The sequence below is a fragment of the Staurois parvus genome, unplaced genomic scaffold (assembly GCF_062004578.1).
Source record: "Staurois parvus isolate SC_StPar_1 unplaced genomic scaffold, SC_StPar_1.0 ptg000131l, whole genome shotgun sequence".
Classification (NCBI taxonomy): Eukaryota; Metazoa; Chordata; class Amphibia; order Anura; family Ranidae; genus Staurois; species Staurois parvus.
In genome coordinates, this window is record NW_028317927.1 from 13564612 (window position 1) to 13636700 (window position 72089).

Sequence of the window (72089 nt, forward strand, 5' to 3'; positions counted from 1 at the left end):
AGCACTGGCCTCTGGCTGCGAATAGTGCTGCCTCGACCCCTTCCTCTGCTGCCACGTCTGCTCGCTCCTAAAACATTGCCTCCTCTGCCACTCCTCTGCATGTTGTCTGACATACTCTTTAATTAAACGATTATGTGTCCCTGAGTAACAATTCTGTGTCCCTGAGTAACAATTCTGTGTCTGTGCGAGTAACAATTCTGTGGCCCTAAGTAACAGTTCTGTGGCCCTCAGTAACAATTCTGTGTCCCTGATTAACGTTTCTGTGGCCCCAAGTAACAGTTCTGTGGCCCTCAGTAACAATTCTGTGTCTGTGCGAGTAACAATTCTGTGGCCCTAAGTAAAGTTTCTGTGGCCCTAAGTAACAATTCTCTGGCACTCAGTAACAATTCTGTCTGTCCCTGAGTAACAATTCTCTGGCACTCAGTAACAATTCTGTCTGTCCCTGAGTAAAAATTCTGTGGCCCTAAGTAAAGTTTCTGGGGCCCTGAGTAACAATTATCTGGCACTCAGTAACAATTCTGTCTGTCCCTGAGTAACAATTCTCTGGCACTCAGTAACAATTCTGTCTGTCCCTGAGTAAAAATTCTCTGGCCCTAAGTAAAGTTTCTGTGGCCCTGAGTAACAATTCTCTGGCACTCCGTAACAATTCTGTCTGTCCCTGAGTAACAATTCTCTGGCACTCAGTAACAATTCTGTCTGTCCCTGAGTAAAAATTCTGTGGCCCTAATTAAAGTTTCTGTGGCCCTAAGTAACAATTCTCTGGCACTCAGTAACAATTCTGTCTGTCCCTGAGTAACAATTCTCTGGCACTCGGTAACAATTCTGTCTGTCCCTGAGTAACAATTCTCTGGCACTCAGTAACAATTCTGTCTGTCCCTGAGTAAAAATTCTGTGGCCCTAATTAAAGTTTCTGTGGCCCTAAGTAACAATTCTCTGGCACTCAGTAACAATTCTGTCTGTCCCTGAGTAACAATTCTCTGACACTCCGTAACAATTCTGTCTGTCCCTGAGTAACAATTCTCTGGCACTCAGTAACAATTCTGTCTGTCCCTGAGTAAAAATTCTGTGGCCCTAAGTAAAGTTTCTGTGGCCCTGAGTAACAATTCTCTGGCACTCCGTAACAATTCTGTCTGTCCCTGAGTATGAATTCCGTGGCCCTAACTAGCGTTTCTTTGTCCCTAAGTAAAGCTTCTGTGGCCCTCAGTAACAGTTCTGTGTCTGTGCGAGTAACAATTCTGTGTCTGTGCGAGTAACAATTCTGTGGCCCTAAGTAAAGTTTCTGTGGCCCTAAGTAACAATTCTCTGGCACTCCGTAACAATTCTGTCTGTCCCTGAGTAACAATTCTCTGGCACTCAGTAACAATTTTGTCTGTCCCTGAGTAAAAATTCTGTGGCCCTAAGTAAAGTTTCTGTGGCCCTGAGTAACAATTCTCTGGCACTCCGTAACAATTCTGTCTGTCCCTGAGTAACAATTCTCTGGCACTCAGTAACAATTCTGTCTGTCCCTGAGTAAAAATTCTGTGACCCTAAGTAAAGTTTCTGTGGCCCAGAGTAACAATTCTCTGGCACTCCGTAACAATTCTGTCTGTCCCTGAGTATGAATTCTGTGGCCCTAACTAGCGTTTCTTTGTCCCTAAGTAACAGTTCTGTGGCCCTGAGTAACAATTCTGTGTCTGTGCGAGTAACAATTCTGTGGCCCTAAGTAACAGTTCTGTGGCCCTCAGTAACAGTTCTGTGTCTGTGCGAGTAACAATTCTGTGTCTGTGCGAGTAACAATTCTGTGGCCCTAAGTAACAGTTCTGTGGCCTTCAGTAACAATTCTGTGTCTGTGCGAGTAACAATTCTGTGTCTGTGCGAGTAACAATTCTGTGGCCCTAAGTAAAGTTTCTGTGGCCCTAAGTAACAATTCTCTGGCACTCAGTAACAATTCTGTCTGTCCCTGAGTAACAATTCTCTGGCACTCAGTAACAATTCTGTCTGTCCCTGAGTAAAAATTCTGTGGCCCTAATTAAAGTTTCTGTGGCCCTAAGTAACAATTCTCTGGCACTCAGTAACAATTCTGTCTGTCCCTGAGTAACAATTCTCTGACACTCCGTAACAATTCTGTCTGTCCCTGAGTAACAATTCTCTGGCACTCAGTAACAATTCTGTCTGTCCCTGAGTAAAAATTCTGTGGCCCTAAGTAAAGTTTCTGTGGCCCTGAGTAACAATTCTCTGGCACTCCGTAACAATTCTGTCTGTCCCTGAGTATGAATTCCGTGGCCCTAACTAGCGTTTCTTTGTCCCTAAGTAAAGTTTCTGTGGCCCTCAGTAACAGTTCTGTGTCTGTGCGAGTAACAATTCTGTGTCTGTGCGAGTAACAATTCTGTGGCCCTAAGTAAAGTTTCTGTGGCCCTAAGTAACAATTCTCTGGCACTCCGTAACAATTCTGTCTGTCCCTGAGTAACAATTCTCTGGCACTCAGTAACAATTCTGTCTGTCCCTGAGTAAAAATTCTGTGGCCCTAAGTAAAGTTTCTGTGGCCCTGAGTAACAATTCTCTGGCACTCCGTAACAATTCTGTCTGTCCCTGAGTAACAATTCTCTGGCACTCAGTAACAATTCTGTCTGTCCCTGAGTAAAAATTCTGTGGCCCTAAGTAAAGTTTCTGTGGCCCAGAGTAACAATTCTCTGGCACTCCGTAACAATTCTGTCTGTCCCTGAGTATGAATTCTGTGGCCCTAACTAGCGTTTCTTTGTCCCTAAGTAACAGTTCTGTGGCCCTGAGTAACAATTCTGTGTCTGTGCGAGTAACAATTCTGTGGCCCTAAGTAACAGTTCTGTGGCCCTCAGTAACAGTTCTGTGTCTGTGCGAGTAACAATTCTGTGTCTGTGCGAGTAACAATTCTGTGGCCCTAAGTAACAGTTCTGTGGCCTTCAGTAACAATTCTGTGTCTGTGCGAGTAACAATTCTGTGTCTGTGCGAGTAACAATTCTGTGGCCCTAAGTAAAGTTTCTGTGGCCCTAAGTAACAATTCTCTGGCACTCAGTAACAATTCTGTCTGTCCCTGAGTAACAATTCTCTGGCACTCAGTAACAATTCTGTCTGTCCCTGAGTAAAAATTCTGTGGCCCTAAGTAAAGTTTCTGTGGCCCTAAGTAACAATTCTCTGGCACTCAGTAACAATTCTGTCTGTCCCTGAGTAACAATTCTCTGGCACTGAGTAACAATTCTGTCTGTCCCTGAGTAAAAATTCTGTGGCCCTAATTAAAGTTTCTGTGGCCCTAAGTAACAATTCTCTGGCACTCAGTAACAATTCTGTCTGTCCCTGAGTAACAATTCTCTGGCACTCAGTAACAATTCTGTCTGTCCCTGAGTAACAATTCTGTGGCCCTAATAACGTTTCTGTGGCCCTAAGTAACAATTCTCTGGCACTGAGTAACAATTCTGTCTGTCCCTGATTATGAATTCCGTGGCCCTAACTAGCGTTTCTTTGTCCCTAAATAACGATTCTGTGGCCCTCATTAACAAGTCTGTGTCCCTGAGTAATGGTTCTCTGTCCCTAAGTAACTTTTCTCTGTCCCCAATTATCGTTTCTGTGGCCCTAACTCTGTCCCTGTCCCTAGTACAGAGCGGTCTGCCTCTGTTCAATAACTGCAGGCAAATGAAGAATTCCAAAATGGCCGCTATTTATAGCTCGACCATTACACAGTGCTGGCTGGCTGCTGATAGGCTGATGCGATCACATGTAGTTGAGGAATGCATTATGGGTCAGCGCGCCTTGTCTGCGCGCCTTCCCAGACATCCCCGCTCCGTCGCCGCACATGTCAGCCGCCATTTTCTGAAAAATTTCGATTCGCGCGTCCGAATTAGGCTATTTTTCGGATTCGGCACGAACACTCTTTATTGGATATTTGTACCTGCTACAGAGACTTTTGTTGCTGAACTTTGCACAGAATTTATGGTATACTGTATATTGTTTACAATATGTATGCACGATATTTCACAGTGATTGTTATGCACTTTACTGATCTTAGTTGAGGACGGTACTGAGGGAGGTGCATTGTAGTACAGTTCCATGTGTATGGTGTTGCTGAAGGGAATTTATTTACAATATTGTTTAGGGGAGTTGTGTTGTAGTATTGCAAGCACCACACCATATTGTCTTTACTTTCCTTGATTGTTTCCTGTTCATAGGATATAAGCACGGTGGGGGCATTTGGACTTGGTAACAGACTCATTGCATGGAGTATTTAATTGCTTGATTATTAGGCACACCTAGGTGCCTGCACTTTAAATTTGCAGAGTCTCTGTAAGCAAGGCATTGTTCTAGCCTATACTATAACCATAATAATTTTTCCCATGTAAAGACTAACAATGAGGTGAATCCCAGAGATTTGCGAAGTTCACAATGTGCAAACTTTTGATTAAAAAAACGTTGCATGTTTTTTGCCCCCAGGAATAAGGTACAACCTATAATGTGGTGCATAGCCTTTTTCCTTGGTCTGCTGGGTCACAAAAGCCAATAATATAAATAAAATGTTAACCCAGACCCATTTCCATAAAAGGGTGGGCTCACAGCTGCCAAATTGTAAGGGTGTGTTGAAGCTGTTAGTAAGAGCTGACAATTTTTGTACGGAGAGATGTTGCTTTTATGTATTTCCCATGGAAGTGGCTTCCAATGGATTTCTTTTGACAATAGCTTGCTTATTAGCCCTACAAATGGCCAAAATTTTTATAACAAGATTTGCCACATAGACTTCACTGATGTTTGCCATGAAGTTTGCTTTAAACAAGCGACGCAAAATTGTTAACGCACCAAACCCATACAGATTTGTCTATGCCTAGAAAGAACAAAAGAAAACTATATCATATGCAAACCATGAAATATAAATATAGCTATATTACAATAATAGGCTACCTAGAGCCCCTCATGTCTAGTACACAAGCTGGTTGGTTAGCTCATTGGACATATCCTCATTTACAACCCACAGCACAATTAAATCACTTGTCCAAGCATGCGTGACAACCTGTGTCAAAAGGATTTCATGGAAAACAAATTCCACGTTTACATGGCATTTTAGTTACTGTCACTTGCCAAAAGAAGTGATCCACTAATATAGCTTTATATAAGCAATTTTTGTATAATGAGATGAAATTATACCTTACACTTTTAGACTTCAATCTAGTATGCCGTATAATCTTCAATGCACTTGCATCTCTTGAAATAGAATCAATGTTTAATATAATATCTATCAAAAGAACTACTAATAATATTTGTGCTGCACCAGTGGCTCTATCCCAGAATTAATATTCCAGCAAAAAAGATTGGTAAAAAGTTAGATTCAACAGTTTTAGCACTTTCAACAATATAGTTTCTAGTGTAGATCTACGTCTTAGTGTTTAAAAGCTCACTTCACCAGGATTTAGCAACAGTGCTCTTTAAAGATTCTATATTATAATTAAACCCAAGAACACAAATGTAATAGTTTGCAGTCCTTAGATGTGGTGGCTGCATTACTTTTCATTTTAAGTAAAGAACATTTCCAGGAACTACAGGAAATAGCTGATGATCTTGTTCATCCTTTTCACTACCTGTAAATGCAAATGCAAGCAAAAACAATGTTAACTGTTTTCTGTAAACTACTAATCTCTCCATGTAATGAAGATGGACAAAAGAGTTTGAGTGACAACCATAGTTCCTCCATAGAATAGCCTTCAATCTCCCTGCATGTCAGATCTCTTGTAATTGGTGAGTGAGTTTAAAAGGGAAAAGGGCCTATGCTGGGGAAGGGGAATCTGTACTGTGGGGTAAGCTGGGTTGGAGGGCTCTACTAAGGGGGTGGTCTGTACTGGGGGCTGTACTTAGGACTGGTCTGTGCTGGTGTCTCTAATGAGTGGGTGAACTGGTAATTTGCATCTGTACTAAGAAGGGGCTGGGGGGAACTGTACTGAGGGGATGGCATGGGAGGGATCTGTACTGAGAAGGTTGGCTTATGTATTGAGAAGATCGAAGGGGGGGGTCGGGGAAAATCTGTACTGGGTGGGAAATTGGGGCTTTTTGGGAAGATCTGTACTGTAGGGAATATGGGCTGCAGGAGAGGAGGGGGTAATTTTTGACTGTACTCTGTACAGTAGTCTGTGTGCTACATACTCCTGAGCTCCACACTTTCCGCATTACATACTCCTAGTCCCTGCACTATCTGCATCTCTCAGTTCTTACCCCTTGCACTCTGTGCATCACACACTCTTGACCCCTGCACTGTGCAATACGTACTCCTCAGCCAGCTGTCTGTACATCATGCTATCACGTACCTGGTGTTAGAGGCCAATGGAGAGAGGGCTTTCCTTGCAGCTAAGTTCCAGACTCCCCTGAGAGTGGGACAGCAGGAGTCAGGCCCAAAGTGGCACAGGTCGCCTGTAGGAGTGCTCATTGGTGGTCCACCCAGGAGCACAGCTCATGCACTGAGATGGGATCTGCAGACAGGTGGTGCCTGTGCGAAGTATGCATGCCTTCCGGGGAAACAGAGGATCACAGGATAGCCAGTTCAAAGCCGAGGTCAGGTACCAGGTGGAAATCAGACCAGATGTAGTCAGATGGGATAACCGAGGTCATACACAGAGGAGCAAGAGGGAATATCCGTTAGCCAAGCCGAGGTCAGATCAGGGTTTAAGCAGAGCAGACAGGTCCAAGAGCAAGCCGAGTCAGTATCAGCAAATCACAGATCACAATAGCACAGGAACAGGGTACTGGGAAGCCAGAGATCAACCAGCACCTGAGAGTAGTGCAGGGCTTCCTTATAAAGGCCGTTTGGAGCCAAATTTGAGCCGATGTGAACTTCTGCGGCCATGCAAGGTACTGGCAGGGGTGCCAGGTCTCCTAACACCTCTGCCGAGGACAGAGCCCTGACACATGCACTTTGGAATCTTGAACTTCCTGTTACGCACTCCTGACCCATGTAATTTGTGACCAGGGGCGTACTGGCCATTTGGAAACTCGGTCACTGCCCGAGGGCCCGGGGTCAGTAGGGGGCCCCATGAGATGCCCCTGGTACCTTTTTCATAGGAGTTTTTGAGTTTGGGCAAGGACACAGGGGCCCCATGATCCCCTATTGCCCGGGGGGCCCCATGAGTTTTCAGTCCGCCCCTGTTTGTGACCCCTGCATAAAAGTTATTGGGGTTGATTTACTAAAACTGCAGAGTGCAAAATCTTTTGCAGCTTTGCATAGTAACCAATCAGCTTCCAGGTTTTTTTGTCAAAGTTTAATTGAACAAGCTGAAGTTAGAAGCGGATTCGCTACCATGCATTGCTGCACTAGATTTTAAAATCAACCCCATTATGTTGTATATTTCATACTCCTGACCACTGCATTCTGTACACTGGGCTTTATATGGCATACTCCTGACCAGTGCACTCTAAGTACATTATATACTCCTGATGTTCTTTTTAAGGACAATTATCCTTAAATGAGTGAGCTGAGGCCTGTAGGCATCTGTTAGACTTTCACTTGTAGCACAGTTTTTAAAGCATATTTTGTGAGTAGAAGAACAGTGACATGAAGGGGCGGACTGACCACTCATGGGGCCCCTGGGCAATAGGGGATCATGGGGCCCCTGTGTCCTCACCCACACTCAAACCACACCCAAATAAGCCTATTAAAGGTACCAGGGGCATCTCATGGGGCCCCTTATTGACTCCGGGCCCTCGGGCAGTGCCCGAGTGCCCAAATGGTCAGTCCGCCCCTGGTGACATGTAGGCTGTGTATAGCATGAATAAGTTCAACAGGTGTTGCAGTGCTTAGCTGAAAGATTAGTGTCAAATTAAGTTTTATAAATATTTTATTAATAGTGTATTTGTATTTGTTTGCAGTGTGTTGTTTTCACTGTATTCTCTGAAAGAGCCTATGTGTTTACCAGTGTACTTTAAAACACACCCATGTGATCACACCCATGTTCCAATACGTTTCACTGTATTTTATCCTGTAACAATTTGTCCCTTTTCATCAAGTTCAAAAGCTGAGGGGTACACTCAGGGGCGGACTGACAACTCATGGGGCCCCCGGGCAATAGGGGATCATGGGGCCCCTGTGTCCTTGCCCAAACTCAAAAAAGTCTATGAAAAAGGTACCAGGGGCATCTCATGGGGCCCCCTATTGACCCCGGGCAATGCCCGAGTTTCCAAATGGTCAGTCCGCCCCTAGGTACACTATAATTACAGTGGAGGAGTGAATGTGGCCACCTTAGGATAGAAGGTATGTTATTCCCATGAAGAAAGTCTGAAAAAAAGGAAAATATACATACTGTATATACAATATATTACAATTTTGTGTCAGTATAGGCAACCTGGTGACATTATCCTGGGAGCATGTTTGAAAAGGTGGCATCGAGGGTGGCAAGCCAAGGAGCCACTCATACAGCAGAAGTAAGTGCCAGTGGTCGGCGGTGAGAGTGTAAAGCAGCGACAGAGTTTAGAAAATGGCAAAACAAGCTGAAGACAAGGTAAATCCTACACTGATCATCTAACAGAGGAAAAAAAAAGATGTGTTTAATCTCACTGTAATGTGCTTCAGTAATAGCATGAACTAAATAGACTACTAACTCTTAAGTGCTTAGGCAACCAATGTGCGTGCAATCAAGTGCAAACTCTTTTTTTTCCTAATCTAAAAATAATTACATTGTATTATGTTTACATGGGGAGGGCAAAAAGTTTTATTTTGTGTTTTCCAGATTCACTTGTAGTTCCCACGTGTTGTTCAGCCCTCTATATGATAACAAAAGAAAATATATTCGACTCGGTTGTCATGGAGATGAGAAGCAGAAGTACAAGTGGCAGTGATTTGTGTTCAAGTGCTACTTTCTCCAGTGAGTAAAACAAACAGTATTTTACCTTCATTATGCCATGGCAGGAAAAACATGTTTCAGAAAGCTAAAAGCTGACTTTTGGAGGATTAGTGTGCATGTTAAGGCATTGCCCAAATTCACCTCACCTCCAAACCTCCCCCTCCCCATCTAAAGCATGTCCCAGCATTTGTTATTTTTTCTTTTCCCTTGTTCCTATATCAGAAAATGCTTTTATTGCTCCCTGTGCTAATTGCTGGGATCTCATTTCTATTAAAATGCTTCCAGAACCACATCCCCCAAGAGCCCCTTGCCTACACACAGTACATGGACAAGCTCTTGGCTCAAGACAGCAGCAATGTTTTGCTGGAAAATAAATCAACATATGTATAGTGTAGACCCCTACAGACTTGCCCCATGTTCTCTTCCCAGTTGAGTGCAAAGCAGCCAGGCACACAGCTTCTTCCACATTTTTGACAACACAATGACTAGGCACCTGGTGTCTTTTTAGGGTTTAATGCTCTATGGACTTGGTTGGGGGGGAGGGGGCAGGGTAAACATTGGGATACTCCAAAATTAGTGAGCAAAGTAGCAAAGGACACTCTCCGGCTTAACTAGACTTTTCAGGATAACTCCATTCTGGATTAGCAATAGGCAAAAAAACAACTCTGAGGACTAAAAAGCACAGGAGCAGTCCTACATCAGCAACTCTGGAGCATGTGCTCAAAGAGTTAAGTAGTAACAGTCACTGGAATCTCTCCCTCTGGCTTATTCTCACAATGTCCCCCTATGTTTGGATGCCACCATCCAATACCAGCCAGACACTTCTGCTGTGAGCCTTCAGGTTAGTTCCTCCATGAATTTGCTCCGCTCTACTCAAAAAAACAACCCCTTTAGCTCTTCCTGAGCTAGCACCTCAATTAACTCAATTAAAGATTGGCTGAGACCACATGAATATTCATTCTCAGGGTCTGCCTCTTCCAGCCCACTACATTCTAGACGTCACTAGAAGGCTGGGAAAGTAGTTGAGTTTGCAGACAGCAAGACCTAGAACAACCAAAAATAATCACACACTGCTCCACTGATTACAGAGGAGCTAATAAAACTAAATTTACCTTAACCTCTCTAGCAACCTATTCTAGGAGGGTGCTACATATGCATGAGGAATGGAACAAAGAGAGTTTGGCGAGATAGGCCAGGTTATGTAGCAGGCAGCTTTTTTTGAAGTGATAAAACTTGAAGAAGTGAGCTTGATGTTCTGAATATGTTTTAATTTGGCCTGACATACTGTACATTTTAAGCATCCAACACTTTAGCATTTTGTAAGTCCACATTCATTCAGATTATCAAAAGATTTTTAATTTATAAGGCAGTGACAAGTGCCCTTTACAGGCCTATATGGTGAAAAGATTTTATTGGCTCCTCTGTACAAGCAGTAATCTGTCTCAGTGACAGTTGGGCACCTCTTGCTGTAGAACCTGGTCTAAGGGTTGGACCTAACTAGTATTGGGACTTTGTAGAGTACCATTGTTCTGGCAGGTGATTTTTTTATTGTAGGTTTACTGTGCTACCTCCATATTCACTTCTCTGGGTTGCTTCGCCACAAAGTTGACTGCACAGTTCATCCAGTTTGCCAAGACCATCATTCAGAGCATTCCAAATTTGTAAACCTGGCCTTGTAGCTGCTGAGCTATTTAGTGCTCCTTGTATTGAACTCAATTGTTGAGGTCAGTGTTAACGGCTGTATCCAACTTACCACCAGCACTAGGCTGCATTAGATTTACACTAAACTAAGTAAAGTTGATGTTAAGTGTCTTGGCATCTTGTGCATTCATTCAACTGCTCTGCCTTAGAAGCATCATCTTCAGTATGCCAAAAACAAATATTTTGACCCTTTCACTGGCAGAGCCATTTTTGTGGGTGGGGGGGGGGTTTGCACTCATGTTTAAAAAATCATCTTAGGCCTGAAGATTACTTAAAACCCCCCAAATACTGTATATTTTCTGAAACCAGATACAAATGCAATATAGCACATAATTTTGGGGCAAAATGTAAAAGATGAGATTGCAACGAGTAAATAGATACCTGACACGTCAAGCTTTAAAATTGTATGTGATTGCAAAATGGCAACAAACGTTAACCATTAAAAATGACCCTAGAATATTTGCTCTCATTCCAGCCTGCATAGCAATATGTAAACATGTGTAACGCAATTGAAATTTCTGTGCATGTGGCCCCTGAAAAATATATTTATGTTTATGGATGTAGGGGTGGGGCTGAAAGGATTTTACACTCTAAATCAGTCCAGATTGTGCTAGAATGAAACTCTAATTTTTGTAGTAAACAGCAGCACTGGAAACACAGGATTATCATCAATAAAGGTAACTCGTTTTTACAAAGCATATATCCAAAAACATTTTTTTTTTCTTCTGAACTCAGAATTTGAAACCTTACTACTCTAGCACTAAGCCCCACCACCACCATTCAACAGTCCACCGATGAAGCCCACACCCACAGCCCACAAGCTAGACGTCACCGTCGTCATGTGAGTAATGAATAAACAAAGACCTAATCAGTTAAATATTGTATTCCATTAGAGTATTTATGAAAATTTTAGATCATGTGTGCATATGTCTTTTTACAACATTGGGACAATTTGATAATTTCTTGGACAATCAATAATTTTTTTTATCAGTATTGCTGTGTGTATCCACGTATAGTTCTGTTCTTCATTGTCAGCGTTGATATACAATAACAGGTAAAATGACAGAATATTCTACTTTAGCGATTTTGTGTCCTTTGTTCCAAAATTTTGTGTGAAGAACTGGAAAGGGCTATTTCTCCACACCTCACCCAAAACACTGAAGAAGGTAGCAGACACAGCTCAGATTTTTAACAGATATGTTCAAACATGGTGACTGAAATGAAAGCAAATAGAAATAATTGGCTTTTTTTATATGGATTTTTTAAAACATCTAATTGACTAGATAGTAAATAACGCACCATAATTAAGTCCTGGGGGCGGAGTTAAACATGTTGGGGGCAAAGATTTCATGAATCGAGCTGAGATTGCTTTTGCTGACCACTCGGGCCGGGCAAGTTGTGTGGTGGCCGGGCTATTTCTTTCTATTTCTACAGCATGTCTTTTTTCAGTTTTAAAAGGAACCTGCTACTACCAGAGCAACACTTGGCTTAAAGGCATTTACTTATCATATGAAGTAGAAAGATTTCTCTGAGCCCTCATGCACACTGGACGTTTTGATAATGCTGGTAACATTAGCTGTGTAAAGTCACATTAAAAATGTGAGTTTTTTCAGCTTTTTTTAGCACTTTTGCATTAGCGTTTTGCCGCAAGTAGCAGCATTTTCCCGCATTTTTCCGCATTTGTGTTTTTACAGCTAAAAATCTCCTCTAGAAACCCTCTGGTTCTCGGTTTTTTTCCCAGCCAAAAAACATCCCTTACAAAAAATGTTGATTACAGTCTATGTGTTTATGGACACATAGGATAACATGCTGGGGAGTTAATTGGCTGTAAAAAAAAAACAGTCAAAAGCCAAAAACAGCAGCTGTGTGCATGAGGTCTAAAGCTGCCCATTTTATAGATCAAAATTTGGCAGATTCATCAGGGACCAGCCAAATTTCCATCCATTTATGGTCCTTCCTGCTGGACAGAAGTTTATCTAACAATCGAATTCTGTCAAACTGGACTGTTGGAAAACTTTTGTCGGTCAGCCACCTGCAGCCAGTGATCAGCGTATTCTGACAGTGGAGGATTACCTGCTTTCAGAATACAATGGCACAATAGGAGGGTTCCTTTATCCACCTCAGATGTGTGGATAGAGGAATCCGTACTCTTTTTTTTTTTTTCTATTATCGATCAGGCTGATCAAAAAAGAAAGACGATGCATCTATGGCCACTTAGTATATCAGTGTTCTGCCAAATATTACAGCGTGACTTAGAATTCACTCAGGTACAGTACAGCCATCTTGTGATTCTGAAGAATTGTTTGCAGTGTCTTCTCTACAACAAGGTGACCTTGGATAACAAGTGGCAAATTCTCTGTATCAGCTGACAGATACAATAGTAATGTCATATGTAACAGAATGTAGGTATTTAATGCCACCTTGTGGTTATGCATATGCTTTCATGGCCAATTTCTAATTTTATTTTAAGGAAACTCTGAAGTTAAATGATATGTAGCGATTTCTCTCAAAAACCATGAAGTGCAGGGTTCTTTTCAATTTTACTTTGCCCCCTGTAATAAAAAAGAAATCTTGTTCAATATGTTTGAAATCACTGCAACTGAACGTGGAATCCATGGGGTTGATTTACTACACGCAAAAAGGCTTCTCACTTTGCAAGGAAAATTTTTCCTTTGCTAAGACATTTTTTTCCCAGAGCCTAGTGAACGAGAAGAAATCATGCTCAAGGCAAATTAAAAAAAATAGCATTTTCTTTTGCATGTGGTTGGATGGAGGAAGTCAGCGGAGCTTCACCTCATTCGCTAAGCTCTGGGGATAATTCCCTGGCAAAGTGCAACTTCCCTTGCAAGGCAAAAAGGATATTTGCCTTTCAGTAAATTAACCCCCATGCCTGTCTTCCCTGGCTTGAATTTTTGTTAAAGTAGCACTAAACTCACATTTTTTAATAAAATAAAATAAATACAATATCTCTAAATACAACTAGATTGTGCATTCTATCTCTCTTTACCTTTGTATCATCTCTCAAATGCAAGCTTTTTTCTGCTGTTCTCAGACTTTTTGTTCTAGGGTGACTACACTCATTCTCCATGCCCCCTTCTGTTATGCATATGTAGCCACCCTTTCCTGCTTGCCCCCCGGATGGAAAACACATTTTCGTGCAGACACATTCAGTTCAGAGTACACAGAGCGGAGCATGTGATCAGATATAAAGGCACTGCTAGCTCTACGCTAGTAGTGGTGAGGTGCATCAGTTGAAGATAGAGAGTATGCATATGACAAAAAAGCCTGAAGACAATAATAATGGTATACTTGATACTTTAGAATGACTGATGTGAAAAAAAAATTAAATTTAATGTCAATTTAAGGACCCATGTACACGGGACACTTCTGAACGATGGAAAGTGACTGCTGGAAAACGTAGATTAAAAAACGTCTGTTTAGCCGCATTTGCATAATGCGTTTGCATTTAGAAGTGTTTTTTAAAGATAAGCACAGGAGAACCTCCCAAATGCCCAGAATGCACTGAAAAGTGGTAAATTATTAACTATTTCAGACTGTTTCAGAGAAATACAGAGAGTAGAAGCAGAGACAGCAGTTTGTGTTGAGATTAGCTTAGGTGTGAGTTGCTCATCAACATTTCTTTTGTTTCCAAGGGTGGGAAAGGTTTTTGGTGGAGTGAGTCATTAAGGTCACCTGGCAGGGGGTCTTCATGAGGAATTTGAGGCGTGAATGGTCATTAACATATCTTTTGTTTCCAAGGGTGGGAGAGGTCTGAGGTGTGAATTGGTCATTACAATGTGTGACCAGCTTGGTAGGAACATCCTGTATTCAGTGTTTGAGAAGGCAATTTAGCTGGTGTGGGATTCAAAAATCATTTACCTATTCAGATTGTATTTTTTTTTTTTAATGCATATTTACGATTTTTTTTGTCACATATTATTTATTTCTTCATTGAGTTTTTGTATTTTACAGTGCACAGTAATACATTCATTTGGTTTCACTATGCATTTATATCACCATTTTCTGTTTTATACTAGTTGCACTCTATATATGTTTGCCACATTTATTTATGGTATTTATATGGTCACTTATTAGTCGTTTTATGTCACATGGCCTTTTGATGCACATTGTGGTATGACTCAGGACACCTGACACATGTTCCATGCTTAGCACATGTCCTGAATTTGGTTTGTGGTGCAAAGTTTCTTGAACAGGTACCCAGGCTTACAAGATCTGTTGGCATTTCCGGCAGTCTGTTGCCATTTCTGGCATTCATACACGGCCAGTGTTAGGCTGGCTGACATTCAACAGGAATTCAACCTGCCCACCAATCGCCTCTTTTGTGACATGCCCACCAGGTGGAGCTCAACATTGGCAATGTTGCCACGGCTGCACATGCAGCAGAGGGCCATCAATGAGTACCTGTGTGAGTATGGCACAAGGACAGGCTCAGGGGAGCTTGGCTTTTTTTCGCCACGCCAGTGGCTGCTGATAAAGGATGCTTGCACTGTCCTGCCAGTATTTGAGGAAGCTACAAGGATGGTGAGCTGCAACAATACATGCATCAGTGACACTATCCGTCTAGAGTGATGCTGGAGCACGCGCTGTGCGGAATCATGGACAGGGCACTTGAGGCAGAACAGCGGTAGGAGGAGGAGGACTTCCTTTTCTCTCAAGGCAGCCTTTATGCAGATACCATTCCTGCAGGGCCGCAGAACACACAGGAGGAGGAGGAAGAGGAGGAGGATTGTGGCAGTAAAGAAACAGAGGATAACATACGGCAATCTTCAAGGGATGTTCTTTCAGTCTCCAGAAACCCCAGGAGTAGTACATGGCTGGGAAGAGGTACTTCCTGACAGTGTCATACTCAGTGACCGAGAGGACTCAGAATCTCATGCCTCCTCAAACTTATGCTACATGGGCTCCCTGATTCAGCAGCGTCTGCATCATTTGGTGGACCTTTCCAACTGAGGATCTACTGGGTTACTGGGTCTTGAGAATGGATCACTAGCAAGACCTTGCTCAATATGCAATCAAGCTACTGGCCTGTCCTGTATCCAGCGTGCTTTCCGAATGGACATTCAGTGCTGCTGGAGGTTTTGTGATCGATAAACTTTGTTGACTGACTGAATTAGTCCTGGATCAACAGCAGCTATCAAGCCCCTGATGCTGATGTAACTGATTAAATTTGTTAGGGATCTGGGATCCCTTGAAGACTGCCTATGCTGCCTATCCAATTTCTGATTATCCTACCTTTCAACAATGTTTTTTGTTTAGGGCACCCCCAACACCCAAGGCCTAGTTTTTCTGCAGCTGTTTGACAGGCGCATGCAACTTACATTTTTTACAATTTCTTTTCAAATTTTTAACAATTTTTAACAGCAGGGCCCATTCCTGTGCTCAGCAATGTAGTATATTGTGTGTAATATATATGTATTGAAGACATTGAAACACATACTGTTCAGTGATAAGACCACTTTACACACCAAAAGGACACCTTACTATGTTAATGTATGCAGGAGGTACTTACCTTACCTTTGTTGTGTTGGGTTAACCTGTTTTTGGGTAAATATATGGAGAGTCAGGGGAAGTTTCTAGGTCTAGACACATAAGCTCAAACATGCTACTAAAAGTGGCCAATCAGAGTGCTTGCCATTGTACTGAATGGGGAAAATGTTTATATTAACTCAGGTTACAGAACAAAGGTAGCAGAGCACAAGTGAGGATACCTGGGCAGAGCACGAGGGAGAATACATGGGACAGAGCACAGGTAAGGATATGTGGGACAGAACACAGGTTGCATGGAAGCTACCTAGGTGCATATCATAGATAGGACATATGCTGGATGGTGTAGTATCTCTATGCTTGATATGAAGTATCTTGAATTGGACTTTGAGAGTTGTTTATTGTAACATTTACAAGTATTCAGCTGGATTTCTGTCATCTGTAACAAATATCTTTATCCATATAAATACATCTCTCTGGAAAAGGACTATTGGTTGCTGCGAAAATAGTACATATATAAATATACACTGGTCATACATCCTCCATTAATGATAAAGGACAACAGATTTGTCTTATGAACTGTTTCTGTGTGGACTTCATTATAATAAGACAACAAGCAAGAGTAACTGTGGGGGTTACAGTGTTCAGACACCACCAACACCCAAGGTCCAATTTTTCTGCACTTGTTTGACAGGTGCATCTAATTTCATTTTTTTTACAAGTGTTTCTAATTTTTAACTGCAGGGCCCATTCTTGCGCTCACCAAGAGTAATTGTGAGGGGTTACTGTGTTACTGGGTTACTGTGTTCAGGCACCACCAACACCCAACCACATGTGATATGTGCATGTAATTTAAATTTTAGTTTTTCTTTCAAATTTTTAACAATTAACAATGTTGTACAATTTTTACAGCAGGGCCCATTCTTGAGCCCAGCAAGAGTAACTGTGAAGGGCTAAAGCATTCAGGCACGACCAGCACCCAATGCCCAATTTTTCTGCACCTGTTTGACAGGTGCTTCTAATTTAAATTTTTTTCAATTACCAATATTAACAATTTTTAACAGCAGGGCTCATTCCTGTACTCAGTAAGAGTACATGTGAGGGGTTATGCAGGCCATAGATGGGTCGAAAATCGGCTGATTTTTCGGCCGAAAATAAAATCGGCCGATTTTCGGATCGTTAGTGGGCTATTGTTCGGCCGTTTTTCGGTATTTTGGCAGATTTTTTTTATCGGTAAAGTTGGAAAAAAAAACGGCCCATTTTGCCGATCGGCCGATTTTCGCGGCAATGATGGGCAAATCGGCCGGTTTTTTACCGATAAAAAATCTGCGCATGAGCAGTGACCTGCAAGAGGAAGACAAAAAGAAGAAAAAGAAGAAGAGGAAGAGGATGAAGAAGAAGAAGAGGATGATGATGGAGAAGAAGAAGAAGAGGATGATGATGAAGAAGAAGAAGAGGATGATGATGAAGAAGAAGAAGAAGAGGAGGATGATGATGAAGAGGATGAGGATGATGATGAAGAAGAAGAGGATGATGATGAAGAAGAGGATGATGATGATGAAGAAGAAGAAGATGATGATGAAGAAGAAGATGATGATGAAGAAGAAGAGGATGATGATGATGAAGAAGAGGATGAGGATGATGATGAAGAAGAAGAGGATGATGATGATGAAGAAGAAGAAGAGGATGATGATGAAGAAGAAGAGGATGATGATGAAGAAGAAGAGGATGAGGATGATGATGAAGAAGAACAAGAAGAAGAAGAAGAAGAAGAGGATGATGATGATGAAGAAGAAGAAGAAGAAGAAGAAGAAGAAGAGGATGATGATGAAGAAGAAGAAGAGGATGATGATGATGAAGAAGAAGAAGAAGAAGAGGATGATGATGAAGAAGAAGAAAAAGAAGAAGAAGAAGTAGGATGAAAAATATGAGGAATCCCAGTCCAGCAAAAAGTGTCCCTGCAGAGAGCTCCGCTATTTCTTTGACAGTTCTTTGACATTTCTGTGACATTTACAGCGGTTGCAACATTGTATCTATTTGTTTCCAAATAAAAACATCTGTATCCTAAATGGAAACAAATAGATACAATGTTACAACCGTTGTAAATGTCAAAGAACTGTCAAAGAAATAGCGGAGCTCTCTGCAGGGACACTTTTTGCCGGCTGTAGACGGGATGAAAATCGGCCAATTTTTTTTACCATTGATGGTAACGTCGGCCGCTTGAATGACCGATTTTTCGTTTTTTAAAAGAAAAATCGGCCGTTTTTCTCCCCGTCTATGGCCTGCATTACAGTGTTCAGGCACCACCAATACCCAAGGCCTAGTTTTTCCACACCTGTTTGACAGGTGCATATAATTTCAGTTTTTTAGAGCACTGTCAATTACTGCGCTCATCAACAGTAACGATAAGGGGTTACAGTGCAGAGGCACCAACACCCAAGGCCCATTTTTTTAACACACTGTGTGACAGGTGCATATAATTTTACTTTTCAGAGCAGGGTCCAATCCTGCAATCGTCAAGAATAACTCTGAAGGGTTACGGTGTGAGGGCATCTTCAACTGTTTGGCTGCCAAACACCCCACAGTGCACTGCGCTCTTACAGCGCACAGTTCCCACCCCACACTATATAAGGCTGCTTACATTGCAGCCTTATATAGTGTGTTGCTGGACACTCCCGAAGGCAGAGGGGAGAATACTCCCCTCGAAAAAAAAAATAATAATAATGATAAAATAATAATAAAAAAACAATTAAAAATATTGCAAAAAATACATTTAAAAAAATGAACAGCGTGACTTCCCCTCTCTAATCCATACCAGGCCCTTTAGGTGTGGTAGGAAGGTTAGGAGGGACCCCACAGTAATTGTTTTTTTTTAATTGAGTGGAGTTCCCCCTAAAAGCCCTACCAAGCCCTTTTAAAGGGAACTCAACCTCCCACAAATGGGGGGGGGGGAGTGTGTGGGGTTCCCTCTAAAAGCCATGCCAGGATTTTTAGGCCTGGTAGGACTTTAGCCTCCCTAGCGGTCTGATTATGTCCATATTTCTGTGCTCAAAGCGGTACATTATTTTGCATGGAAATATGTATTTTTTTATTGTAGGCCTGTAATTTTTAGGAATAACTCACTGAAATCTGTCCTAACGAGTCTAGTAAACATCCTGGGTATGATAAAATTTGAAACACGAAATCATAAATTATAATTTTAATAATCATACAGAATAATAATATAATAATAGAAAATGTAAATAATATAATCAAACCAAAAACACTGAAATTTGAAATATAGCACCAAGTTCGCACATCACTGAGCAAAGTCACAAAATCGTTTTCAGTGTCTGATGACGAATTTCTCCACGAATCATTATCACTCAACTCTGCAAGTGGTTCTAATTTACTATCGCTGTTCTCTAGCCGGTCTAAAACTGCTTTTGACCTAAAGGGATGCTTTTTGGACGCCATGGACATTTCTCAGTTTCCAGGCAGAAAGAACAGTAAAAATGCAGACAGGGCACAGGACAAAGCACTAGGGACAAAATGTATGTGAAATGGTTTGATACAGTAATGTTTTACTATGTGCTTTTAGTGATTTTAGTGAATATCGCTTTTGCAACTTTCAAATTTCCCGCCAGTTCCGTCCCCCCGTACGTCCCGACGTCACAGGGAACGGAACACAGAAGACAAATGCCGGCATCTGCCGGAGGACATTGCAGGGGACACTGCAGGAGGGACATCGTGGGAGCGTAGGACAAGGTAAGTGAAGAAGAGATCCTGGAGCAGTGCTGCAGGGTATTCCCGAGTGTAGCTCGGGGTTACTGCTTGTGGTGCTGAAACTTTACCCCGAGCTACACACGGGAATACCTCCAGGGAGATTAAAGAAGAACCCCACCCCCTTAAAATGGGGGGGCAGCATCATTATTTAAAGGGGTACCATGATGCTAATGAAACCTCCTGCCCACAGACCCCTACAAACACCGGGCCAGGGTTGTGGGGAAGAGGCCCTTGTCCTCATCAGCAATGATGAGGGCACATGACCTGGTATGCTGCAGGGAGGGGCGGTGGTCTATCATCGTCCCCCCTTTCCTGCCCTGCTAGGCCTTGTCTCAGATCAAGGGTTTGATAGGAATTTAGGGGGAACCCCACACTTTCTCCCACCCCCTAAAGGACCTGGTATAACTTTTAGGTGGAACCCCACATACTTTTTAAAACATTTTTTAACTGTGGGATCTTTCCTAACCTTCCTACCAGATCTAAAGAGTCTGGTATAGATTGGGGGGGGCGCAATGTTTTGTTTTTTTTTAAGTGTCAGTCCTGCTGCAGCAGGTCCAATACATTGCACAGATGTGCAACTACAGGTAGTTTAAAGGGACCCCCCAGACATGATGTTTAAAGGCATTTTTCTTTTTTTACTTTAAGCAATGAAAATGACTGCCCCTTTAAAAACTGAACTTTTTACCATTTTTTTTTTCTCACTGAATTATGTCCCTCAGGGCAGTACCCAAGTTCTCACACCCCTTTTATGGCCAATAACTTGCATTTAAGCCTTCAAAATGGGCACTTTTGAACTTACAAGTTCGAGTCCTATAGACTTGCATTGAGTTTGATGTTCGCGTTTGAACATTTACTAGATGCAAATTTTCGACCACGAACCAAAGACGTGGGTGTTCAGACCATCATTAATAGCTGCAGGTTCTTATTCTGGTCACATTAAAGGTTCAGTTCCCCGACTATAACAGGAGTGTTTTTGGTGTTGCCATGTCTTTTTGCATGTCTATAATATAAAATCAATGAAAAACACAAATAGGAAAGTGCAACTCCCTTTGCAGCGGGCAAGCATACTAAACATAAACCTGAATTCCAGCCATAAATAACAAGATAAATATGAATAGTCCTTTACAAGATAAACTTAAAAAACAGCTTTTGTTATGATATGCACCATCAATCAAAATATTATCCATACTGTATTTTTTCTGCCAATAGATGTCCCCGGCCTGATGGCCAGCATCTTTTTACGCCATGTCCTTTGTACCCAGGTCATCCTAGACCCACAGCAGCCTATAACTGGGCAGTGAAAGGAGAAGCAGCACAGTGATGAGATCATCTCCCTGCCACTCTGCTTTCTCTTCCTATCACCATGTTTCTTGTGAACACAGGAACAGATTGGCTTCTTGTGCTGCTTTTTTCTCTCACACATCAACCCTGCTTGCAAGAAAAAATACATTTAATTATATATTAATGATTAAAAAAGCTTCCATAATATATTTTGTATAACTGCCTATAGTTCATCTTTAATGTAATATTAAAGGCTTTTTTTTACCTAAAATAGAAAAGATGTTATCTCTTATGGGGGCCCCCTCAATAAACCGAGTGCTAAGGGAGCATCTGTGTTGGCGTACTCCCGATTCAGGCTGTTTGCATCCATAGACATAACGCTGGTAAGCCACGCCCCTGCTTCCTCCTTCCTCCCACTGCTCTTAGTTTCTCCCATGATAGCAGGAAGAGAGGAAAGTTGTGCAGCAGCAGGGACAGTGCTGGATCGGTGAGAGGAGTCAGCTAAGTGTTTAGGGAAGGGGGTGGGTTGGAGAATAGTGGGGAGTTTTTTTAACTTTAATGCTGAGAATGCATGAAAATTAAAAACATTTGTACTTTACAACAATTTTAAGCACAGAGAGATAGCCAATAGAGCCCATAGGAGACCTAAAAATATTTTACATAAACTTGCCAGGGTGTACCAAACTGATATTTTAGGTTTTCAAGGTTTCAAGGTTTTGAAGGTGTTCAATACATTTTTCAAATGTTTGTTTTATAATGCATTTCACAGATGTCATTGGGATTGAAGTAGCTGGAGCAAAATCTAATTCATTCTATTCCTGTTTCAGTTTTGGCAAGGAATATGATGTATAAGAAAAGGCTATGAACAGAAGTTTCTGTCAAAGAAGCAGTTCCATGAAGACAAAAAGCTATATAGAATAGAAGCTTGTCATTTTTTGTTTTAACTCTTTTGGGACAAAATAAATGTTAAATATAATTTTAAATCCCTCAGAGGAGCTAGACAGATTACATTTTCAGACAGGCAGAGATTACAGCACTTTATGACTCTTCATTTTCTTCTTTATGATTTTTCATTGAACATGTATGAGCTGCAATATACCAGTAAATCAGTAGTTAGGTAGACTTGCAGATTTTGTAAAAGGAAAGAGGGGGAGGTGCCACCTAAGTGCAGTATTATTATGAAGAATTTATTAGCATCAGATTAAAAACACTCACAAGATGTGTGAAGTGACATGCTTATCATCTAGGTTCAAGTATAGGTTCGCCACTCTCTCCTTGTTGCAAGGTCCACCGCCGTAATCCAGACATGGAGATGGAATAAATGGAGCCAGGAAGCCCTGTCTACAACAGGAAGTCCACTGGAACCAGCGTGGAATGCACAGGCGGAAGTGACATCGCAGGAAGGAGAAAACCAAACCAACAATATAATATAAAATATAATAAAACATATTTAATAGAACAAAAAGCAGAAATACAAGGGATAAAAGGCAATGTTATTCGGCTGTATGGTACTTACGACTGATGTCGTGATTATGACAAAAAAAAACCATACACTATATGGGTCTGATATCCCATTTTATTAGCAAAGACCATAAGGGTCTACTGTACAGAAGAGCAGTCAGAAAGAAAACAATGTTAAGATAAAAGAGTAATGTATAAGGTGCCTAACATACAAAGAATTTAACAACATGGGGGTGAACAAAACCTTGGACAGAGGGGTGGCGGTGGATGTGGTATACTTGGATTTTGCAAAAGAGTTTGACACAGTTCCCCACACATGGTTAATGTGTAAGGTAAAGTCTACAGGCTTGTAAAAATCCATATGCAAATGGGTGGAAAACTGGCTAAAAGATCGTATTCAAAGAGTAGTGGTTAATGATTCATACTCTGAATGGTCTAGGGTTGTCAGTGGTGTACCCCAAGGTTCAGTGTTGGGACCCTTACTTTTTAATATATTTATAAATAATATAGGGTCTGGGATTAAAAATCCCATTTCAGTCTTTGCAAATGACACCAAACTGTGCAGTGGATTCAGGGGCGGACTGACAACTCATGGGGCCCCCGGGCAATAGGGGATCATGGGGCCCTTGTGTCCTTGCCCAAACTCAAAAAAGCCTATGAAAAAGGTACCAGGGGCATCTCATGGGGCCCCCTACTGACCCCGGGCCCTCGGGCAGTGCCCGAGTTTCCAAATGGTCAGTCCACCCCTGAGTGGAATAACGTCCTTCCAGGATGTCTCCAACTTACATGCTGGCCTCAATGCACTGTTTAATTGGGCAACTATGTGGCAAATTAGGTTTAATGTTGATAAATGTAAGGTTATGTACTGTAAGGTTATCATCACTGATTAAGAATATGCATGCATTATACATACTGGGGGGGGGGTACAACTGGGGGAATCAATGGTGGAGAAGGATCTGCAAGTTCTGGTAGATCACAAGCTTAATAATGGCATGCAATGCCAAGCTCTGGTTTCTAAAGCGAGCAAAATCCTCTCTTGTATTAAGAGATATAGACTCCAGAGAGAGAGATCTCATATTACCCCTGTACAAATCATTAGTAATACCTCATCTGGAATATGCAGTTCAGTTTTGGGCACCAATTCACAAAAAGAACATTGGGGAACTGGAGAAAGTACAGAGAAGGGCAACCAAACTGATACAAGGCATGGAGGAGCTCAGCTATGAGGAAAGATTAGAGGAACTGAATGTATTCTCTCTTGAGAAGAGGCGATTAAGGGGGGATATGATAAACATGTATAAATACATCAGTGGTTCATATAGTGAACTTGGTGTAGAGCTATTCACCCTGAGGTCATCACAGAGGACAAGGGGGCACTCTTTACGCCTGGAGGAAAATAAATTTAGTCTCCAAACACAGAAAGGTTTCTTCACAGTGAGAGCTGTGAGAATGTGGAATAGACTCCCTCAAGAGTTGGTTCTGGCCAGCTCAGTGGATTGCTTCAAAATAGACCTGGATTCTTTCTTAGATAAACAGAATATAACTGGATACTAACTTTTATAGGTAAAGTTGATCCAGGGAATAGCCTCTCGGAGGATCAGGAATTAATTTTTTCCCAGCAGGAGAAATTGGATCATGCTTTGCTGGGGTTTTTTTTTGCCTTCCACTGGATCAACTGTGGGTATAGGATTATAACTTTTTTTTTTTATGGTTGAAATGGATGGACTTTTGTCTTTTTTCAGCCAGATTTACTATGTGACATTTAGATATATGGAAATTATTGAATGACAAGGAACTATTAAGTTATAAAAGGATGTGTGTTTCAATTTCCTCAATCAATCCCCCTGGAGTAAGTGTACAGAGGAAATATATCCAATATGTGTCCTGCCGCAGGAAATGTTCTGGAAATTGCCTCGATCACCCATACCCTAAGACCTTCAGTAGATTTTTTGTGGTGTTCGAGAAAGTGTTTGGGGACACTGTGCTTGTTGCAACCATCTTCAATAAAACACCTGTGTTCCCCAAAATACTTATGTAAAGTTCTGCGCAGTTGTATGTAGAGCAATCCATGAGGGCATGGCAAGCAGTATACCACGTACTCTGTGGAGCTACTGTAGTTTTTCCTTTAACCACTTCCCATCCACCCTATAGCAGAAATACTGCTACAGGGTGGCACGGGTGCATAAAATAATGTATATATGTGATTTTGCATTTCTGGGTAGGTGTCCCAGCTGGTGATTACTCGCTGGCGCCCAGTGATTTCCAACAATCTCTGACAGGGAGGAGAACTGTTTTGTTTACTAACAGTTCTCCTTCCTGTCAGCTCAGGCACACTGCTTACAGTGAAGCACACTGACACAGCCCCCTAGTAAAACACTCCCAGCAGACAGTTAACCCCTTGAGCTCCCCTCATGTTAACCCCTTCCTGCCCAGTGATATTAGTACAGTGTCAGTGCTTTTTTTTAGCACTGATCACTGTATTGGTGTCACTGGGGATGTCAGTGACACCAAGTCAGTTCCCCCCAGTGTCAGAATGCCTGCCACAGCCTCGCTATAAGGCGCTGATCGCTGCCATTACTAGTAAAAAAAACATTTAATTTACATGTATTGGGATTTTTTTTTAGCAAAGACATATAGAAGAATACATTTTGGCCTAAATTTATGATGTAATTAAATTTTTTTATTTTTTTACTGGACATGTTTAATAGCAAAAAGTCAAAAATATTGTTTTTTTCTCAAAATTGTCGGACCTTTTTTTTATAGCGCAAAAAAATTTAAAAATGCACAGGCGATCAAATTCCACCGAAATAAATCTCAATTCATGGGAAAAAAGGATGTAAATTTCATTTGGGTGCAGTGTTGCATGACTGCGCAATTGTCAGTTAAAGTAACGCAGCGCCATAACGCAAAATATGGCTGGTCAGGGGGTAAATCCTCAGGAGGGCAAGTGGTTAATGATAAAAACCTTTAGGCCATGTTGAATGAATGAAAAAGTTAAACAGTGCTTCGTCTTGCATTTATACATGCCTATGAGTGGGATTAAGGAGGTGGGTCGTGTTTTGGTGTCAACAGAATTTTATTTTACTTGGGCCCACTTTACTTTTAATATTCCTAGCTTTTCGATAGGAAACCTTTGGATTGTGTTTAAGGGAGGCCTGTAGGAATGGTTCCTCAAGGAATATAGACCAATGCTTTTTTAGGAAATTTTCCATCTTCCTAAATTGGGCATGGAACTGTGTGATAAGGCAAATCGGCTGTATGGAATAGGACGAAGACTGGTCTTTAGGTGAACAAGAGTGACTTGTCTGATAGGACTGAAAAGCTTCCTGGGCAAGGGGTACCGGGTAGCCCTTATCAAGAAATTTATCAGTAAGGATTTGACCATGTGTAAGGAAATCTTCCTTTTATGCAATTATTATGGAATCGACAAAACTGGCTCCTCGGTATGTTCCGTATCCATTTTGGGTGATGCAACTCTGAAAATGGATAAAGGAGTTGCCAGCCGTTGCCGTTGATTTTGGTGGATTTCCTGATGTACACAGGGCATCCCGGCTCCATTTGTTTCATCTCCATGTCTGTGTTATGGTGGCAGACCTTGCAACAAGGAGTCACTTCACACATGAGTGTTTTAATCTGATGCTAATAAGTGCTTCATTATTATACTGCACTTAGCTGGCGCCTCCCTCTCTTTCCTTTTATCTTCTCACACAGAGCTAGCTAAACTCTGGGGATGGCTGCCGCCACTGCCAATTAGGATAATTATTATATGGACTTTGGACTACCAAGTACTATTTTGTGTATATTTAATATAGATACTTATCAGCTTATATAGTCATCTTTCCTGGTACCCCAGAATTTTATACATTTATTTTTGCAGATTTTGTAACTGTTTCTTCAAAAAGAAAATGTGTAGTATTAGTGTTTTGTACCCTCAGTTACAATGATGCTGTAGAACAGGGGTATTAAATTAAAATTCATGGAGTCTATACCAGGGCTTAAAATTTCAAGTCCTGAGCTACTAGCCAGGACTTAGAGTTACTCGCCACCAACAAACACACACAAACAGAGACACCTGTACACAGACACACACACATGTACATACACACATACACACACAGAAACATGTACACACACGCACAGAGACACATGTACACGCACACACATACAGACACATGTATACACACACAGGCACATACAGACACACATACACACAGATACATGTACATACACAGAAATACACACACACAGACACATGTACATACACACAGCCACATGTACATACATACACACAAACACACACACATGTACATGCACACACACACACAGACACATGTGCACACACACAGAAACATGTATACACACACATGTACATACACACAGACACGTGTACAATTGTACATGCATACACAGACACACAAACACACACACATGTACACGTACACACACACACACACACACACACATGTGTACACCCCCCCCCCCCATAAAAAGTTGCAGTACTTCGTTGTTCGCAGATCCGGGTACTGCAATCTAGGGGGAGGCAGAGAGCACAGCACACACTCCTTGCTTTGTTTTCACTGCGTTCAGCTATTGAGCAGTCTGACAGCTCCCAGTGCTAATGATAGATCTGGCCTGCTCAGCAAGATGGCCCTGGGGGACACACTCCCCCCCACCATAATTTCCACTCACCATTAGCGAGCAGAAATTTCAAGCCCTGGTCTATACGTACATATCGAACCTACAATTCACCCTACAATCAGCATCCCTATCAAACTTGGAGAAAATCCTTTCCATACCCATTAATACACGCTCATGGGAAAAAGCATTTGGCACCACCCATAAATCTTCCCAATTTAGCTCACACTGGGAATCATACTTAAAAGTTCTCCACCAATGATACCTAACTCCTGTCAAATTATCTCTATATTACCCAAATTACTCCTCTTCTTGCTGGCGACACTGTGGTGACCCAGGTTCAACATTACACATATTATGGACCTGGAAATCAATCAGATCCTTTTGGAACAGTGTCTATCAACTAATCTCTGAACTATCAAAAACACAGATAGTCCCCAACCCCTCACTGGCACTCCTACACATCGGGATTGAAAAGTTTCCCCACGACACCCGCACTATCATTATCCATATACTATTTGCAGCCAAAATCAATATTACCAGATTATGGAACACTACCACTGCTCCTTCCTTTTCATCACTGATTAAAGATCTCAATCTCTAGTGTGAAATGGAAAAAAGATCCGCCTTTAACAATTCCACCCAATACAAATTCATATCTCAGTGGACTCTTTGGTCACAAAATCCGAACTGCTCTGTACAATTCTGATAGCCTAAGCACAAACTGAGTTGCGCACTAACTCTAGACTGGTATCCCTCCTCCGACCCCGTTACTTTTACCCCCTTCCTCTTCCTATCTCTCCTTCCCAATTCCTTCCCTGTTTAATACCCCCTCAATACTCCCTACTTTCTACCAAGGTTCAATACGAAATTAAAGAATACTTCTAATATTGATGATTTATAAACCATAATCGACACCAGCCAATTGGTGGGGTAAATGTTTTATACCATGATGTATTGACATGCTTACCTATGAACCTAATATTCTTACTCTGTTCTCTCACAAATTCAATAAAAATATTGAAATATAAAATTCATGGAGATCTGGTCAGTAAAATCTTCCATGCACAAAAATGTTTTATGGGAACTTAGAGAATTCACCACCAAAAAGAGTTACCAAAAAGAACTACAGAAGTATATGTATAAAATATATTTACTTTATTCCAAAAAATGACTCATTGTTTCAGAGTAGCCACTGCTGGTTCTCCACCCAGTGGATTATCCCACTTTACCAACTCCCTAATAGCTATTAGAGTGCATGGTGTTGTGTGCCTGTGAGCCCGGGTTATGTTCTTTCTTTGCATCTGACAACGTTGTCACTTGTGTTCTAATTGGTGTATGGCAGAAGGTTTTTTGTTGATGTTTGGAAAGACATTACAACTATTTTTGTAATTGATAAAATAATTTTTATACATATACATATATATGTTCTTTTTGGAACCACTTTTTGGTGGTAAACCCTCTGAGTTTCCATAAAAAAATGTTGTGCATAGGTGAGTATGGTTTCTTGAACACCACCTGATTGTCAATTGATATTGGTGAGTCGGTGTTTAATCTACTAACATAAATACTATAGGCCTCTATTTTTTATATCTTGTTGACACAGTAAAATCTTCCTACAGAGATCCCAATCATGTGTTTGTCCAATGATCCTTTACATTACAGCCCCCACCCACATTTATATTACAATCCCCTTCTTACATCTGTGTCCTCAGTCCCCATTCACATTACAGTTTCTCCCCATTTACTGTACATCAGAGTTCACCCCCTTAACATCACAGTTTACCCTTCACATCAATGTGCCCCCCCATCCCCCTTTCATAGCACTGTCTTCAGCCTCCCTTTAAAGCAGTGTCTTCACCCCCTTCATAGCTCTGTGCTCACCCCATCTTTATAGCAGTGTTCTCACTCCCTCTTTATAGTAGTGTCCTTAACTTCCTTTATAGCACTGTCCTCACTCCTTCATAGCACTGTCTTCAGCCCCCCTTTATAGTAGTGCTTCATCCCCCCTTCATAGCACAGTCCTCAGCTCCCCTACACTGTCTTCAGCCCCCCTTTATAGCAGGGTCCTCACCCCCCCCTTCCTAGCACTGTCCCCAGCCCTCCCTTCTTAGCACTGTACTCAGCCTCCCTTTATAGCAGTGTCCTCACCCCTTCTTTATAGCAGTGTCCTCACCCCCTTTCATAGCACTCTCCTAAACTCTCTTCATAGCACTGTCTTTAGCCCACCCTCTTTCAGTGTCCTCAGCCCTCATCATAGCACTGTCCCTAGCCACCCTCCCCCTTTATAGCAGTGTCCTAACATGCCCCCCCTCTTGCTGCCCTTACTGGAAGGATGATAACATGGCAGTTGTGGGGAAAGAAGCAAAACAGGTATGTATACGGCGGCCAGGACAGAGAGAAAGAGAAACCCAACTCCTAAATGGTAGGCTCTACAGTGACCCAAATGGGATTGTCACTCAGTCTGGATCCGGACCGTGGTCAGCCATTTAGTGATGCCTGTTGTAGAACTTAGACATTCACGTACCCTTTAGATGACTATAGCAAGGAAAAGAACTTGGGTCATGACCTGATGTAGGTGTTCTACTTTATCTCACATCTGGTGTGAAATACATTTCTTATACATTTTTTGAAAGCTGAACATCATGTAAATAGTTAAATGCAGATATGAAGTATACTGTATATGGGGGAACTGTTCTGCCTGCTAAAGGATTTTTGTTTTGTCTATCCAATTCTGAGATTTACACAGCTCTACCCCATAGCTCAGAAGACTTATTTTTTGTTTTTTATTTTTGCTGCAGTTCAGTATCACTAACAGGTCTTCTTCCCTTCTCCCCCTTTCGACTGGACAGTAATAGGAAAAGTGGCAAACTGGTGCAAGCTTCTCACTGTCTTTCTGTTGTCACCTTCTATTAGCATGTGCCTTGCACTGCAGAACAAATAATTTGTTTCTTGTCCTGCTTCTCACTCCCCCAGTCTGAGCACTGCTGTGCAGGGACTGCAAAAGGCTCACTTTAAGTCAAATTCAGGTACTTACACTACTTGCATTTGAAAAAAAAAGTGCATTTAAAGTTTAAGTTTGCCTTCAGGAAGATTTTCCAAAAATCCCCCTAAACAATTCTATATCCAATTAATAGTATATACCAGAGTTGTAAATTTTAAAGGCCCTCCCATTACAGATTTAGCTGTTGAGGGTCCTCTAAAAAAAACACTTAACATTCATTTCCCTCTGTCCTACCCTTTGCAGAACAGGCTGGATATCGCAATAATGGGCCCCCTAGTTGCTGATCCAGGCCAAACTGCACACACATGCAATACGTCCATTCCTGTCTCTAGCTGAGCTTGGTAGTGGCTGCTCTGGGATGTTCAAACCACACACATGTGCAGTGTAAGGTCTCCTTCTCTAGCTTGTCTTATTTGTTTGTTTTTTTTATCTGTCTGAAGCTGTGTCCAATCAAAAATTTTGTATTCATGAAATTACCACAAATTATAGAACACAATTTATTTTTCTTTATGTTTAATTTTCTTTCTGTACACAATCCAAATATTCTTTCAGTTAAAACAAACTACATTTTAAACCACACTTAATTACATACACTGTTCACACACATTTATAGACTTGTGGTATCTTTTTCTTAGAAAAACCCTTAAATTTCCTGGAATCTGAGCGTAAACTTGTCCTCTCCACATCATGTAAGTATAATACAGACCAACTGGTTCACTGCTGGGTGAGCAATTTCCCTAGAGAAAATAGTAGAAAAATAGTCAATTAACATAAGAAAAAAATCTTTAAACAGCAAGTCAGTTGATTTATGTTGTATGCATTAGTATCGGTTTGGCATAGGGGACTCCGTTCAGTAGTTGTGAGAAAAGAGGGTTGATGAGATACTCATGTGTAAGACCCTCTTCAGCTGATTTTTGTTTTAACGGCCTGCTGTAAATTTCAGCATGACAGCATGATATGGGAAATTCCTGAAACACATGCAGACAGGCCAGAGAGGACTAGAATCAATACTGCATGTTTCAGAATATTTGTACACCACATCGACGTAATGGTGATTTGCAAGTCGGAACTATTATTAATATTATATAAACCTCATCTTATTTCCTCCATTCTAAGCTGTTGAGATGCCTCTAAAGTTATGCTAGTTACTAGGGGCCATGTGGGGGTGCAGGAAGTATGCCATTTTTGTGGTGGGATATGGAGGTACCAAGAAAAACCCCCAGCACATGACATGAAGTCTCTCTTAACCTCTTGGCGCCTCCCAGCCCTTTAAGAGTTTCAGAAGCCAGGAGGCGGGGCGGGCTTTAGGGTCATGTGACCACCGTGATTCGCCGTCACATGATTGGAAAAGGTCCCAATCAAAAGGGGAGATCGGGACCATTCCAGGGGTAGCGGACATATGTGCTGGGAGCGCACTCTCTGCACATATGTATTCTTTAATTGCACACAAATATGCAGCCGCTCGGCGTCAAGGGGTTAATCCTAATAGGTTGAGGCAGACACACACACACTATACGAGAGAGAGAGAAACAATATGTATTTTTATGGTTCAATACAAATTTATTGAGTTTTTAACATTTCATTGCAATGCTCTTAAAGTGCGAGATAACAACAGTGATTAAAGTTTTTCACAGCAAAAGAATACAATTTTGACCAACTGGGTGTAGAGTCCTCAACAGACAACAGGGCCGGATCTAGCCAGTATGATGTGGGGGTGCAGTAAAAAATGTCAGGGAGGCAGAGGATATGAGATCAGCAGGGCAGTGTACAAAAACAGGAATGAATATCGGAGCGTACTGGAGGTCAGCAGGTCAGAGGATAGGGGTTAGCAGAGCAGAGAGAGATCAGCAGTGTGCCGATCAACGTATGTACAACCAGCCTCTAGGAAAATTTCCACATGATCAGCACTGCCAGTTATAGCTGGAAGCACTTATCAGTGTATTCTAGCAGCATTTTTTCTTTTACAACCCGCTGTTGAACGAAAATAAAATGACTAATGTATAGACTGACTTACTGAGCCTACAATAAAGAAGAATTTAATTAAAACCAGCAACTGCTGAGACAATGAACACCTTGGTCAGGTCTATTTACTGTATATCAGTGCATAATGTACAGAGTTCAGGGGTCAGGTGTACGTAATAAATAAAACAACATATGGAGTGCAGTAGTTGGAATGAGTGCCATGTTTACATCAGTGTCCCCAGAGTGCCACCACCTTACATCAGAGTCCACTAGAATCCCCCCTTACATCAGAATCTGCAGAGTGGCCCTTACTTCAGAGTCTGACAGAGTCCCCCCTTACATCAGAGTCTGGCAGAGTGTCCTCTTTAAACATACCTTCACCACTGGCAGGCAGGTGGCAAAGGGGTTACAAAAAAAAATTTTGTTTTATACAAACTGTCTATAAATTTATGGATGGTAGGCAACACAGTGCTGGGAGTGTACACAAACTGCCACTATGATGTTTTGCTTCGTGACTGTGGCAGGAATTTATTCTCTGTTGCATTCTGTGGGCACAGTGCCTGCTGAACATGACACATTCAAGTGAATGAAACACCTCTGCAATCACCCCACAACTGCGTGCAATGCATGCGGTTCCAGTGCACCCATGTAGGGTTCTTAGGATTAAAGCAAGTGGTGAGGAGGTGAATTAACACCTCCTCACTGCCTGCCAAATGCTCTCTGAAGAGCCATCTGAATGCAGATGGCTCTTCAGAGACCAAAGCACGTGTAAACAAGCCCCCTAAAGAGGTGGTGGGGATAGGCAGTTGGTTAGAGGGCAGGTTTGTGATGCTTCTGTTTTAACCCCTTCCCAGATTTCCAGCCATATCCAATAGTACTAAAGTTGTTCCTGAGTGCTAACTGGACATGAACAGGGAGGGGGAAGGAAGAAGGGGAGAGAAGGGAGGGAGATGGGGAGAGTTTAGCATTGTGCAGAGCTTAGGTCACTCACCCCAGGCTGGTCTGGTGGCTCAGGCAGAGGCTTCAATCTAGCAGCCACAATGTAGTTGCTGACTGCAGTGCTTCAAATTTCCCACCCACACATCTTCTGAAGTACAGCACTGGATGGGAATTGCAATGTGGGTGGGGCAGACATGAGGAGAGAGGCGGGAGAAGGAGGAGGTTCACATTCATCTCTCTCTCTCCTCTTCTGTCCGTGCAGATAAGGGGAGGGGGAGTGTGCTGGCTGGGCTCTGTCTCAGACACTAGACTTGATAGATGCAGCCTGCTGCTGCTCACAGCTTCAACTGATGGACATAGCCTACAGGTTGTCTGGGTAGGCACAGCTTATATAGTGGGGGGCATAGCCCACCCCAGCACCCCCCTAGATCCAGCCATGACAGACAATAGTCCAGGTCATTACTATTAGGAATATCAATACAGAAAGGAAGATACATCTTTCTGGCTGAACATTCCAGGTCCCCTCTATTAGATCGATGGAATCCTGGGGAGGGGGCAAAGAAAGTAGAAAAGAAGGAGGGGAAGGGTGGAAATAGGAGAGAAATGAGCAGCTAAAAGGGCCATGGTCAAACCAAGCCTCAAGACCCAGTATTCCTGTGCACACAGCAGTAGGGATATGGACCATACGTTTGAATTGTACCTTGAGGAGACTGGGTCTGATACAGAGAAGGGTAGATTCTGCTGTGAGAGTGATTTCGTGTCCCATTAGTGTATCCCATCTTATGATTTACACACATTTTTCACATTACACATCCAGACAGCTCACATTCCCAAGCAAGTGATTTTATTAGTTTAGCCCCTTTGTCTCCAACCTGCTGGTTGGAATTTGAGTCAATATTAATACTTATTTCTAATGAGTTGGAATCTGGCCTATGAAGTAGTAAAACTGACCCATGTAGCAGTGGTACTAAACAAGAAAGTAGCAGAGTGATGTTTGTAAGGGGGACTACAATTAGGCAGGTGTTGATGCCAACTGTGCAAGTTCCCTCCCTGCTTCTTCTTGGATGGGACAACCACCCATCTGTTATTGATTTAAATTATTCACCATCTTGTGTCATCTTGCTGGCCTGAGGCTCACTCCTAAAATCCCTGGCCTTAATATTTGAGAATAAATGAATGTCCACACATACATATAGTTTCCACACTTTACTGTAACTTTCCTGGGACATATCACATTGACATGCAAGAAGAATTTTCAGCCTGGAATGCTATATGCAAGGTTAAACATTCTGTAGCAGTCATTTCATTGCCTAGCAGAGGCATACATCTTTAAACCATATTCTCTTTTCACCTCCATCCCTCTCCTTGGGAGCACCACAGTGTTGGGACCACTTCCCCATGCATACTGTCTACAACATTAAGGTATAACTAAAGGAAAACCTCTCTATTTGTCCTGTTTACTGTTTTCATTGAAAATTAAAGTAAAAGAAAATCCCAAATTTTTGGTTGTCTTCAGAAAAGGGATAGAGGGTAAAACTTCCAAGGAGGACACTTCTTCTGGTGACCTGGAGGTCCCCAGGAGATTCCCTTAACCACTTTCCCTCCAGAGGATTTATTCCCCTTCCTGACCAGGCCATTTTTTGCGATACTGCGCTGCGTTACTTTAACTGACAACTGCATGGTCATGCAACGCTGTACATAAATAACATTTATGTCCTTTTTTCCCACAAATATAGCTTTCCTTCAGTGGTCTTTGATTATCTGTGTGTTTTTTTTTTTTGCGCTATAAAAAAAAAAACAATATTTGTGACTTTTTGCTATAAAACATATCCAGTAACAAAAAAAGAAAATCAAATTTTGTCAAAAATGTAGGTCAAAATGTATTCTGCTGCATGTCTTTGCTAAAAAAAAATCCCAATACATGTAAATTAATTGGTTTACATGAACATTATAGCGTCTACAAATGGCGGTATATATACTGGAATTTTGTACACTGGTAATGGATTTGATCAGCGACTTATAGCAGTTCTGTTGTAGTCCAGCGGGCATTCTGACACTGGGAGGAACTGACTAACTGCCACTGGCATCCCAATGACACTAATACAGAGATCAGTGTTAATAAAAAGCACTGACACTGTACTAATGACACTGAGCAGGAAGGGGTTAACATATGGAGTGATCAAAGGGTTAACTGTGTGCTGTTTTACTATGTGTGCTTTACTAGGGAAATATGCTGCTGTGTATTCTCTGCTGTGCAGAGAAATACACATCAGCATGTTATTGCTTGCAGGAGAGAGACCTGTGTTGTTTACACACAGGTCTCTCCCCTGTCACTGTTTCTCAGTGATCAACATCTGTAACCACCAATGCGCGCACGTGCCCCCTACCCCTATATATACACACACACAGTATGTGATTTTGTGCAGCCCTGCCGCCCTTTAGCAGTATTTTTGCTATAGGACGGCAGGGAAATTGTTCATTTGCAGGGATTTCCTCCCCAATGGAACATAGATGGAACATAGATGAGGGAAAAAAACTGACAGTGGTTATAACCCTCTCTTAATCTATTCAAAATAAAAAAAATGTTTTGCCTATAGTTCTATGTTAAGCTTCCATCACCAAGTCACAGGACCCACTGCTGAGGGTCGGAGGGAATTAAGATGCTTTCTTTAGTATACCATTCTGTTCCCAATGTGCCTTCCATAGCTGTGCCCAGCCTGGCATGCTCCCACATGGTACATTCACTCCCAGGCTTAACCACTACTCACATGGAGGATTCTGTCCAGGCCTCCAAGGCCTGACACCCACCTCTATAGGATCTGTGAAGATGGTCAGGGGGGACAGGGTGACTACAGCAATTCCTCCCATGTTCTCTACCACCTCGCTTGGTACTTCAGCCCTGCAAAGAGGCCCTTAGATCAGTACAGCAGAAGACTACATCTTAACAGCTTTGGGGTGTTTGGCTTCCATGTCCTGTCTAATGTGTGTTCTGCCTACCACTTTTATGTATGTGGTATTAACCCCACCCATTACATCACTAAGGAGGGACTTTTCTAATAGGTGAGCTAACATGTAAATACAACTTTCCCTTTACCAGTCTATAAAGGGAACAAAGTCAACTGCACCTGTCAACATGTTCCTTAACCAAATGCCGACCGCAGATAGCCGAATGACGGCTACACTGCGGCCGGCCAGTTCTGGGAGGGTGTCATATGACGTCCTCCCAGAACGCGCTCTCCTGCGCGCCCCCGGGGGTGCGCACCTGGTGATCTCTGTGATCGCTGTGTCCTACGGACACAGCTGATCACGTGATGTGGTAAAAGGCAAATCACAACGGCCTTTTACTACGTGATCAGCCGTGTCCAATCACGCACTGATCACCGGGAAATGCAATTGCCGGCAGTTGTCAGAGCAGGGATCGGCACCGATCATCAGGGCACTGATGATTAGTGCCCTGATGATTGGTGCCCAGCAATGCCACCCACCAGTTCCGTCCACCTGTGCCCAGCAGTGCGCCCACCTGTGCCTAGCAGTTCACCCACCTGTGCCACCCAGCAGTGCCACACACCTGTGCTCAGAAGTGCCACCTACCTGTGCCCACCCACATGTGCCCACCAGTGCCACCCACCTGTGCCCACCAGTGCCACCCACCAGTGCCCATCAGTGCTGCCCAGCAGTGGTGTCAGTCAGTGCCACCAGTCAGTGCCCAGTGGTTGTGCCAGTCAGTGCCCAGCAGTTGCGCCAGTCAATGCCTAGCAGTGCTGACAGTGCCCAGCAGTGATGCCAGTCAGTGCCACCTATCAGTGCTGTCTATCAGTGCCACCTGTCAGTGCCGCCTATCCGTGACTCCTCATTAGTGCTGCCTATCAGTGCCGCCTATCCGTGCCACCTCATTAGTGCTGCCTATCAGTGCCCACCAGTGCTGCCTATCAGCACCCATCAGTGCCGCCTTTTAGTGCCCATCAGTGCTGCCTCATCAACGCACATCAGTGAAGGAGAAAAATTACCTGTTTGAAAAATTTTATAATAGAAGCAAAGAAACTTTTTTTTTTTCAAATTATTTGCATTTTTTCTTTATAGAGCAAAAAGTAAAGTGCCCAGCGGTGATTAAATACCACCAAAAGAAAACTCTATTTGTGAGAAAAAAATGATAAAAATTTCATATGGGTACAATCTTGCATGACCGTGCAATTGTCAAAGTGCGACAGCGCTGAAAGCTGAAAATTGGCCTGGTAAAGAAGGGGGTATAAGTGCCCGATAGGCAAGTGGTTAAAAGCAAGGCATGTTTATTACAAGACAGCCTAGGAAAATGACAGATCATTTGCCAGGGAAACATATACAGTGGGGATCGAAAGTTTGGGCACCCCAGCTACAAATTTGTATTAATGTGCATAAAGAAGCCAAGGAAAGATGGAAAAATCTCCAAAAGGCATCAAATTACAGATTAGACATTCTTATAATATGTCAACAAAAGTTAGATTTTATTTCCATCATTTACACTTTCAAAATAACAGAAAACAAAAAAATGGCGTCTGCAAAAGTTTGGGCACCCTGCAGAGTTAATATCTTGTACTGCCCCCTTTGGCAAGTATCACAGCTTGTAAACGCTTTTTGTAGCCAGCCAAGAGTCTTTCAATTCTTGTTTGAGGTATCTTTGCCCATTCTTCCTTACAAAAGTCTTCCAGTTCTTTGAGATTTCTGGGCTGTTTGTCACGCACTGCTCTTTTAAAGTCTATCCATAGATTTTCAATTATGTTGAGGTCAGGAGATTGTGAAGGCCATGGCAAAACCTTCAGTTTACGCCTCTTGATAATCCCCCATGGATTTCGAGGTGTGTTTAGGATCATCATTATCCATTTGTAGAAGCCATCCTCTCTTTAACTTCAGCTTTTTCACAGATGGCATCAAGTTACCATCCAAAATTTGCTGAAATTTTATTGAATCAATTTTTCCTTCTACTCGTGAGATGTTCCCTGTGCCACTGGCTGCAACACAACCCCAAAGCATGATTTATCCAACCCCATGCTTAACAGTTGGACAGAGGTTCTTTTCATTAAATTCTGTGACTCTTCTTCTCCAAACGTACCTTTGCTCATTCCGGCCAAAAAGTTCAATTTTAACCTCATCGGTCCACAGAACTTGTTTCCAAAATGCATCAGGCTTGTCTATATGTTCATTCGCAAAGTTCAAACGATGATTTTTGTGGTGAGGACGTAGAAGAGGTTTTCTTTCTAATGACTTCCATGAAGACCATATTTGTACAAGTATCTCTTTATAGTGGAATAGTGTACCACAACTCCAGTGTCTGCCAGATCTTTCTGGAGGGATTGTGCAGTCAAACGTGGGTTTTGAATTGTTTTTCTCACAATCCTGCGAGCTGTTCTGTCTGATATTTTTCTTGGTCTTCCAGATCTTGCTTTAACTTCCACTGTTCCTGATGACTGCCATTTCTTAATCACATTCCGAACAGAGGATATTGACATCTAAAAACGCTTTGCTATCTTCTTATAGCCTTCTCCAGCTTCGTGAGCGTCAACTATTTTCAGTTTCAGTTTTCTAGACAACTGCTTAGACGAACCCATGGTGCTGATTGTTGGGGCAAGGTCAGATGAGTCTGGGCATTTAAAACCTTTGAGATTGACATCACCTGGTCTTTCCAGACGATGATTGAGAACAATCCATGACACTGGCAGGTCTCAGCTTGGCAAAGGGGGCAGTGCATGCTATAAATTCTGCAGGGTGCCCAAACTTTTGTAGACGCCATTTTTTTGTTTTCTGTTATTTTGAAAGTGTAAATGATGGAAATAAAATCTAACTTTTGTTGACATATTATAAGAATGTCTAATCTGTAATTTGATGCCTTTTGGAGATTTTTCCATCTTTCCTTGGCTTCTTTATGCACATTAATACAAATTTGTAGCTGGGGTGCCCAAACTTTCGATCCCCACTGTATACAGTCAGGTCCATAAATATTGGGACATCGACACAATTCTAACATTTTTGGCTCTATACACCACCACAATGGATTTGAAATGAAACGAACAAGATGTGCTTTAACTGCAGACTGTCAGCTTTAATTTGAGGGTATTTACATTCAAATCAGGTGAACGGTGTAGGAATTACAACAGTTTGCATATGTGCCTCTCACTTGTTAAGGGACCAAAAGTAATGGGACAATTGGCTTCTCAGCTGTTCCATGGCCAGGTGTGTGTTATTCCCTCATTATCCCAATTACAATGAGCAGGTAAGAGGTCCAGAGTTAATTTCAAGTGTGCTATTTGCATTTGGAATCTGTTGCTGTCAACTCTCAAGATCAGATCCAAAGAGCTGTCACTATCAGTGAAGCAAGCCATCATTAGGCTGAAAAAACAAAACAAGCCCATCAGAGAGATAGCAAAAACATTAGGCGTGGCCAAAACAACTGTTTGGAACATTCTTAAAAAGAAGGAACACACCGGTGAGCTCAGCAACACTAACAGACCCGGAAGACCACGGAAAACAACTGTGGTGGATGACCGAAGAATTCTTTCCCTGGTGAAGAAAACACCTTTCACAACAGTTGGCCAGATCAAGAACACTCTCCAGGAGGTAGGTGTATGTGTGTCAAAGTCAACAATCAAGAGAAGACTTCACCAGAGTGAATACAGAGGGTTCACCACAAGATGTAAACCATTGGTGAGCCTCAAAAACAGGAAGGCCAGATTAGAGTTTGCCAAACAATATCTAAAAAAGCCTTCACAGTTCTGGAACAACATCCTATGGACAGATGAGACCAAGATCAACTTGTACCAGAGTGATGGGAAGAGAAGAGTATGGAGAAGGAAAGGAACTGCTCATGATCCTAAGCATACCACCTCATCAGTGAAGCATGGTGGTGGTAGTGTCATGGCGTGGGCATGTATGGCTGCCAATGGAACTGGTTCTCTTGTATTTATTGATGATGTGACTGCTGACAAAAGCAGAAGGATGAATTCTGAAGTGTTTCGGGCAATATTATCTGCTCATATTCAGCCAAATGCTTCAGAACTCATTGGACGCCGCTTAACCGAGCAGATGGACAATGACCCAAAGCATACTGCAAAAGCAACCAAAGAGTTTTTTAAGGGAAAGAAGTGGAATGTTATGCAATGGCCAAGTCAATCACCTGACCTGAATCCGATTGAGCATGCATTTCACTTGCTGAAGACAAAACTGAAGGGAAAATGCCCCAAGAACAAGCAGGAACTGAAGACAGTTGCAGTAGAGGCCTGGCAGAGCATCACCAGGGATGAAACCCAGTGTCTGGTGATGTCTATGCGTTCCAGACTTCAGGTTGTAATTGACTGCAAAGGATTTGCAACCAAGTATTAAAAAGTTAAAGTTTGATTTATGATTATTATTCTGTCCCATTACTTTTGGTCCCTTAAGAAGTGGGAGGCACATATGCAAACTGTTGTAATTCCTACACCGTTCACCTGATATGGATGTAAATACCCTCAAATTAAAGATGACAGTCTGCAGTTAAAGCACATCTTGTTTGTTTCATTTCAAATCCATTGTGGTGGTGTATAGAGCCAAAAATGTTAGAATTGTGTCGATGTCCCAATATTTATGGACCTGACTGTAAATGCTTACCATGGTTTCAGCTGTTTGTATGGAATTCCACTTTAAACTTCATGAGTACTGGAAGGAATGCATACTAACCAGGAAAGGAACATCAAAAAGAACTGTCCAGTCTTCTATTAGCCTTATGTACAATGGGCCTTATGCAATTGTGTGCTTGCATGGCAAAAATAGTGCATGCAGCACTCCACATGGATTGCCATATAAAAAATAACGTATGTAAGGAATCCTTGTGACAGGTTTTTCACTGGCCTGGGACATGCTAAAAACTGTAAGTCACTTAATCAAGTTTTGTAGTCACACTATTAGGGTCAAGCTGAGGCTGGCTGTAATTTATAGAAAAATACAAACTACTTCAACTTAAATACTTCCATGAACCATCATTATAATCAAAATATATTATAAAGGTATGTTCAGAATAAAGCTCTAACCTGTTTACAATGGTGGCACTACTTACTGATTTCATGAGAAAATAAAATATACTATGATTCCGCAGCCAACAAACCATCCAGTGATCAATAAAGCTGGTACCAAGTAGCGATGATATGCAGCAATACCTGTTGAAATAAACATAATAGTGTCAATGTTTACCTAACAAATATTACTAATAAAGATTGTGGTTATTATACCACTGGTCTGTGCCCTGAGAGGGAGATGTTTAATGTTCTAACGATTTGGTATTGGTGATGTCACTCCCCTCTGCTAAATGAGTCATTGAAGTTTGTTGTTCAAAAGCACAGCTTGTCAGATGTATTCATTATCTAACAGGTACCTGTTTTGACAGCATTCCAGGGATCTTTAGGTTGATAAACAGTACATATCACTCCAGTCAGATGACAATAGGCAATGCTGGAATCTCTCAGACTCTGCAATCTGTAACAATTTCTCTCCTAGCTTTGCTGTCAATAGGCAGTGGTGATGAACTCCCCTCTCTCCTCCTTACCTGCAGTGCAGTCCAAACACCGATTTTGTCTCCCTACACAGACCCTTGTTGTTGGTTAAAGCATATCTAAAGCCATTATTTTGGATAGAGTAGGAAATGGGTAAAACCTTTGCCAGCCATTGAAGAAATTTCTCTATACTGTCTGCCCTATGCATCCAACAGGGAACGGGAAAAGAAATCTCTTCAAATTGAGGACAATATATTCTCAGATAGACCACTCAAAATTTAGGATTTTCCCTCACTTTCACTCCCTGCAACAGTGGTCAACAGGACAAATAGAGTGAATCTCCCTAGCAGGGAAATGAGCAGTAATAAAAAAAACCTATCAAGGTTTCCAACCCTTCCCCACTCTATACAAAGCTAAAAGGGAAGGTTTTGCTTTTAAATACACTCTAATTTTATTTCAGGGTAGAGAAGGCATCTCTAAGAAGAATAAAATAGCAAAAAGTAGCATAACAGCTCAAAGGAAAGGACATTATTGCTGATAAGAGAGAGACAAAGCTTAATATTTCATAGAGAAATAAAGAAATGTACTTGACAAGTCAGTGAAATTCAGAATTCTTTAGGGTTTAGGTGGCTGACATTGGAGAGAACTGAAGAGTAAAGGATTTTTCTTTCCTTATACATGTTAGGTAGCATGCAGTCCAGCAGATGAATAATAGATTGCTATTGTCTTTTCTTCTGCTTTGCGATCTCTGACACTTGCACAAAATGAAAAGAAGCTTCTTGGGATGTTTGATGTGTAGGCATCATTGCCTCTTAGAACTAGAGCAGCGTTTAGAGATGAAAACTTACCAGTCTCTCCAGCTGTCTAAATGTATACTGCCAGTTGGTAAAATACAGTACTTTTAATCACACTGATTATTATTCCACAGATTATGCCTTATCAGGAAAGTAATATTAATTGGAGACCTCCGCTGCCCCCACCCCAATTCCCTTATTCCCCCATTCACTGCTGCTGTGGATAATTCTAAAGAACAACATTCAGATTCAGCTTCTTTTTTTTGTACTAAAAAATACAGCTGTTCAGCAATAATTTCAGATTAATGCAGCATGAGTAGAAAACTCTCGATCACGATTGTACAGCAGTACAAAGGCAATGGATGCCAAAGAAATCTCTGGGGTTTTGATAGTTCCGAAAAGAAATTGGAATCAGAAAAATAATAAGCAATTTTTACAGAGGAAAGTCTTTTCGTACATATATTTTCTATGCTTTCACTGACCCTTGCTTGAGATCACATATACTACTTTCTACCTTGGTCATAGGTTTGTGTGCCCTGCTGGCTGAATTACAAAGTTACTCCTTAAACAAGATTGCTGGGAGAACTGCATTTTTGGGACTAGTTTATTTGTAGTAATATTTGAAGTGAAGCAATACTTAATTGCTAGGGCAGCAAATAGATCTTGCTCTTTTAGCACTTATGAAGTTTTCTTAATTTGCACCCTTTCAGATTTCTTCAGCACAACACAGCCCAGACTCAGAAACCTATAGATTTTTGTCAGTCTGATTTGAGGACCAGTGGATTTATTAGGCTGGCCTGTGTCACACTGAATGTCATCAAGAAGCAGTGGTAACCACCTTCAATCTCTTTGACAATGCTGTTAAAACAGCCAAATAGCAGGAGTTCAAAAAAATGTCATTGTATGCATATTATTACATTCTTTCCTAATTTAATATTACTATTCCCAAATAGTGCGAAGTTTAAAACCAAACGTTAATTTTATCACAGTAAATCTTAAAATCCTTCAGTGCAGTTAAAATAAATGTCTAGAGCTGGCCATGGATGGATCGAAATTCATCCGCTTCAGCAGGGACTGGCTGAATTGCAATCCATCTATGACCAGACTGGTTGTACTTAAGTCAATCCATTGATAGACAGCACAACCAGCCTGTAGGATCTTTTCATTTGATCACTGCTATAACAGTCCACAGTGATCATTGTATTCTGACGGCTGTCAGAGCAAAAACTCGTGGAAGGATATGAGTAATTTTCTTTCCTGCAGACTGTGGTTGCAGGAAAGAAATTAACTTAATGAATTGCCTGCTTAACTCTACAGGGCTGCCTTCACAAAATTTTTAATAATTTCAAGCTGCATGAGTGTATACCAAGAAATCAACTTTAATTGTAAGAACACTGGAAAACTGGAAATCGTACATGCACATTGGTTGAACACCATACTGAAATGCTAATGCTAAAGTTTATTTATGCACAGAATTTTGTTTGGTCAGTAGTGTATGTAGGTTTTGTGCTGCCCTAGGCAACACAAAAATCGGCCACCCCCACACCCCTCCGTGTAGAAAGCCTGACACCGACCAACGCCACCCCCCTATCCCCGTGGAGGAGAGAACCTGAGACCTTGACCGACAACACCACTGCCCCCCGCACTGAAGAGAGCCTTCCACTACCATTGCCCCCCATACACCACCTTCTCTACCCGGCAAGAGAGAGACACTCGCTTTCACAGCTCTGCACATCCTTGGGAATGAGAATTGGGCTTTGCATATACCATCAACTAGCCCACAGCCTCTCTATGATCCAACCTGATCCCCATGTGTGTTTCCCTTCTTCAGTCCCTTCTTCCAGGGGACAGTGCTTCCCCCCCATGAAAAATTCCACCTTAGGCAAATGCCTTGTTTGCCTTGTGGTAAATATGCCCCTGCATATTGTCTTATATAAACAAGGTAATGTAAATAGTAGTGGTGATGTGCAGTTCAGTAGCACATACCAAGTAGTCTACTTTACTTAGATTAGTGTAACACATGGTTTTTTTCAGTAGGAACGCGGGAAACACAGCACCTCCAATGTATGAATTTGAAAGGGGTGCTGGGGTTTGCAGGAAGGTGTAATTATGTAATTATGCTAGGGGATCTATTGTTGCTGTGTGTGGGGGGGATCTCTCGATGAGGGAGGAGTCTTTTGTTGCTGAAAGGTCAATTTTTGTGGGGAGGGATCTACTGTTAAAGAAAGGGGTCTGTTGTTGCGGGCTTCTGGGAGATCTATTGTTGCTAATAGGGTCTATTGTTGCTGGAGTGGGTCTATTGGTACTGGGGGTGCTTTTGTTGCTGGCAGCAGGGGATCTATTTTACTGCATTTTATGTTATCATTAGAAAATTCCATACAAATTACTTAACATCACAAAATGATACTTGGTTTTGCATTCAGTATACTAAAAGGGATGGTACTGATAGGTGGGTAGGCGGTGGAACCAAAGGATGATGCTTGTAGGTGGGTTCCTGCACCTATTCTCTGAGAAAAAAAAGCCCTGGTGAAACATATCATCTGATGTGTTGCTGTGAGCTGCTCATTTTGCTGAATAAGTATGTCTAAACAACAGTAAAAGAAAATCTAACTGAACACAGTTAATTGCTGGGTTTTTGTGGCTTGTCTATGATTATTTGACATGTACGGTGCAGGAGCCACTAAGGCTCATTAATATTAAAATAAATAAAATGGGCTTAGTTCATAAAGGTTACACACCAGGATAAGTATATTTATATATTTAAAAAAAAGAGATTTTTATGTTTGCTTAGAAGAATGAGATGTGAAAATTACAGTTATATGGCTAAATTAGAGAGCCCTTTCCTTGTGTTAAAGCATTGTGAATCAGCCTAATGCACTTGTCCAAAAGAAATCAATAATTCAGTACATCCAAAATGAAAATTGCTAGCAACCAGTCAATCAAGTGAATCAGTGAATACCTGTGCTGTAACTTTATGTGATAAATGATTCTGAACCCAAATAAAATGCACAGTGCCTCATGTACAAGCTGACCAAAGGGAAGAAAAAAGGGAAGGAAAGTCCAGGTCCACACAAAGTCCAGGTCCACACTTGCCCTATAAGTACAGTAGCTCTAGTGTGAGGTCCTATAACCCATTAAATATTCAAAATTCAATTCAATATTTTAGTCTACAGTTACACTTAGAATAATAGAGTCAATACAATTACCTGATGCAGCCATTGTTTTGTCTCCCATTTGTAGTGCTTGGAAGTAAAATCTTCTCTGTCTGATCTTTCTAAGCAGGTTAAAGGCTTTAAATAGAGCTTATGAAGGAATGTGTGGCAGCTGTTAGCACTAGCTATGCCAGTTCACTTGCATTATTAACTGGCTAAGTCAAGAGCCTGTAGTTAGGTTTCACTTTTGACATAGGATTAGCACCTGATGCTGTATGTACTAACATAGCGCTATGTTGATCTAATCTGGACCATTACTCAAAATAACTGCTGTAAGTGCTAAGACTTCAAAGAACCTTTGTGAGCTAAAATAAATAATAATACACTAATTAATCCCAACTCTAAATTTCTTTTATATTTGAATAAATAATAGTCCTACATGGTTTAAAAAAATGGAGCTTCTACTGCAATACTCACCTTTTCTGTAGCACTGTACCCCACAGATTCACTGCTCCAGTCAATATAACACACGTATTATAGTTAGTCAATTACCCCTTGGTTGGGGTCATCCTTCTTACTTCCCCACCTATCTATACTGGGACATTCCTAGGGCCCCTAGGATGTCTGGAATGTATGCGCACATAAAAAAAAACGTAAGAAGAGAGGTACAGTATATGAATAAAAATGTCTGTAAAGTGTAATCTGTGACAATTTGTAATGAGAAATATATGACACTTACTATATGCTTGTTCTTATATATAGCTTTTTACATTTTGTCTAGTAAATTATAGAAATAAGTATTTCCACAAAACGTTAAAACATCCACTTCCTGAAGAAGCAGAGAGAATGTGCGAAACGTGTAGACTGTTCAAGGATGCTCACAAATAATATTCTATACAGATCGATATATGCATGTCTAAGTTGGGACAGTTATTTAACCTGTTGAAGGTCTTCTATGTTTATAAGGAGATTGGAGATCCCTCTGTCCTTATGTAAATTATGCAATGATACATTAATAAAAAGCATGTATTTTACCATATGTTTTATGGTTATGTTGCCCTAATTCTCAATTGATATTGAATGCTACAGCACAGAGATTACATCTTTTGTCCATCTTTTTGAAGGCCAATAAAGGGAAGTTGCTTGTATCTTCTGTTTTTTTTAGTTTTCTGATAAAATGTAACCAAACTTTGTAGACATACCTTGTATAGTATTTCTAACATAATCATAGCAGTAGCAGAGTCTTGTACCATGTCAGTCATTGAATAATGCAGAATTGCAAAATACCTGAGAAAGAAACCTAAGCAAGGACCTAAAACCACCCGTTTAATAATTTAAATTAACCACTTATAAGCATCATGCTAAACTTTGACCATATCATAGAAAATAAATTTAAAAAGGGACAGACGTTTACTACCTCTTTAATGGTAAAGTGCATTATGATGATGCTGTTGATTATTTTGTACAACAATATATACAGAACATACACAGCAAGCTCAAAGGCATTCTTACAGTGACATTTCAGTCACATATGGAAACACGGGTGTCCTTTGATGGGGAGGTGAGACTTGTATTATGCCATCGCTCAAGCATGCATTCACTTTCAATGCCCAAATATTTTAAAGATACCTCTCAGTCAAATTAGAAATGTAAGCTTTAAACTGCACACTGAGTACATTACCTGCTTGTTCCGAGCTTCTGTTTAATGTTTCTATGTTACCAGTAATCTGATGTTTAGGAAACCCTGGATTCCTACTGCTGATTACTAAAAAGCAGCAGGAAAAATTTTAATTGGACCTGTGCCCAGACTACAGACATTAAACTACTTGCATATCCTCAACAAGAAGCTTACGTGACTTTACACAGCTGACGTTGCCAGCATTATTAAAACGCCCAGTGTGCATGGAGCCTTAAAACAAGCCATTCATGACCTCTCTAGCTGCTTTTAATGTTAACAATCCTCAAAGACCAGAATAAACACTCTGAAGTAAGGTTTCAGTTGGTTATTGATATTACGTAGAAGGCTGCCAAGATTCTGCTCTCATAAAAAAAGCTGAGATTTCACTGTGAAGTTTGAAAATCTATCCACAATGCTTATAGATACAGAGATAAATAAATTATGGCTGGTTTTAGGGTGATTTTACGGTTTGTTCAGAATATGTAAATAGTTTAGTGTGCATGATCTTGACATAAATTCAAATTAGGAACCCATTAATCCACAAATGCAGTGAGCTGCAGGGCACGTGTTTTTGTGCATTGATTCCCATGGCGGCATGTTGCATTAGGCAGTCCATAGAAAATGCACGAGCTTCGATTTACCTCACTGGACATAAAATAGGTTCTGTCTGAGTTTTTTGTAGCACAATGTAGAGGTCACTATGCATCATGCTGTGGTGCATTGCAGTGCACAAGCATTTTGGAGATGTTTTGGGTTGCGTTATGTATCATGAATGGCATTGCAGTGCACTAACACAAGCAACCTGTTGCTTGTCAAGTCTATTCAGATTGTGATAGATTCCCTTTAACAAACGATGGTGTAACCGAGAAATACATTTTTATAAACATTTATTTTAAAGACAACTGTAAAATTATCTGATTTCAAAGGTGTGCGCACAGAGTGTGCTAGTTGTGCCTAGGCCCACCCTAATCACCTCATGTACCCTACCAATATCGCTCTGTGTGCCAGCAGGGAGATAGGAAAGATCTCCTACTGACCAGCTCTGCAATAGGAAGAGTGTTTTCGAACGTCTCTTTCACTCTGCCAGCAGGGACATGGAAAAGATCTCCCACTGACCAGTTCTGCTTATATGAAAGGTATGGAAGCACTTCTCTTTCACTCTGAATCTGCAAGCAGGAGGATAATGTGCCGGTGGGTAGATCAGAAAGATCTCTTCTCTGACCAGCAGAGTGCCGCAAGGGAGAGTGGTACTGACTTCACAACCAATCAAGACACCAGACAGGTTCTCACGTGACCATACACCAAGCTCCCTGATTGGTTGGAAAGCCAGTATCACAGGACTTCTGCAAAGAGATGAAAGATAGGGTTTGAATCCCAAACCCATTTCCCTTCCAAGTTGTTCCAACCCACATTTAAGTTCATGTAGATGAAGTGCAGGTATTATAACAGCAACATCTGATCTTTTTTACCTGCCTAGCCTTTAGATTGTCCCAAATGGGTTTTATTTTCTAAACAAGTGATTATGGCGAATTTTCAAGGTATTTGCAAAATATAGATCAGTTGTGAAAAAAATGCCCCACTTCATCTATTTTTCCTGCTGGGCTACTAGGGCATAAAGCAAATTCCTGATTTTAGTTCAGAATCTCCTATTTAGTGAGTACTGTAAATTCATACTCCAATCATGAGCTGCAAATTGGGTTACACAAAAAAAAAAGGAAAAGAAAAAAATAGTCAGCAATCATTATTATAGGAGAGTGTTTTATGTGTATATATATATATATATACGTACACATATATACACACACAGTATGTGTGTTTGAGCTTTGAGGTGCACACCCTAATTAAATAGGTTGCGCACACCTATTTATGGTTTTACACTTCGGTCACACCAATCCGACTTTGAAATCGTGGGACTTCTAGTGAAGTTGCGTGATTTCACAGTCAGATGTCAGTTCGACTTCAGGTGTGGCTTGCAAGACATCTGCCACTTGCAGGACACAGATGGCTATGCAATTCGCACCTGAACTTGCAAATAGTGCATACACTACTCTTAAAATCGGTGCAACTCCGACAAAGTCGGAATCGCACCAATATGACCGTTTTAATTGCTGACAATAGGGTGTGATTTGTCATGCGATTTGAAACTATCTCATGACAAGTTGCCCCAGTATGACCGGGCACTTAGACATGGATCAACACTGATTGCAATTTATCAGTACTTGAAAGTTCTAGAAGAAAATCAAGCTTAGTCAATAAAATTGTCATCCCTTGCATCCTAACATACAGCTAATTGGCTGCAATGACTATTATTCCCATTTTCATTCCTTTCTTTTTTTTTCTAGTTTTACATAAGCCCTACCTATTGATTCCCCTTAAAAACATGTAATGACTTTTACAGCATATCAGAAAATCGAAGCAATGAATATAAAGCATACGATATAACAGAGATATTAGCCATGTGTTAAAGTAAAAGGTAGAAGTATTCTTTCTTCTAAACGATCCTATGACAATCTATTTCCATTTTAGTCTGTCCTAATGTGTTTATGGCTTGTCCTTCAGCCACACAGAGCAAGTGGAAATTATTTTCATCACGAGGATTGTACTGCAAACAATGTCTGCTGACTTTAAAAACTGGGAGAGCTCCAGACTGTTTTAACGTATGCCAAGGTCACTCATAACATACTTTAGATCTCAAAGACTGCAAATGATTATATGTTCATATATATATATATATATATATATATATATATATATATATATAATTTAATTTTTTTTGTCTTCAAGAAAAAGAATGAGATAAATGAATTTGCATCATTGGATATTTAAAAAATTCAAAGATATGCAACTGTACAGTTTCAAGCAAAAACAATGTTCTTCCTCAAGCCTGCTTTTACACGCACGTGAACTTTATTGTCATCCCAGTATTAGTCCGTGGGGTTCAATATCGAGTTGGCCCGCCCTTTGCAGCTATAACAGCTTTAACTCTTCTAGAAAGGCTTCCACAAATTTTAGGAGTGTGTCTATGGGAATGTTTGATCATTCTTCCAGAAGCACATTTGTGAGGTCAGGCACTGATGTTGGACGAGAAGGTCTGGCTTGCAGTCTCCACTCTAATTTATTCCAAAGGTGTTATATCGGGTTGTGCAGGCCAGTCAAGTTTCTCCAGCTCCAAACTTGCTCATCCATGTCTTTAGGGACCTTGTTTTGTACACAGTCATGTTGGAACAGGACGGAGCCATCCCCAAACTGTTCCTACAAACTTGGGAGCATGAAACTGTCCCAAATGTCTTGGTATGCCTTAAGAGTTCCCTTCACTGGAACTAAGGGGCCAAGCCCAACCCCTGAAAAACAACCCCACCAAACTTTACACTTGGCACAATGCAGTCAGGCAAGTACTGTTCTGGAAACTGCCAAACCCAGACCCATCCATTGGATTGCCAGACAGAGAAGTGTGATTTGTCACTCTAGAGAACATGTCTCCACTGCTCTAGAGTCCAGTGGCGGCATGCTTTACACCACTGCATACGCCGCTTTGCATTACACTTAGTGATATAAGGCTTGGATGCAGCTGCCTGACCATGGAAATCCATTCTATGAAGCTCTCTGTGTACTATTGTGCTAATCATAGGCCACACAAAGTTTGGAGGTCTTTAGCTATTGACTCTGCAGACAGTTGGCTACTTCTGCACACTGTACGCTTCAGCAAGTGCTGACCCCGCTCTGTCATCTAACTTGGTCTACCACTTTGTGGCTGAGTTGCTGTTGTTCCCAGTCGCTTCCAATTTGTTATAATACCACTAACAGTTGACCTTGGAATATTTAGTAGCAAGGAAATTTCACGGATGGTACCATACTTGAATTCATTGAGCTCCTGAGAGCGACCTATTATTTCACAAATGTTTGTAGAAGCAGTCTGCATGCCTAGGTGCTTGATTTTATACACCTGTGGCCATGGAGATGATTGGAACACCTGAATCCAATGATTTGCAGGGGTGTCACAAAACGTTTGGCAATATAGTGCATATATATATACTGTATATCTGCAAAAAGGTAAAAGCTTTTATTCTATAGACTGAGATCCCTGTTCTCCACAAGGAAGCACATATCTGTGGCAGAGAAGACAATAGTCTTACAGTTTTTTTTTTTTCTTTTTTTCAAACTTTTTTGCTACTCTATTGTATATGAATAATACAGAAAAAAGGGAAGATATGGGATTTTTTTTGGTGCTGGTACCTTCCTTCAGAACAAGTCACACAAAGATTTTAATATAAAACATCACATTTTATTAATATTAACCTCCTTGGCGGTATGATTCTTTCCGATTTTTTGTGCTGAAAGCGGTACCATTTTTTTGCATGGAAATATGTAGTTTTTTATTGTAGGCTGTAATTTTTAGGAATAACTCACTGAAATTTGTACGAACAAGAGTCTATTAAACATTCCGGATATGATAAAATTTAAACACGAAATCATAAATTATAATTTAATAAATAATCATAAAAAATAATAATATAATAGTAATAATTTAATTCAATAATATAATCAAACCAAAAACACTGAAATTTGAAATACAGAGGCAAATTCACACATCGCTGAGCAAAGTCGCAAAATCGTTTTCAGTGTCTGATGACGAATTTCCTCCACGAATCATTATCACTCAATTCTGCAAGTGGTTCTGATTTACTATCGCTGTTCTAAAACCGCTTTTGACGTAAAGGGACGCTTTTTGGACACCATGGACTTTTCTAAGTTTCCAGGCAGAAAGAACATTCAAAATGCAGGCAGGGCACAGGACAAAGCAGTGGGGACAAAATATATGTGAAATGCATTGAAACAGCAATGACAGCAAAAATGACATTTTTTAAAAATTTCAAATTTCCCACCGGTTCCGGCGCCCGTACGTCCCGACGTGACAGGGAGATGGCCGGGGACGCTGCAGGGGACACATCGCGGGAGCGAAGGACAAGGTAAGTGCTGCAGGGACCCCCAGAGCAACGCCGCATGGTAAGCCCGAGTGTAGCTCGGGGTTACCGCTTTTGGTATAGAAATTTTACCCCGAGCTACACTCGGGAATACCGCCAAGGAGGTTAAAAACGTTCTGATCATTCACTCATAATAGTGAAAGATCAATGCGCTCTCTGTGATCTTTTTTTGTTTACAAACGATTTTATTGTACATAAGTAGACAGTAAAACAACAGCACAGTATGAAAGTGATATTGTCAACAAAAATATGGCACATTTGAACCGTACAATACATAAAAGTATATTAACATAAAAAAGAAGATAGAGGAAGAAAGAAAGTTATGAGTGCATGAGATACATAATGATAAAACAGATTGAGTGATACAGCTATCAACAATATATGTCAGCCATTCCTTACCGGGGATGTTGTCAATCATGCAATAAATGTCTACAATCCTTCCATGACTCCCATTTTTTATCGTATAAGTGCATCTTATCCAGTAGTGTATAATGAATACGTTCCATAAGCATTACAGCGTCAATTCTGTGTAAAACAGAGTCCAAGGGTACAGCATTAGACCGCCAATGCAGGGCAATGGACCACAAAGTGGCAATACATAATGTATGTAGCAATCTCAGAGTGGTATCAGAGACCCCTGGGATATGAACCCCCAATAAACAGGTCTGTATAGACAACTGTATCGGGTTGCCCGATAGTGAGGTAGCCACCTCAGATATCTTACGCCAGATCAAAGATATGTTTGGGCAATCCCAAAACATATGGACCAAAGTACCTGTGCGGCCACAACCCCGGAAACATAAAGGGGATGTTTGTGGGAACATTGTATGTAGTCTGGACGGAGTATAATACCATCTGGTTAAAACTTTAAGGGCCGTCTCTTGAACCGAAAGAGATCTAGAGCTCTTGCATATATTATCCACCATGGAGTCCCAATCCTCATCCGAAAAAGTGATACCACAATCCTCCTCCCACCTCTGCCTGTACATAGGAGGAGCATGAAAAAGACAGATCAAAAATTGGTGATAAAGATCTGAAATAAGACCCCTACCTCTAGGAGAGTCACGGCTGACACGCTCAAAAAAAGAGATCGGAGAAGACGGGGTAAGGCCAAAGTGCGCATTAGAAAAGTGCCTAATCTGTCTATAACGAAGGTACTCACGAAGAGGAACATCAAATAGCACGCGCAGCATATCGAAGGTAATATAAGATCCTCCTCTTTGGAAATCAGACAATCTGATAAAGGATCGATCATACCACCAACGAAACATGTGAGGGGAAGAGAAGGCTACAACAAAAGTAGGATCACCAAAAAATGAAACAGCTGAGGGAATATGAGAGACTAAACTCAGCTTAGCCTTGTATTTGGACCAAAGTGTCAGTGAGTGGGTCACTATAGAGTTATGAGAAGTAAGCGATCGGGGGGAGATTTTAGACCACAAAATTCCCGGTAAATAAAAAGGACGTATCGACTGAGACTCAAACTTAATCCATGGGATTTGAGAGTTAATAGTAGCCCATTGTGATAATTGCGCAAAACGAGCCGAGAGGTAATATAGCCAAAAGTTGGGAAGACCAAGACCTCCCGTCCGTTGTGAGCGATATAAAATGGATGAGGCAAAACGTGGATGCTTATTTCCCCAAATAAAATTGTTAATAATCCGCTGAAAATGATCCAAAAACGTTTTTGAAACCGGAACTGGAAGTGCTCTAAAAAGATAAAGCAGTTTGGGCAAGATATTCATTTTAACCGCCGTGACTCTACCCAGAAAGGAGATATGATAACCATGCCAAATCTTCAGTAGAGTAGAGAGACGTGACACACATGGTGGATAATTAGCCACAAACACATCAGAGTATCTTGGAGTAAGATTAATCCCCAAATAGGATATCCTGTCCTTGACCCAGCGAAATGGAAAAGAACTACGGAGAGATGCACTTAGGGAGTCAGGAACATTAACAGGCATAATTACCGATTTGGTAAAATTAACAGTGAGGCCTGACACTTTAGCAAAATCATTCAATACGACACACAAATTGGGCAAAGAAGTCAACGGGTTAGTAATAAAAAGCATAACATCATCAGCATACATGCTCAGCTTAAAGTGTGAAACTAATAACGAATAGCCAGAAATATCCGAATGTGATTTGATCGCCAATGCCAAAGGTTCCAACACCAGCGCAAACAAAAGGGGCGAAAGAGGACAACCCTGACGGGTACCTCTACCCAATGTAAAAAAGTCAGAGTTACAGCCAGGAAGCCTTATTCTTGTTTTAGGAGAATCGTATAGGGCATGTATGCCTGCCAAAAACCCATCACTGAAACCCATTTTCTGTAGCAAAGAGAACAAGTAGGGCCAAAGGACACTGTCAAAGGCCTTGTTTATGTCTAAACTCATCAACAGAACCTCTTTGGAATGTAAATTGGCATCTTGGATAACGTTTAGAGTGAGACGAATGTTATCAGTAATAAATCTGTCGGGAATAAAACCCGACTGGTCTGGAGATACCAAAGAGGAGATAATAGGAGCCAACCTGTTCGCCAAAATGCGGCTAAATATCTTCAGATCGTTATTCATTACTGAGATTGGTCTATAGTTTTGCGGCAAACAGTGGTCTTTCTGTGGCTTGGGTATTAGAGACATGTTAGCTAACAACATCTCCTCGGGGAATTTACCCCCCTGTAAAACATCATTAAATAGTGTTATCAAGTATGGAGCCAATGTAGAGGCAAAATGTTTATAATAGCCAGCAGTAAATCCATCAGGACCCGGTGCAGTAGAGCGTTTCAGCGTTCCTATTGCACATGTTATTTCCTCTAAAGTACAGGGGGCATTAAGAGAGGCAATCTGAGAAGGTGTGAGAACAGGAAGGGGTATAGAATCTAGCCATGAATCTGATAGAGAAACAGAATCCGACTGTGGAGAAGCCAGTAGTTTAGAATAAAAATTTTCAAAAATACCCAAAACTTCCTGAGGTAATGATGAGATAGCACCTGAATTAGTACGCAATTTATACACATGTGGGGGGCGCAAAGAATGGTTCAATTTCCTAGCAAACATGGTAGATGCTGAGTTGCTATGTAATAGGAACGAGGCCTTCGACCAGCGGAGGGCCTTTTCAGTTTTGGGAAAGTAGGGCATTTAGTTCCAAGCGTTTTTGGGACAACAGCTGTTTATTAAGTAGAGATGGATCAGCTACATGGCTTCTATAGTGTGCTTCTAATTCTCGGGTTAAAAGTAGTATCTGCTGCCAACGTTTTTTATTTCTGGCCGAAGCCATAGAGATAAGTCGGCCCCGCAGGACCGCCTTGTGGGCTACCCAGAGTGTGGCTGGGGAAATATCAGGGGTTGAATTAGATTGAAAGTATTCCTTAAGAGACGTAACCACCTCCTGCCGAGAGTCAGTATCAGTTAGCATAGAATCATTAAGTCTCCATGAAAAGGGAGTAGGTGCCAATCCCACAAACGTGATAGATAAGGCCATAATACTGTGATCCGACCAGGTGCTCAAATGAATACTAGCTATCCTAGAATTAGCTAGCAAAATAGGGGTACAAAAGATATAGTCTAGTCTAGCATAAGAGTCATGTGGGTGGGAATAAAATGTGTAATCCCTGGCTCCCGTGTTGTGCGCCCTCCAAGCATCCACCAACTGGAGGGTATCTAGTTTCTTAGTAAGGGATTTTGGGAAAGCTTGGGAAGTGTGCGAGGCGGAGCTACGGTCCAAAAGAGGATTTGCCACCAGATTAAAATCACCACCCACCAATAGATGGGGGGACAAAAATTTATCCAGAGCACCAAAGAATTTAGAAAAAAAGGTAGCCTGTGCCGAATTTGGTGCATAGACATTAGCAATTGTAAGTTCTCGACCTGAAAGGGTGCCCTTAAGAATAATAAACCTACTGTCCGGATCACGATACACTTGTTGAACCTCAAAAGGAAATGAGTTATGTAGAAAAATGGCCACTCCCCTACTCTTGGAGGAATGTAGGGTATAATACCCCTGCCTATAGGATCTATGAAAAAAGGTCGGGTGTTTTGCGGCTGCAAAATGTGTTTCTTGTAATAAGATGATTTTTGCTCCTAATCTTTTATATTGAAGAAAGGCTGTTTTGCGCTTATTTAGCGAATTGAAACCCTGGACATTATGCGAAATACATTGCATTACCATAATAAACAGAGCCTGCCACTATCACCATAAAAGTACACATTACAAGGATATCCCCTAAAGTTATTTGACTAGACATAGAAACCCGCAAGTCTGCATCAGACAGACATACAGGTGGCAGAACCAGTCTAGGGGACCTCCAGACCCCAACATAGGGGTCGTGACGTCCACAGACCGACATAATACCATCCACATGCACTAAAGTTTTAAGAAAAGAAAAAACAAAACACAATGGAGAAGAAGCTTTAACATCTTCTATATTTGAAAGGGTAACTGAAGAACGTGGATCAGGCAGAAAAGTCATCATACCTGATAAAACAAAAAGTTCAAACATTAAGGGGCCACATGGGCCCAAACCCTGTCTCCTTAGAACATGGGGAACAGAGCTGCCACCCCGCAATCGGGCGGCGACACCTCCGGCCATGTCAGGAGGCAGGGTGGGGTAACGTGTCAAAGAGTAGTACAACCATGAATTAATGGGCGCAATTAGGAGGGTCCAATGACCCTTGTTATACCTTAACCCGTACAATTATCAATGCAAGGCATACAAAATATTCAGTATTGCAAAAATAGCACAGTAACAACCACAGAAATACACAACCTGACAATGTAAAAAATAGAGAGCAAAATCCCTGTGTCCCAAATCTTAGTAAAGTCATAAAAAAACAATAGACCAAACCAAAGACTATCAAGACAATGAGTATTAGGCAAGTGAGAGTGGACACGTCAACCCGGTTCTTGTCTGACTCTCCTTCTATCCCTCCGTGGGGAAGGGGTATGCCAAATGGGAGAAATACGAGGGGTGGAGGGTGGACGTTGAGGTGATGGGGCATCCGCCAAGCCCAATTTGGCCAAGATTGCTCTACCTTCGGGAGGGGATGTAGCTATATATGTGCTCCCATTGTGTGGAACTATCAGCTTAAAAGGGAAGCCCCACTTGTAGCGGATACGAGCTGAGAACAGGGCAGTTGTAACTTCTTTCATCTTTCTACGTTTTTCCAACGTGGCCGGGGAAACATCAGGATAGATTTGTAAAACCGAGCCCTCAAAGGAGATTGTTGGAGTATTGCGAGCAGCTCTAAGGATTTCTTCCTTGGTCAGAAAATCCTTCATGCACAAGACAATATCCCTAGGCGGCTTGTCAGCAGGAGGTTTAGGGCGTAGGGCTCTGTGGATGCGGTCACAAGCAAAAGATCCAGGGTCACGATCTGGGAGGAGTGACTTGAACAATTTGGTTATAATTAATGAAAGATCTGACATAGACTCCAGGATTCCCCTGATTCGCAGATTATTCCTGCGATTGCGATTGTCAAGATCCTCGACCTGCGCCTGCAGTTGTGAAAAAGCCGTTTGTAAATGATCATGTTCTCTGGAAAGTTCACCATAGGCCAGGCTAAGTTCATCGTGTTTGGTTTCCAAGCGGTCTGTCCTAGAGCCCAGCGTGGCTATTTCCTGAGAGAGAACATTAGTGCTTTTATGCAATTCTGATTGAAATTTGGCAGCTAGTTTGGCGTACATAGATTCCAAGCAGGACTCCAAGTCCCCTTTTGTGAGATGCTGTGTATTTTCGCTGACTAAGGCCGATAAGGGAGCGGTGGTATCCCGCGCGGGATCGGACAGGGATGCTTGTTCTGTATTGACTAGAGACATGCCGCAGATCTCGTGAGCCTTAAGTAGGTATGTTGTGAGGGACTTCTGAGCTTGTCCCTTTTTTTTCTTGGTGGACGGCATACAAGAAATCTCCCGGGGGTGATCAACTGAAAATTGGAAAGTGAGTGAAGATTATAACCCCAGGGGACCTATAGCGCCCAAAATAGGTTCAGGGTTGTAGTTACATGGAAGCTGTCAGATCCATATGCGATAACATTATATTGTAAAAATATTCAGCAAGCCTTGAGAGGGTAGATAGAACATAAGTCGCAGCAATCCTGCAATAAATTCACGTTGGAGCAAGATGATGGCACTGGATCCCAACTCAGGACATGAGAGGGACGGATGGGAAGCAGGAAGCAGAGGACCTCCAATTCTGAGTACAGGGCCCCGCAGGGAGACACCCTCTGGGGCAGTATCAAGGCCCCAGTAGGCCTCTGAGCACAGTAAGGGCCACAGTCACAGAGGATGGTGGACTCTGGGGCTATTAATATGTGGCCCACTCCCCAAAGCACTGTGGGGAGATCATAGTGACAGGATGCCGCCTGTACCCCCCACTCACTGTGTCCAGGTGAAAGGAGGCCTCTGGCAGAAGGTGTAGGCCGCAACCGTCGCCGCCGCCGCGGGGAGCAGCAATACACAGCGGCGTCCCTCTCCCAGCCTCTGTGATACAGAGGACGCTGCAGACGTCCTCGGATGATCCCCCACAGCCCGGATGGCAGCGGGTGTAGATGGAAGACGCCGGAGCCCCGGCCCGCGCGGCCGCACTAGGCCGCGGATGTCCGCCGCCGCGAGGGGCGGAAATGTCGCCCGGATTCCACCTCCCAGGTATCCGGAATGACACCAGGGCCCTCCTCTGCTCCACTGTGATCCGCTGCTGCACGGATGGCAGCGGATTCCGAAAATCGGCGCCAGAGCTCCGGATTATGCGGCCGCTCCGGTCGCCATCTTGGACACGCCCCCCTCTCTGTGATCTATTTGCCAGTGATTGTGCACATACACAGCCCCAACTGATGGATCACACAGCCCTGCAGTGTTGTGTTATCTTAAATTCTTATGAACAAATGATCAGCGTTGTCAAGACCAGTGCCATGCGTGCCCCAGCCCTGCAGCACTGATCATTTGTTCATTAAAGTGAAAGACACAACACTTTGGGGCCATCCATGTGATCCATTGGTCGGGCTGTGTATGTTTACAAGCAGCTGCAAATAGACACACAGTGCTGCAGGCTTTTGTGATCTTTTGTGAATAGTGAATGTTATCTTAGCCGAACCTCAACAGCAGGTGATGACTGACTGGGAACAGTGGCATCATCAATTCACCTGTTACTCAAAATTAAAAACAAAACAGAAAGTGGGACATTAACAATGCCAAAACTTTAAGGAATAACTACAAAAACTACCATTTAAAAGCACCTATTTGTTTTGTGTGCACAATACAAATTTCACAGTTGGATGACATCTTGTGTGTGGCACTCCACCCACCAATTAAATTGAATTCCAAGAAAATTAATATTGTACTTAAAAGGCCATAGAGTTCTACATCTTCCTTGCTCAGATGATATACACCCATAAGGTGGAGAGCTGATCTCAATACGTTTCACGATATATCACTTCATCGGGAGGCATCAAGGTGCTAAGGTGTACATAGATTATTATTTAGTGGCATTACATAGTTAAATCAATCAATACAAAAATAATAACTTTAAATATATCATTACTCACAAGTGAAAAAAGTGCTACAAGCAAATTCAGTCACAATGTGGTACTATGCAATACGCTGTTGGAGGAGGAAAGGCGGCTTCAATAGATACAACCTCAAAGGGGAAATTGGGTAAACAACAGAGAAACTCCTAGTTCTAATGAAGTCCATGATGATTGGCGGACAAAAAGCATCAACATAGTGACGTCAACATGTCCGGAAATGATGTATGCCGGTGTCTCCATGCTGGATTTCACATGGCTGGTCAGAAAAAAAGAACATTTGATCGTAGTACAAGTTTCTCCCCTCTTGATTGCCTTCCCTTTATGACTCTTGGTAGGGTATTTGCAGTCTGCTTTAAAATGTTTTATAATGTAATATTGGCATATCAACACAAGAGGGTGTCCATTACGTAGGAGACAGGGTATATAAGGAAACAGAGTATTGTCCCCTCGCAGTTCTGATGAAGTCTGCCATGATTGGCGGGCGAAACGCATCAACGTAGTGACGTCATCACGTCCGGAAATGACGTATGCTGGATTTCACATGGCTGGTTGGAAGCCAAGTTACATGGCATATTGCTTTGAGGCTATTCCTTCTAAGCCTTCTTGATGCACAGTAATAGCAGCGATCAGTGGCAAAGGGAAACAGCTCTATATAGGAAAGTGAAGCACTCATATTCTCAAGTGGACTTATTGCAGTACATTGACCGGAGGTGGCAGTAAGTGACTATTCCAACTGAACCGATGCATTCGGCTATGGTCTCATGCTTTAATCACCCCTATCCTTGTTCAATATATACTGCACTGGACTTCCTTTTTTCTACATATATATGCTTATCCTTCCCTCAATGTGCTGTTTAAATTCTGCTGAATTTACATCACTGCTTAGACAGCTCTGAGCTTCCATCTATATATTACCTACTTTGCATGATCTGATTGATCTGTGTATATTGCTGCAATGTTCCTCATGATGCCCTATTATCCACAATTGGAGAAGGTTATTAGCAGTGGGAACTATTATTGAGACTTCAATATTCACCATTTCAATGCTATTTCACATTGCAGCAATTGGATGCAGGTGCTTTGAAGATGATTACATTGATATGTCATTGATTGCGTGGGGACTTGATTGATTTATTTTGATGTGTATTTATTCACGCTAAACCATCTACTATCAAGTTCTAAGCACCTGGACTTTAGTAGGATATTACTTTTTACTGTCTCATCAGTAAATGCTTATGATATTCAGTCCCCACACTCAAGCTATGCATGTGATTACACCTTGGTTTCCTAGCCAATTTGATGCATAATATTGATCACCAGCTACGCTCTTAGTACAAACATATTCTTTTAATACACCAATTTTTATTGTTTTTGACTTTTGTCTGTATGTTCACCCTACTAGGGCAATGTTCTTCAAATTATCTTTTTTATTATACACAATAAAGTATTTTTGCAACTAATGTAATGCTTGTGTTACTCTGCTTGGGTAATTCATATTACCGACTATGTACAGTCTGTTCTTTACAGCTGTTCTTTATTTAAACAACAGAGGACCCAGATCAATGGACAAGCCCACAATGCCTGCATGCATGATGGAAAAATATATCCATCAAATCCAGGAAATATTACATACCCCACTCTACATTCAAATAATTGTGTACAAAGGCATGTGCTTGCCCTTACAACATACTCACATATTGTAAAAAGATGAATGGCCGCAGGAGAACAATCAGCAGCTGTTCAAGTACAAATAAAGAAAGTAACTGAAGTAAATACAGCCCACATCCAAAAGCCTGCACATCCATTTGACATTATAGATGGAAAGAAAACATCTCCATCACCAGAAGCAAAGCCACAATTACTTCCTCCAGAATGACAACCAGTTTGCCACCTGCTTTTCCTTATAAATTTGTGGATAAATATGGACACCACAATCTGCTTCCACTCCCACACCTAACTCTGAAAAACAATTGGCATAAAGGAACGTCTCCAAGCACACCACTGCTCATGTCCAGCGCCAGTGTCACCATGCATGCCATCTGGACCCACATTTTCCTGCAACTCCAAACATCACCTGCAACACAAACACCAAGTCAGTGGGATAACGTTTCAGACCCCACAATGCATCATGACGCATCCCACAAACAGCCAGGGAATGTTGTAAAACAGTTTTCCTGATGCCCACTGGGAAGCATACATGTGGTATAGCCCTGCCCCTATATCCACCCACAGGACCTGTCTAAATCTATAAAAGTCTGAACTGAGAGCAACCTCCCCCATTCTCCTCAAGATCTACACCACAAGACTGTGATGTTGTGATAAGTCCCCACCTGCTTACTGAGTCAGTGTCAGGGCTCCAGGTATGACCAGAGGTGTGTGGACTGACACAGGGAAACGCAGGCTTCAGGTATAGAGTAAACAAGACAATTTATTAAAAGACTAAACAACACAAATGCAGTGCAAGGTAAACATAACACAGTGCAAACAACTCAACCTCCAACAGATAACCATATATACAATCAAACGTAGTCGGGCAGGCCGGGTCGGTGGCAAACAGGGTACCAGGAGCGAGCGGAAGAGTGGTCAGGAATAGCCGAGGTCAGGACAGGTGGAGTTCGTTCAGAGTCAGGATCAGGCAGGAAGCAGACAGGATGCAGGTACAGGGGCTCATGGGAAACATACACCAAGGCACTGATCACAGGCCTGGTCCTGCTTAAATACACCTCCTGCAATCAGCCTCAGGTGATGGCCTGATTGCAGGTGTGAGATTCTGGCTGCTAAAAGCACCCGCTGGCCAGCCTTGGTACTGCAGCCCACAAGGCAGGTGAGTCCCACCACCATTGGCGAGCCCATTCCTGACAGTCAGAGTCCATCTGGGTTCAGCCTCTCCCAGGCGTAGTCCTGCATCTTAGGTTGCTAAATGCACCAACAAGGTGGGGATCCTCTTCTGGTGGTCTTTTAGGGCTGAGGAGTTCTTTAACTGGAGACGTAAGAACCTCATGTGCTGCACTTGAGCTGGTGATTGGATGCTTCAGTCCATGCTGCATGTGTTTCACAGCACACCTGAGCAGAATCCTGGTGCTGGAGTTAGTGATGCCTCTTTCTTTTCTCCTACGTTTGTGATATCCCTTTTGTATTCCTCCATTACCTCTATCTTCATAGGTTTCATAATTTTTCCTTTTGATAGTGATTTGGGGGTTTTATTTTTGTCTGCAGTTTTTTTCTTCATCAATGGCACTCCCTGTGACCAGTATGCATGCACGATCCTGTCCAGGCATTGTGGCTGTTTCTGTTCTCATGACCGACTAGGACATCCATGTATGTACAGTGCAGAGGGCCTCTTGTGGCAGATATCTTTCTTATGAAACGTCCAGGCACACACATGTGTGAGGTGGGTTTGCACTATAAACATCTTCTGTTTTCCCTTCCTCATGGTGCAGCTGAATGGGGGGGGGGAGAGGTGATTCGGACACATGTCTATGATCTGTCAGCCTATTTCTCTGGGTCTCTTTCATTTTACTTTCTGCACAGTGCTGACATCCTTGCACCAATCTGAGCCTTCTGCCACATAACCAAGACCTCCATTTAATCAGGAAGAAACCATCAGTGTGGTAAGTAAGAAGAGGAAAAGGAGTGCCTTTCCAATCCACGTGGCCTTCATCTTCTGGTACAACATAGCCCAATCTCGTTCTAGCTTAAGGTCTAGCTAAATGAGCATTGCCATGCCATGATGAGTCCAGTGTGGACAGTGGCTCATCTAGACCCACAGGTCTTACCCAGGATGCACGTAAAATTCACAGTGAGTGCCAGCATTCCTGCTTCCCTGAGCGCTAACTGTGACAAAAAGGTAAGAAGTGCTGGCACTGTGCTGCAGACCTATTACCAAACTAACATGTCTGTGGATATTGCCACTGAGAACTCTCTAAGGGCAAAGGACTCTGGTAGCCAACAAGTAGTGGTCCTTCATGGACAAACAGTTATTGATCCTCTGAGTTCTCCAGCCATTTATGCTAGAGGACTCCTGGCACAATGTCAAGGACACAGTCCTGCAGAGGTATACAGGGCATCACAGTTTGCCCTCCTAACCAAGGAGGCTCCAAGCCCATCACAGCCTTCTTTATTCCTGGCTCTGAGGGCACCTTTATCCAATCCATTCACCCTTGCCTTGCAGCTGGCTTTTTGCCAGAGGCAGAAGAAGGTCAATCATTCTCCTCGAAAAGGCTGTGTCTCTCAGGTCCAGTCATTCATTAGGGCAGTTAAACAGGCTCAGAATGGAATGACCCAGATGACTACGTTTGAAGTCAGAACATACTTCATGTTTTCAAGGCATGGCCTTTTATTCTCCCGAAAAGGGTGAAGGGGTTTGAAGAGGAGTGGCAGTAGTGGTATGAATTTTTTCATTAGAAAGCAGCAGCAAAATTATACCCTACCCAGGAGGAAAATGCCACTTGTCTGTTGAAAATAACGGCACTGCAACATGCTAACGCACTTAACATGTGTTGCAGTAACACACACATTGCAGCACTGCACTCCACTGCAAAGGTGTAGATGATACTAAACTAACTGTTTAATGCCCTCTGAAAATTGACTACTTGGGATCACTTTTCAGAGAAGCAGCTATGTTAGCTGCACATGCAAACAAGCCCTAGTGCTCACATTTGACAGCCAGCTCTGTATACCAATCACTACATGTTGTATACATTTTTTACAATTTTTACAACACCACAGAGCAGAGCAATGCAGTCATAAGTACAGCAATGCTAACTTTACTGCCTGTTTTTGCCAACCTACATGTGGATGAGGCCTTAGCAACTAGTCACCAACTACTACTCCAAATACACTGGCAACTTCAAAATACTGGTAATGGCATTAATCACTGATACAAAACCACCAGCTTGACACAGGCCTAGGACTATATTGGTGGGCCTGCTCTGCACAGCCCTGTTTCCTCAGGATTCACGCCTCTCTCCTGCTCCCTCTAGCACAAGCAGGTGTTCTGATATTCTCCTTTCCAGTCATTAATAGGATGCCGCCTGTTCACCCTTCCTGCCGAGGAAGTAGCCCAGCAGCCATGGCATTGCATTCAGTGACAGCAAAGAGGGCTATAAAATAGGCCCTGTCCTTGGTCAACATTCCTGTCATCAGACAGAGTGCCTATATGATGACAAGTTTTTTCCTCTGACCAGAAGTTGGATGGGACTATTCCAAGTGACCCATCTCTGCTCAGCCCTGGATGTCCTCAGTTGTTGTTCAGATGGATGGTGCAGTCGGCTCCTGATTGCCGTATAACAGTGTTTAAGCTTCATAGAGTAGCAAACATCCTTGGAATGTTGTATACTTTTTATTAGTCAGGACTAAGAGTTACACGTACATCCCTATGTTAAGCAGTATTCCAAGATCTGTTGGTGGTTAGGCTGGCCTTCCTCCTCATAGGAGGTTGAGGCTCAGATGAGTCCTCTTGGCTAGTTTGGACCACTTTATGTTGACAGAGGAACCCCTCCTGCAGGCTTGTATGGTGGGGGGCAGAGTGGCTGATTGGGGGCACAGATGATAAAAACCCATTTTTGGGATCTTTTGGTGCCCTCTATGCTAAAACTCGGTTACTTTTGGTAGTGCAGACATTGCCCTCTAGAGTTTTTCTTAATTATGATCAGAGTAACATTTTCCACTAAAGAGGTGGATGTTTTTTTTCAGTATATCAATATTCTATGACTACAAAGGGCATTGATTCTACAGTAAGTCCTCCCTTAGAGAGATTTACAGGCCTTTTACTCTTTTCAGTGTCTGTACGAAGAATACCAAAGACTCAACTGGTGTTGAGTTTAAAGAAGCTGAATCTCGGTGGGGGATGAACAATTCCAGTTTGCATATCTTCCTTCATGACTCTCCAACTCACAGATGACCTTTACAGAGGTCCTAATCTCTGTGTAGCCCCTCTGAAAAAAAGGGGTGCTTTGAATCCATCCATACTAGGATGACTTCCACTGTTGGCCCAGAGCCCAGATCACCTACTAGTTCAAAAGGAGATTATTCTGGATAGCCTAAGAAGTTTTGAATGGATAGGAGTCAAAACAGTGGGAGCAGACCCATCTAGTCATCAATACGGAAGCCCAGTTCAATTCTCAAGCAAGTATTTTTCTCCTCATTCTCAGAATCAGCCAAGCAGCAGTGAGAAACTTCAGAATGTGGTATCTCTGTCAGTTTTGTCAAGCTTCCCAGTGCAGGAGTCCCCTGGAAATTATGATGTCTTGCATCCCTATGCTACCCTGGGCACACTGGATTCTCTGGACTTTTCAAAGAATTTCCATTTTGCAACACAGAAGGCAGGTTCATCATCCTGGACCATTTTTACTTCCGATGCCTGTGCAATAGGGCGGATCATCACCTGCATTCACTATGTGCATTGTCACCTCGCATTAGGGCTCGACTGGTGATTCTGCTTTGGGTCAAGCAGTGTCATGAGTTTAGAAACAAAGGAAACCCAATGGAAGGTTCCAAAAGAAGTGGAAATATAATTTCCCTGATTGAATGTAATCTTCAGGGGTTATAGGTGGTGTTCCTTCTGAGCGCCCAGGATATCGAAAGATGCTGTGGTGCCATGTTTTTTTGGTTTCCAATTAATCGGTCTTTAATCGAGAAGATCTTGCCCATATCACTCAGATATGGGGCCTCCCTCAATTGATCCTGTTTGCATCACCATCCTTTCACAAGGTGCCTCTCTTGCTACCCTCACCTGTTGGTGGAGGAAGTGGACACTCTCACTCGCCCAAGGAATAGTCACCTGACAAATGGCTTTCCTCTGCTGCCTTTGGTCATGAAGTTTTGGGAGGACTGTTGTTCGAGAGTCTCACTCTGATAGCAAGCATGCCCAATTGGCCTGCAGGTCTGGATTTTACCCTACCCATGGAACTCAGTCCGGACCAAGCACTTCAGCTACCATTGTTTCCACAACACCTGGCACAGGATGGACTGGAAATTGAAAGGGAAGGATTGGAGGACTTGGGCATCCTCCAGCAGTGGTAAACCCTGGCAAGGGTTCAGGAAGGATGTCAGCAAATGCTATTTGCTCCAAAGTCGGGAAAAGGTTCACAGTCTTTGCAGCTGAGCAGGATTTTGATCCTTGCAACCCGGGGGGTCACCCAGTTGCTATAATTTCCCCACATTGATCTGGATTTGGAGCTCAGCCTAGTTCTGTAAGGGCTCAAATTTCAGCCATTTCAACTTTCATCAGGGAATATGGGCGTGTGAGCTGCCAGGGAAGCGTTTCAGGAGATTGTTCTTGAGACTTTACCCTGAGGAGGAATAACGTTCCCAAGTGGGATTTTATTCTGGTACTGGAGTTTCTTGCCAGGATTCTGTTTGCACCAACAGAAAGCAGTCCTCAGTGGGATGTCACTTGAGAAGCAATAACCCTCAATAACTTCTAGAGATAACTTCAGGGGGCAGAGTTTTGGACCTACAAGCACTTAAGGCTACAGATTTCTACATCTTATTTTTCTGGATAAGTTAGGTCCTGTGCCCCTCGAGCACCTATGTCCCCAGGTGGCTCCTGTTTTCATCTTACAAAGTGGTTACTCCACCCTTTCCAGCACAGACAGTACCTAACCTACACAGGCTGGTTGTACCAGATGTCTAAGATGCCTGCCTTCAAGCTGCTTCCTATTTTAAATCCTCCAGGATGCTGCCCGTGTTTCCATCAGGCAAATTCAAAGGAGGAAGCTACAGCAAATCTTGTCATCTTGGAGTGTCAAGGTCATCCTGAAAACATACTAGGCAAGAGCCTTCAGAAGTGGTAGAGGATAATTCAGCCAGGGCCATCTCTACGTTCGGGGCAGTACATGCAAAGTGTCTTGCAAAGCAGCAGGTTAGTTGTCGCAGTGCACCCGCTCAGGGGCTACAGAGAAGATCCAGGGGCTTGTACGTCAATGGGCTTCAACAGAATTGTGGTCTAGGCATCCATGTCTAATGCAATAAAGTTTGATTATACAGTTTATCCCTCCCTGTTCAGCACATGCCAGGTAAACAGAAAATTGTATCAAATACTTACTGTAATTTTCCTTTCCTGATACCAGTCCATGACATCATAGAAACCCTCGCTTGTTTGATCTTGTTCTTGGTACAGAGAATAGGTGGGTCTCTTCCCTATATCACATGCATGTTGCCATGGATTGGTGTCAGGAAAGGAAAATTATGGTAAGTATTTGATACAATTTTCCATTATGACAAGACTTTTGTGACATCTTGCTGAATCGAGTTCTATAGAAATTTTTTATCTAGTGAATTTCCTCACATATTAGCACTTTTACTTTGCTGTTTATAAATTGAGTTGTACAGCTGCTAATTTTTGCTCAGTTATTTCTTCACATGGAATACTTATTTAACTATTTCAAACTTTTAGGACTACTGATCTTCTTTTTAATATTTAATGTCTACAGTGGAACTTTATTTGCTTCTCAAAGATACCTCAAAACTATTCAGTTATTAATGTCAGTCAGAAGCTACTGATATCTTTAGGAAAAATAACCTATGAAATCATTTCTGTAACTTCAGTTTCTGAAAGTGGTGAAAAATAGGCAAATGGTTAAACTCACAAAAATTTATTACATTTAAAGGAGCTGTATTATTTGCCAAGGGATTTGTATTTCTGTCGTGCAGTCCCAGCTTGAACACTTGATTTTTCTCTGCTGCAGTTCTCCGCTGAGAGCTCAATGTAAAACAAAAGAATTGTTGGCAATAAAACTTGAGAAAAAAGCTGCATGGGGGGGGGGGGGTCTCGGGGGTACCCCCCCCCCCCCCCAAATCCATACCAGGCCCTTAGGGTCTGGTATAGATTTTAAGACGAACCACAAGCCATAATTTTTAAAAAACAGCTTGGGATCTCCCTCAAATCCTTACCAGGTCTGGTATAGATTTTGAGGGGAATCCCATGCCAAACCTTTTAAGAAAACGGTATGGGAGGGACCCAAAATCTTTACCAGACCCTTACCCAAGCATGCAGCCTGGCAGGCCAGGAAAGGGAGGAAGATAAGCAAGCGCCTTCCCACCTGAACCATACCAGCATACAGGCCACATGCCCTCAACATGGGGTGAGAGCTTTGAGGTATGGGGACTCTCACCCAAAGTACTTAGTCCCCATGTTGATGGGGACAAGAGCCTCTTCCCCACAACCCTGGGTGGTGTTTGTGGGGGTTTGTGGCTGAAGGGATTATCGGAAACTGGAAGCCCCCTTTAACAAGGGGGCCCCCATATTCCAGATTCCTCCCATGTGAAGAAGTATGTGGTACATTGTACCCCTACTCATTCGCCAAAAAAAGAGTAAAAATAAATAAAAACACAGAGACAGTTTTTGACAAGTCCTACATTAAAAAAAGAACAAAAAAAGCAATGTCCCCTGAAGTAAATCCAGCATAAATCACGATAAATGCCGCTGACCCCCAAAAAAACCTGTACCCGACACTGGCTCCTGTCATTTAACAGCTCTGCTGCCTCCAGTTTCTGAAGAAACTAGGTTGGATACATTGCATAAATGTGTCAGATCACAGACCGTGCCAGGGCATCCCCAGGCATATTATTTAATGGATTTTTGTCGTTTTTTATTTTTTCACTTTAAGCATTACTAAAAATCCTTGCTCCCCACCAAACTGAATTTTTAAAAAAAATTTTTTGCTTTGATACATGTCCCCCAGGACAGTGCTCAGCCATCCATGCCATTTGTTTGACAATCTCTTGGCCATCACTGTTTTTCAGTATTCAGCTCCTACTGACTTCAGTAGGGTTTGGATTCAGCAACCAAACTTGCCAAACACTTCTCAAACTAATTGCAAGTGCATTGGGCTCATCATTAGTTGCCATATGAAGACAAATTGCCATTTGAAAACAGACTCTCCCTGGAGACAAACTGCCAATAGACAAAGTATGTATGGGAAGACAAAGCATTTCACGATGAGAGAGGTTTCTAACTAAATGAGGGACCACAGTAGGGAAGAGACAGCCTATAGAGAGCCTGCCAAGTAGCATGCTAAAATTGGAGAAAACATACCATTACGGAATAACAGGCAAGAAGAGGATCTGCAAATTAGTGAAAGCCTGCCATGAAAAGATCTTGCCATTAAACACAGGATACCTTTGGGATCATCCACCATGTGGAGAGAGGCTGTCAACTGGAGAAAGCCTGCCACAGGTCAGGGATGGCATTGTCCTGTAGGTGTATTGCTTGCAGAGTAATATAATGAATGGATTGTTACTTTTCCAGCCTGGGCTAACAGCACAGACTCAGTCAAAAACATCCCCTGAAAGCGATATCCAAGATAAAATTAAGAGGGTGTAGGAGACACTTGGAACAGGTTCTATGCAGCAAGCCCCACATGGAAAAGGCAGTATTTGCTTTTCTGCATAACTGTCAGGGATCGCCATAGCGCTGGTCCCGGCACAGGCGCAGTGCGCCGCCTTGCACAGGGATGTGGACGCCAGGTCCAGGCCGGCCGCGGCGACGGAACTCGCGCATGCGCACTAGGATCCACGGGTGCGCGTCTGGCACCAATGACAGCGCAGGGCGTGGTATTTAAATCCCCCTGAGCTGTCACTGGTTGCCATTTGGTCTTTTTATGTTCCTGATCCTGTGTATACCTGAATTCTGATTGTTGCTGACCTGGATTGTCCCTGACTGTGCTGTACTCTCCTGCTCTGACCCTTGGCTTGCCTGACCTCTCTCCTGGATGCCCCCTGTTGGATCTGATCTACTGTTGCTGACCTGGCGTGTGACCCAACTATTCTCTGCCCGCTGCTTTGTACCGCACCGACCCCACGGCTCCCGACTCGGCTTGCTTGACCCTGCATTTGCTCATCCATCCATCCATCCTGTCGGGATCTCCCGACCTCCTCATATCAGGCTCTTACCCTGCGGGAGCCTCTGGCGGACGCCTCTACCACTGGTGGGTGTACCCAGTAGTCGCGACCTGGTCTCGGTGCGCTCCAAGTCCATCCCCACCATCAGGGGCCCTGGTGAACAAGTGCTCCGGGACTTAGACTCCGCGCTCTGGGGAAACCTGACCAGTGGAGTGCTAGAGGTACCGCCAGATGGTCCCTTACAATAGCTCTTCCTCTAACTTAAGATAGTAATACCTCAATGGTCAGCTGTAATATCATCCCACTAGAACACAACTGATCCTGTATTGGATCAGAAACAATGGTGCGTCTCAGAGTTGGACCTTGGCTGAGCAAGTGGGTAAGACTTACTGTCCTACAAATTAAATGGCTTTTGACTTCAAATATAGATGTTTTCTTATTAGTTGCTGAAGGAAATGGCTTGTAATGTGGCAGTGGTGGAACTACCAGGCCCTGTGATTAGAAAGGGTATATAATCACAGAATATATGCAAAGCATATTCCACAAAAAAAAAAATTGCTGTGCGCTGCTAAAGTGTTCAGGTTTGGGTTGAATATAAGGTGGCAACCCTGTAGAACATGCGAAGGATAAAGTTGTGGGACCATAATAAAGCACCCTGAGATGGGTAAAAAGGGGCCTGGGATGGGGTCAGGGGGGCCCTTCATGGTTTCTTGCACCGGGGCCCTGATGGTTCTAGTTACACCTCTGTAATATGGAAAGGCAATTTATCCTATTTTGGCTTATCCAGTAAAATATTTAAACCCCTAACTCTGTACCAATATTGGCTTTCGTGGAAGGAAGGGAAAACTTAGAAATGGGCAGGCATTTTTGCATTACTGAGATCATTGTGCTAAATTGTGCGCATACCTTATATGTGACACCTGTGTGGTTAGGGCATTTCTTGTCCTGGTGTCACTGAGACACATGGGAGTCTTCTTTTTTTGGTTTTCACATACAATTTACACAACTTTCACACATAAAGCACACATTTTTTAAATTGGATCCTAAGTGAAAAGTGTGTGAATTTTGTATGACAGTATTGTAAATCTATCCATGAAGACCATTAAGACTAGTTGAGTATTGCACCTGACTGCCCTCTCCCCTTATCTGGCCCAGGGGGTGTAGTACTCACTCTGTCTTTCACTGTTTGCTTGGTGGGATGGTGGCTTTCTTCAGGCCTTATGCTGGGCTGGCTCCTTCCCTGCCCAACAGGCCGTCTTCGCAAGTAGATGACGGGACAGAGGAGATCCGCCCTTCCAGAATCTTTCCTGCACGTGGGCTCTCCTCCCTGAAACCCCTTCCAGGCTTCTCACTCCAGCCTTCCTCCAGACCCTGCCACATTTGAGTATTGCTCTGGACACCGTGCCGAGCCTCCTGCCAGGGGATTGACCAGGGTCTATCAAACATGCAGATCTAGGCCTCCTCCACCATTGTTCCAGAAAGTTTTCTAAGTTTCTGGAAGGGTGGGAGGGCTCCAGAAGCCCTGACCTTTTAGAGCCTCCTAGCCTG

The 72089-nt window shown here is 42.3% G+C and overlaps 1 protein-coding gene across 1 annotated transcript; it reads right to left on the reverse strand.

The window, feature by feature from the left end:
- Positions 1–30667: 30667 nt before the first annotated feature.
- Positions 30668–45718, reverse strand: STRIT1 (small transmembrane regulator of ion transport 1). The gene is made up of 3 exons (XM_089672651.1): positions 45565–45718; positions 41132–41231; positions 30668–30908 (listed from the first exon to the last, which is right to left on the reverse strand). The coding sequence occupies exons 1-2, from the start codon at positions 45590–45592 to the stop codon at positions 41137–41139; spliced, it is 123 nt and encodes a 40-aa protein (XP_089528777.1). The 5' UTR covers positions 45593–45718; the 3' UTR covers positions 30668–30908; positions 41132–41136.
- Between the last annotated feature and the right edge of the window lie 26371 nt (positions 45719–72089).

Excerpts from the sequence above, each read along its gene's own strand:
- STRIT1 (XM_089672651.1), bottom strand. The coding sequence starts at position 45,592 with ATGGGAGACAAAACAATGGCTGCATCAG. Across the intron at positions 41,232-45,564 it reads CAAAACAATGGCTGCATCAG|GTATTGCTGCATATCATCGC; the intron begins GTAATTGTATTG and ends TTATTTCAACAG.